Genomic DNA, 72,089 nt, shown 5'->3' with positions numbered 1-72,089 from the left:
GGGCCTCATGGACCATGTAGTTTTTATAAACAGCCCTGCTGGATACCATGGGGACCACCAGGAGCCGCTGTAGGGAGGCTTATGAAATACTACGTGCCCTATAACCCGGAAGTACGTCCTGATCACATGACCAGAAGGAACGACGTGCTTCCGGGATAAAGAAAAGGACTTTTAACCTGACCCGGAGGTGATAACGAATCATGGACTGCAGGGTTGGAACTGCTTCCGGGTCAGGGGATATAAAAGGACTTTGGGAAAGCCCAGACGCTGAGCTGAGCTGGGAGGAAGGGTGGCTAAGTGTCTGGGAGAGGAGGAGTGAGAATTGTATTAGGATTGAGTATTGTATGTGTAGTGTGGAGTGGAGGGTGCTTAGTGCACAGTATTATAATAAAAATAAGAAGTATTGCACTTTTACCTGGTGTTTGGTGTGGTACCTGAGGGTTCAAGGGAGCAATAGCGCCCCCTACTGTTACAATGGATACATGCACTAATGCTTATGATTGTGGTATTCCATTTCCTACATTATATACGTATATCATAAATCTTAAAATAGTACAATTTCATATTAAGGCTGTTCATTGTTTTTTCAGGGTACTGATAAGTAATTGGTTTTGGTCTCTCCTTGGCTCCTTTCTTTGATTATTACAAGAGATTTTGCTATGAAATTGTCTTAGCCTGTCAGGTTATATACCATTTAAATTACTTGGAATCTCAAAAGATCAAAGCAAACCTTTTGTTCATGGGGGAAGTTCACATTTTCCCTTTAGTATTATATTGATCAAACACTAACCTTTGTAGCATAGCTAAGATAATAAATAGGCTTATTAGTCACTGAAACATTTCCCTAGCATAATATGCAGGCTGCATGAAAAAAATAAAACAAAACAGATTTGATTACAATTAAGCTTATCCTGAAAGAGCTTATAATTACCAGGATGTTGCTCCACCTCCCTGAAATAGATTAAGGTTGGAAGCATGCACTGATTATAGTGTGTTGCTGGACCCACCACACAACAAACCATCTGGATTGTTATCTGATGGAATTAAGAGGGTTAGAAAATCAATGGATGAACATAAGTGTCCTAACAGTGCCCCTTACTCAACCCTGAATATCTACATTTACTCAGCAGCACCATTCATCTGTCCATTTTTTGAACAAGTTTATACTATTTCAAGATGGTGGGAATCCAGAGCCTCTTCTGGCTGCAAGGCAAACCTAACCCTGGATGGAATGTTAGTCAATTGCAGCTAGTTAACCAAACATTCATGTTACTGTGTGGAAATCTAGGAATTAATGTAAATGTGAGACAAGGGACACACAGTGACTAGGCTGAGACTAGAACCCTTGGTGATAACAAATGTTATAAATTCTGTTGTTCATAACATTCCCCTAATTTTATGATCAACTTAAAAGGACCTGACTTAGTTAAGCACTTGAAACATACACACCATCATTCTGATCTTGTACTACTGCATATTTAGGTTCTCTTTATCTTTATTATAAAGGGATGTATGTCAAATTGCTAAAGAAAACGTAGTGAACAATAATTGGGTTGTATTTGTACGTTGGACAAATATTTTTTACAATTACCCGTATTGGAGACAGTTCATCAAACAATAAAACCGGATCTGCAAACAGACAACAGTTTTCTGGAGATTAATTTATGCTAATTTAAAAAGACTTCCCTGCAAACCTATGATTCATCTATTCAAATACTTGTCTTTCCAGTGTAGTGTTTCATGTTTGGGCTTTTATCTGTTTGCATTATTTTCCAGAGTTTACAATTGAAATGGGTTGCCTCATTTTTTGATTTTTGGTGCTCACCATTCACTGCTGTGATAAAGTGGACCCTTACTTTAAATACCATGATGAAAATAAGCAACTCCACCTATCCTTCCATTTTTAGACTAGGATATAGTACTGTAGTTCAGGCACAGTGGGTAGGACTGCTGCCTCGCAGTAAGGAGACCTGGGTTCACTTCCTGGGTCCTCCCTGTGTGGAGTTTGCATGTTCTCCCCGTGTCTGCGTGGGTTTCCTCTGGGTACTCCGGTTTCCTCCCACAGTCCAAAGGCATGCAGGTTAGGTGCATTGGCAATCCTAAATTGTCCCTAGTGTGTGCTTGGTGTGTGGGTGTGTGTGTGTTTGTGTGTGCGCCCTGCGGTGGGCTGGTACCCAGCCCGGGGTTTGTTTCCTGCCTTGCGCCCTGTATTGGCTGGGATTGGCTCCAGCAGACCCCCGTTACTCTGTAGTTAGGATATAGTGGGTTGGATAATGGATGGATGGATGGATGGATATACAGTGCATCCAGAAAGTATTCACAGCGCATCAGTTTTTCCACCTTTTGTTATGTTACAGCCTTATTCCAAAATGGATTCATTTAATTTTTTTCCTCAGAATTCTGCACACAACACCCCATAATGACAACGTGAAAAAAGTTTACTTGAGGTTTTTGCAAATTTCTTAAAAATAAAAAAAACTGAGAAATCACATGTACATAAGTACTCACAGCCTTTGCTTAATACTTTGTCGATGCACCTTTGGCGGCAATTACAGCCTCAAGTCTTGTTGAATATGATGCCACAAGCTTGGCACACCTATCCTTGGCCAGTTTCGCCCATTCCTCTTTGCAGCACCTCTCAAGCTCCATCAGGTTGTATGGGAAGCGTCGGTGCACAGCCATTTTAAGATCTCTCCAGAGATGTTCAATTGGATTCAAGTCTGGGCTCTGACTGGGCCACTCAAGGACATTCACAGAGTTGTCCTGAAGCCACTCCTTTGATATCTTGGCTGTGTGCTTAGGGTTGTTGTCCTGCTGAAAGATGAACCGTTGCCCCAGTCTGAGGTCAAGAGTGCTCTGGAGCAGGTTTTCATCCAGGATGTCTCTGTACATTACTGCAGTCATCTTTTCCCTTTATCCTGACTAGTCTCCCAGTTCCTGCCGCTGAAAAACATCCCCACAGCATGATGCTGCCACCACCATGCTTCACTGTAGGGATGGTGCCAGGTTTCCTCCAAACGTGACACCTGACATTCACACCAAAGAGTTCAATCTTTGTCTCATCAGACCATAGAATTTTCTTTCTCATGGTCTGAAAGTCCTTCAGGTGCCTTTTGGCAAACTCCAGGTGGGCTGCCATGTGCCTTTTACTAAGGAGTGGCTTCCGTCTGGCCACTCTACCATACAGGCCTGATTGGTGGATTGCTGCAGAGATGGTTGTCCTTCTGGAAGGTTCTCCTCTCTCCACAGAGGACCTCTGCAGCTCTGACAGAGTGACCATTGGGTTCTTGGTCACCTCCCTGACTAAGGCCCTTCTGCCCCGATCGCTCAGTTTAGATGGCCGGCCAGCTCTAGGAAGAGTCCTGGTGGTTTCGAACTTCTTCCACTTATGGATGATGGAGGCCACTGTGCTCATTGGGACCCTCAAAGCAGTAGAATTTTTTCTGTAACCTTCCCCAGATATGTGCCTCAAGACAATCCTGTCTCGGAGGTCTACAGACATTTCCTTTGACTTCATGCTTGGTTTGTGCTCTGACATGAACTGTCAACTGTGGGACCTTACATAGACAGGTGTGTGCCTTTCCAAATCATGTCCAGTCAACTGAATTTACCACAGATGGACTCCAATTAAGCTGCAGAAACATCTCAAGGATGATCAGGGGAAACAGGATGCACCTGAGCTCAATTTCGTGCTTCACGTCAAAGGCTGTGAATACTTATGTACATGTGCTTTCTCAATTTTTTTATTTTTAATAAATTTGCAAAAACCTCAAGTAAACTTTTTTCACGTTGTCATTATGGGGTGTTGTGTGCAGAATTCTGAGGAAAAAAATGAATTTTATCCATTTTGGAATAAGGCTGTAACATAACAAAATGTGGAAAAAGTGATGCGCTGTGAATACTTTCCGGATGCACTGTAGTAGTTCAAGTTTATTGGGAGCCAAAACCTATTATAGAAGTGCCTGGTGCAAGGCAAGAATGAACCCTGAATTGGACGGCAATCCAGTGCAGAGCACATTCACACACACACACATACACTCTTATCTTGTGCCAGTATGTAGTCATCAGTTATCTTGACACAATATTTTTGGGAATAAGAAAATTGAAAACTGAAGTAATGTATCAAAAGGTTAGTGATAAAGAGAGGAAATGTCTATAAATGTTCAAAACTCGTTTCAGACTGTGAAGTTCAAAAAAGAAAAAAAACTGTCAAAGTGGCCTTACATGGTTCTGTTCCATAATCCAGAAATACAACAATCGGGGCTATCAAGATAAAATAGAGAAAGAAACTGTGAAAGAGAATGAAGGTCTCGGTGAGAGCATGTTATGCTGCCTCAGAAAGTTAGCATTTGAAAAATTTACAATAAGATCCTGTTTGGCTTATGTTGCAAAACCAAAAACACACACAGAATTCAAAAAGTAGGAAGTTAAGTTGAAATACTCACCAAAGTACAGCAGGATGTTATTTTGTAAACAGTGAGAGAGGTGCCATTAGGCAAGAGATACAAGAGCGACCGAAAAACTGCAAAAGATGAGTTAAGATAATGTGTCTGATTATGTAAATCTGAAAAAATACTTGAACAGGAAACGATTATGAAATATTAATGTCTTAGTGCCTTAAATTGCTTTTCTTATTATTTAATAGAATTCATTAATGATATAGTGTCAAAAGGTCTAATGTTTACAAAATCAGGTTAAAAGTGGAACATGAATGCTTTTGACCAATTACAGTATATATTCTCATTATATTTTTATAAAAGAAAATTATTCAATGTTTTTATACTGTATCAGCATTTAGATCATAAAACTATATTTAAATACTAAAGTAGAAATACACTGAAAGGCATACTGTAATTCAAATTATCCAGTTGTTTTGCAGACATCTGTGCAATCAAGGAGAAAACATTCTGTAGCTTTCAGATTTCAAATTCTTATAATATTGTAATGCAAAGCAGTTTATCTCCCATGTCAGTGTGTTGGTAAAATATACAATTACTGTCACATGTGGAATATTTTACCAGTGAAAAAGATATTAAGAACAAAATAAGCACTGCATGTTCTTGTTGTGCCTGAAGTAGCATACAAAAAATATTTTTGTAAGCTAGTGCAGTGGCACAGTGTTTAGTGATGTAGCCTCACTATTCCAAGGACTTTTTTTGAATTCACACCTTTGTGACTTTCTCTGCGATACTCTTCCAGCATGTCCATGAGTCTTCGGAGGGCACTGTGAAGGTGAATATAAAATGGGCTGTGCTAAGCAAGTCTGGGGAAAAGTGTAAGTGTGCCCTGCAATGATAATTACTTTGACACTAGTGACATGTGCATTCCTTCTTATAATTGCTACAGATGCATTTTCGAGACAGGAGGATGAAGCTTTGCGTGTCAGAAAACTATATACATGCTTAACTGGGTTGGAAACATTAAGGGTAATTTAATTTGAAAGGATACATTTCAGAACAAGCATAACATTTACTTTAGCAAGTCATCTTGTAAGAAGACTGCGGTGGGTTGGCACCCTGCTCGGGGTTTGTCTCCTGCCTTGCGCCCCGTGTTGGCTGGGATTGGCTCCAGCAGACCCCCGTGACCCTGTGTTCGGATTCAGCGGGTTAGAAAATGGATGGATGGATCTTGTAAGAAGAGCAGAGATTTTTTTTTTTTTTTTTTGCTTCCAGTTGGCAATAAATATACTGTACTAGCTTATTTATTATTTAGATAATAATGTTAGTACCATTGCATTTACACTTCATACGAACATTAATGCTGTCAACAAATATATATAGTCATTTTTTTTTAAATTTTACTCAGATCTTTGGCCACATTCAGCAAAGGACCTAGAGAATAATATCTGTTAATAAAATGAAAATAATACTTTATATACTATATAACAGTGCAACTTGAGAAGTGTAATCTACTGCAAAAATAAAAAATATTAAAGTTATGGTTGTTTGCAGTACTTTAAAACTATGCTGATATATAATACTGTACAAAAGTCTTAGGTATTTGTGAAAAAAAAAAAGAAACAAAAGCAGAAATGCTTTAAATACTGGCATCAATAGTTTTTTTTTATTTAATCAAAAAAACTTCATGGAAAGTGCAAAAAAAAACCCAAAAAAACCCTAAATGAAATCAATATTTGGTGGGACCATACTTTGCCTTCTCTTAGGTCCACTGTCATGCAGTTTCTGAAGGTACTCATCTGGTTGCTTGTCCCAAACACTTTAGAGAACTTGCAAGAGTTACATTTCAGACTTTGGTGGTCTTACTTGCTCCCGTCTCTGCGAGTAACCTCAAAAGGGCTGGATGATGCTGAGATCAGGGATCTATTGGTATCATACCATCTGCAGCCTTTGCTGTTCCTCTTCTCATTGTAGATAGTATTTTTTTTTTAATTTGTCCATATGTTTGTTTTTGTTGTCCTTGTTATTCTACATAATGAAGTGGGACTGATCAGTCAACTCTCTGATGATACTGCATGCCTTTACTTCTCAATTGTGATGGGGCCATCATTTTTTATCAATTCACCAACTCCATTTCCCGAAATGCAACCCCAAACTTGCTGTTAACCTGCACCACTCTTTACTGTTGCCTGCAGACATTTATCCATGTACTGTTCTCCCACCCTCTGGTGGTCACAATACCTTCTTCTAGAATTGAAAAATTGAAAATTTGGACTCATGACACCTACTGTTTTACTCTTTACTCATAATGGTGCAGATTCCTGTACAAAATATGGTCTAAAATGGACTAAAAATAAGAATTTATTTTCAGGGCTTAAATGCCAAAAAATAAAGGGAATCCTCAAAAATCTTGATGTTTTGCATAACTAGACATTAAGATGAGTCGAATGGTATATCATATGTGGAGTTTTTCTCATACTAGTGAGTCAGGAGGCACTGGACAAAAAAAAAAAAAAAAAAAAAAAAGTTGATTTCAAAGCATTCTTAAGCAATTCTTATCAACACAAAAATAGTACTTCCAGAATAAAAAAATAATAAAAGAATACAAAACATATAGGTACCAAAAATGAAGCAAATAACCTAAATGATATCCAAAACAGGTACTGTATTCTGTATTCACAACAGTAACCGAAGTATGTGCTCTTGCAGTAGTAATTACGCTGGTCAGATTTTCAAAATTCCAAAACAGAAAACAACTCAGTAATCAAGCAAGCATGTAGTCATACATTAATTTGAAGAGTGGGAGGTGGGATGGGGTGAAAAATGACACCCTTTGAGTACTGTGCAAGTTGTAAAAATGTATATTAAATTGAAGAGCTCTCTCCCTTGAAGCTTTGTGTGCATTACTGGTCACGCTAGTAATAATTCAAACTCTGCAGAAGTCCAAAGAAAAAAATAAATAAATTGAAACCACAGAGGGTAAGGATACACAAAAAATGAGTTAACAAAGTAAGCAAATTAAAACAACATGCCTGCTGCAACACTCAGACTACCTATGCAGTATCACTAAAACATTTCTTTCTTTATACGCTTGACTGCCTTCACACTATCTTTTTCTTCATCTCTGTCTTGACCCTGCATTCTTCTTGATGCCAGTGTGTTATCACCAAAATATAACTCTCAACTCTAGGCTCATGGACATTTCCCCCCTACAGGGTAGAACTAATTTTGCAACTGAGAAACAACCTAGAACTTCTCCTAGTGTCCCTGCAACCCTTCAGTTACCGAACAACTGCTGCTTCTCCAATGATTACCCCCTATTGTCCATTCCATAAAAAGAGAAATATAGTACCTCTCCTTTTAAGTTAAGGATTTTGTGCTTCATCCTAGGTTTATGCAGAAGACTATTTTTCACCAAGCATTTCCTTGAAAGGGTGGCCTAGCACCAGCTTCCCCAGGTTACTGACATGTGCTGCAATCTGTTTGCTAGGAGACCTTGTAACCTCTGACAGGCGACCCATAGCCTCAGTCTCTCTCTCTAGACATATGGTCAGCTTAAACCTCATTGACCTTATGCAGGAGAATTATTAAATGCTCAACTCAGGTCATATCTCTCTTTTTAACTTTTCTGTGACTACTCTGTTCATTCCTTTTGGAATATCTAGTGCAAATGCTGGGTTTACAACTGCTAGTATTCCCTGTACTTTTACATTGGTATATGCAGGAACTGCCCTACTGCCAGTGCAGCACCCTCTGTCTCTATTAAATTCTACATGGGCCTTCAGAATTTCCTCTGCCACCCAAGAGGTGAACCAGCAACATACTTCAGCCAGGCTTCCCCTCTTCAACACGGCATACACAGTGCATTTTATTGTTAATGACATCATACTTGGTTTACTAATATCTACTGCAGGTTCTTGAAATAGTACAAGAAAATCATATTTTCTAAGGATTTTACTATATACTCCTGCAAAGATGAAAGAATGTTACTTAATTTTTGAGCTAGGCTATACTGAGACTGCATACCATATGTACATTGAACACTGAGGGCAACCTTTCAGTATATGTTTTTGTCTTCCTACAAAAATATGGCTAGTCAGACATATTATGGCATTATAAAGTTTAAATCAGCATTGGAAAAGAAAAGTCTCGAAGCTAGATTAACACAGATAAAGTGTTTTCAAGTTGGAATCATTGAGCACATGGCAACTCAGACTAAAGAGTAGTGCATCTAATAGTTAAAATGAAGGTGAAACTAATGACGAGGGAATTGACTGCTGATGTATGGAGGAATATTTCAGACAAAATTAAATAAATAACTACTCAAATAAATATAAGTACTGTGATATGTGACAATAAACTATAACAACAGGAAATGTGACTAAATAATAAATAATTAAACATGTCATGAAATATATTTTTGTTTCTTATTTCTTTTTATTATTTATTCATTTATTTTTTTCGGTGACACGCATGCAACATGAAATAAGCCCTGAAATGAAAACTGTCACTTTCACTCCTCAAAATTGAAAATGGGTGGGCACTAGCAAGTACTTTTTTTTGATTGGTCAATCATCTTCAGAGTGGAAGTATGCAACTTTGATTGGCTGGAAATCCTGTGGCTCATGTGCAGGCCCAAAGCTGTGACTTAATTCAAGAAATTCTGAATTCATCATTATGAGTTTGCATCTTAAGTGTCTGCTGTAATTGAGCACTAGGTAGCCAAATGGTTTGTGTCCACTTCACCAACGATTCATCGATCAAAATAGAGTGCTCAGGCACTCTCAACTTTGCCAAATGAAAGTGACAGTTTACATTTTGGGGCTTCTTTTTATTTTGTGTGTATGTGTGTGTCACTGAAAAAAATTAAGAAAGAAATAATGAAATACATAAAGAAATAAGCAACAAAAATGTATTTAATGACATATTTAATTATTTATAATATAACTAGTCATTAAGCTCGTTACAATAACGGGTACTAGAACAGTAGTGCATAAACATTAGTAGGAACAGTCTATATTAAATGGCAAGGGACTTTGACCTCATTCTTTTTGTTGGTCGTATTTTTCTTTGTCTTTCAGCCTTTCTTTTGTTGATGTTTACTTGCTGAGCTGACCGTTCTTCGTGGGCTGCTGCCGTGTATTGTGTGTCTTTAATTTTCTGTGACAGTAATACTGTCTTGTATGTCCGCTGGCTTGTACGTTCGTAATATACCTTTAATTTTCTCTGGCGGTAATACAGGCGTGCTCGTCGGTAATATGCCTTTAATTTTCTCTGACAGTAATACTGGCTTGTATGTGGCTGTAATATGCATCACTGTACTGTGTACCTTTAGATAGATAAATAGATAGATAGATAGATACTTTATTAATCCCAAGGGGAAATTCACATTCACTTTAAATTTCCTCTCGCAGTAATACTGGTTTGTGTTTCTGTAAAACGCCTGTAACTTTCTCTGATAGTTATATCGCGCATCGCACCGTGCCCTGCGCATGCGCACTTCACCAGAAGACACACACACACGGACATCTGGATGCACACAGGGATTTTATTAAAGAGGATATGTTTTTTTATTTATTTGTTTATATATTTTGTGATTCTTTGAAACCCTCCCCAAATGTGCTGCATGCCGAAACGTGGTTGACACATATGTCAAGCATTACTTGTCTGTTGCTGAGGCAACTGCAGGTTCTTGGTGTCACTGAGGCTACTGCAAATTCACAGTCTTACCACGTAATGCGTGGGTCGCTCTATGGTTAATGAGAAGAATATTCTTACCTGGCAACTGACCTGGTCCAGTTAATACTTCTTTGCTGTGTTTGTTTGTATTGAAGTGGTAGCTCCCATTGAATAAATACCCTGACTGTTCCTGCTTTGATTGGAATAAAACTTAGTTTTCTTGAAGCCTTTGGAATCAGTGCCTTCTCTTGGGTGCAAGATGGTATTCACGTGTCAAAATGTATTTATTTACTTTTGTCTGAAATATTCCTCCATACCAATGACCTGTCCCCAAACTGGGAATAAGGTGGCCAATAAAATGGCCATCTTTATATAAAGCACACAATTTGGGTTCCAAAATGACAAACAGAAAATACACTGAAAAAAACATATAGATAGATACTTTATTAATCCCCAAGGGGAAATTCACATACTCCAGCAACAGCATACTGATAAAAACAATATTAAAGAGCAATAAAAACGCAGTGCAAGTTTAAAAAAAAAAAATGCAAGATGGAGAACGCAAGGCAGGTATAATACACAATAATCTTGTATAGTGTTAACGTTTACCCCCCTGGGTGGAATTGAAGTGTGTGGGGGAGGAACGATCTCCTCAGTCTGTCAGTGGAGCAGGACAGTGCCAGCAGTCTGTCGCTGAAGCTGCTCCTATGTCTGGAGATGATACTGTTCAGTGGATGCAGTGGATTCTCCATGATTGACAGGAGCCTGCTCAGCGCCTGTCGCTCTGCCACAGATGTCAAACTGTCCAGCTCTGTGCCTACAATAGAGCCTGCCTTCCTCATCAGTTTGTCCAGGCGTGAGACGTCCCTCTTCTTTATGCTGCCTCCCCAGCACACCACCGTGTAGAAGAGAGTGCTCGCCACAACCGTCTGATAGAACATCTGCAGCATCTTATTGCAGATGTTGAAGGACGCCAGCCTTCTAAGGAAGTATAGTCGGCTCTGTCCTCTCTTGCACAGAGCATCAGTAGATAGATAGATAGATAGATAGATAGATAGATAGATAGATAGATAGATAGATAGATAGATAGATAGATAGATAGATACTTTATTAATCCCAAGGGGAAATTCACAATATTGGCAGTCCAGTCCAATTTATCATGCAGCTGCACTCCCAGGTATTTATACTGTAGGTTTGTACCCTCTGCACACAGTCACCTCTGATAATCATGGGGTCCAGGAGGGGCCTGGGCCTCCTAAAATCCACCACCAGCTCTTTGGTTTTGCTGGTGTTCAGTTGTAGGTGGTTTGAGTTGCACCATTTAACAAAGTCCTTGATTAGGCTCCTATATTCCTCCTCCTGCCCACTTCTGATGCAGCCCACAATAGCAGTGTCGTCAGCGAACTTTTGCATGTGGCAGGACTCCGAGTTGTATTGGAAGTTCGATGTATATAGGCTGAACAGGACCAGAGAAAGTACAGTCCCCTGCGGCGCTCCTGTGCTGCTGACCACAATGTCAGACCTGCAGTTCCCGAGACGCACATACTGAGGTCTGCCTGTAAGATAGTCCACAATCCATGCCACCAGGTATGAATCTACTCCCATCTCTGTCAGCTTGTCACTAAGGAGCCAAGGTTGGATGGTGTTGAAGGCGCTAGAGAAGTCCAGAAACATACTGTAATTTTTACAGCACCACTGTCTCTGTCCAAGTGGGAGAGGGATCGGTATAGCATATAGATGATGGCATCCTCCACTCCCACCTTCTCCTGGTATGCGAACTGCAGAGGGTCGAGGGCGTGGCGGAACGAACCATGACATGAGTCATTCCTTTGTGGGTTACGCTCGCTCATATACATAACCTTCAGTCATTTACAATGAGCCACTGAATCATCTCATTTGAAAATAATTTAAAAGATGGTCTAGTATGGACTGTAATTGAAATGGTACTACCATAAGGCAGGACATGAATTAGGCTGTAAGATGCCCAGGTGTAAAGTATTCTGGCAATACTGCCATTGCAAATGACATCAGGCCACCATGGAGAGGTGGCAGTATGCCCCAATTTTGTGTTTGGAGCCATCCAGTAAGTGACTCCTGAGTGACCAAGGTAAGTCCATGATACTGGGAAGAAAAGAATGCATCCGTGAAGTTTCCCAAACCATTCGGTGGCAGCAGGTAGACTAGTTATTTAATATATTGTGAACATACTGAATGCAGCCCCAAGGGTTTCAGCTCCTGTGAAACCCCCTCTTAAAGTTTCTTAAATAGGGGGTTTCAGCGATTCAATGGGAAACAAACACAGATTTTTATCTCCTCTTTGCTGGATCAGCTGCAAGTCTGCTGCTGCTACTGCTATGCTGCGTGATCTGCATCTCACGCGGGTCTTTGAACATTTAAAAGTCCACACTGCAGCTGTCCTTTTATCTCACTGCCTTGTCTCTCTTCCCCCAGACATCCTCTGATTCTGTTGGGGCTCCTGCTCCCGAGGCACGCCCCTTTGAAAAGGAAGATTTTCTGTTCTTTTAATTGAGAGATGGAGCTGTGGCGTCCGGGTTGACACGGAGGCTGGATCACACCTGAAAGAGACTTGTGTTTGTTTGAAGTGTTTGAATAAAGTTCCTGTCTCTGGAAATCCCTGAGTGTATCTGTGTAACTTTGTGACCCAAGCGTGCAAGATATCCTCCTGCTCCCCATTATGATGGTCAAGTGGCCTGGCTCTTTAATCGAAGACTAAGGTTCAGGATTGCAGGGATACTTGGGGATGCAAGGGGGATTTCTGTCAAGACAACCCCTGGAGTTACCTAGCTACTACATGAATATACTGGGCTCCTCCTGGAAGTCGTTTACATACAGGGACTTAAAAAGAGCTCCTGCACGTTTGCCCACCCCATTAATATGAGTCATGGGGGGGTATGGGTGGAGAATGGATAAGAATTCAGTGAGTGCAAAGGAAAAGAATCCAAAAAAAGGAAGGATGAAAAGTGGAAGGAGTGAAAAGAGGAGACTTATTTTTCCTGTATTTTTGTACCTTTACGTATCAATACTTTCTTGTAATATAAGCCCCTTTTAATTATTATATACTTTGCTTCCTTGACATTTTTTGTTTTCAGTATCTTTCTCATTACAGAAAGTATCAAAAATACTGAATTCATTCAAACAAGCACATTCATCATTGTTCTTTTCTGTGGTTTTGCCAAAACAAAAATTTTATCAGCTTTATCTTCTGAAATAGTTGTAAATTTGGATAATGTTAATCATAATGGGTGATATAAATGGTCAAATATAAGGAGAAATGTGTATCCTCAGTAGAGTCTTTTCATCCTTGTTTAATTCTCCAGGCTTTTTGTAAAAATTTCTACACAATAATAGATCTACAGTTGTGAGAAAAATGTGAAGTTTTTTATCTTTCACCTTGAATATTTAACCAATATGTTAAATAATAACACAATGTGTGTGACATTTGTTTAATCAGACTGCGTTTATCTACTATTATGGCTTTGATAAAGATAAGGTCATATACTAGAAGCCATAAAAGGCAGTAGGAATCCAAAAAAGGGTTAATATTTTCTCACAACTGTAATTTTAGTTACCCACTGTTTCACTTAGTAAAGCAATTAATTAATGGTATAATTGGAGAAAATTGATTTGTATTTATGAGTATACAAGGCTGAGAGTCAGCAATCTCTAAATTTAAAATAACAAACATGCATATATACATAAGTTCATTTTCAAATCTGCTTAATCTACTGCAGGGCTGCATGTGACCTAAGCCTGTCCTGTTAACATTGAGTACAAGGTTACCTTGGAACAGATACCAGCTAACCACAGAACACACACACACTTACACACCATTGCTCAGTAATATTGGGGCAAATTTACCAATCAACCTAAATTAAACATAATGATTGTAGCATTTACTGCATGCGAAAATGTTAGAAAATCATTTACAACACAAATTACTTTTGTACTGAGATTGGGGATAAAACTGGTTGGAAATGTTTCATAAATAACTATCTTAAATTACAAAATTAAGTTCTTCCCTCAATCTTTAGATAAAGGGTACATTTAAAATTGAACTTCTTAAGAACATGCAGATCCAAACAGGATTTCTTTCATAACTGTCTAACATGGATAACTTTGACGGAAACAGGGATAGTATTAAAAAGAATTAAAATGGACTTTATAACTATTTGAACTGGGTTTTTTCCAACAGAATAGTTTGGACTTGGTCCAAGGGACAGGTAGTACAGAGGATTTTATTTTAGATACCAATTCTAAATACCTGCAATAAATTTAAACTTGCTAAGATGAAGTCAAGTTTATTGTCATGTGTACACAATACAATGAAATCTGTACTTGCATGTTTCCTCAGACAGTTGATAAAAATCCAATACAAATAAATAAATAAATAAATAAAAAGTATACTTAGCATGCAACACACAGCACATGCAATTATACACAATATACAGTACAGAATATGCAATATTTATGTGATGATGTGCTAAACAGGTAAGATGTGGTGATCCATTAATAGATGTATATACTGTATAGATGTATATACAGTACTAGATATACATTCCACTTAGCTGGAATTGTGCCAAACAGATTTCAAATTTTAAATGTCTGATTAGGCATTATTATAAAAAAGGTGGTAATTTTTATGTATTAATTTGTAGTAAGTGTGTCTTACGGGGAGCATTATTATACTGTTTAATACTTATAAGATTTTACATAGCCACAATTTTCTGTATAGTGCCTATAGCAACATAAGATAACATGTACATTTCACAACGTTTGGTCACATGCTTCATGTTGCTAGATGACTAGTGCCTTGTTCAGGGTTAATTCTGGCTTCACACACAGTACTGCAGGAAAAAACTCTGTGAATCTCCATAAAACTGAAACTGGATTAGAGGAGCTCAGTATATGCTGTCTGGATGAATGTTAATAGTTAAAGAACTTTCTAAAATTTCAGAATTAATAAGAATCAGCTGAGCAGCATATTCAACAAGGATATCTGTAGGTTTTTATGCTCATGTTAAATAAGAATAATATATATAATCTGTGGGTTATATCAGATTACGCTTATTACGTTTTACACAAACTAAAATTATCAAACATATGCATTACTATATATGCAATTATACTGTACACTGTATATTACAACCCTTACATGCTCAGGAATTTTTAAAACAGTGAACTAGAAGCGATTTCAGAGTGTAGTACTCATTGCCCTAATCTCCAAGAAAAGCAAAAAGTAATCCCATAAATCATAAAGTCAGTCTTTGTCACTTCTTTGGAAAACTACACTCATTCTGCTATCTTTAAGAAAAAAACAGTTTTTATCTATTTTAAACATTTGTCTTGGCAAATAGCAACTTGATTATTTATTTTTGCCAACAATGTCCGATAGTCTATTGTGAAAATTTTCAAATTACTGTATACTATTTAATCAGCCACATTATGAAAACCATAATTAAAATACCCATGACTTGTTACAAAGCTAGAGTAGCTATTCATAACACTGCATCTGTTTGTGCCCAGAAACAATCATTATGTTCCAATTTGCATGAAAACCAACTTCGGAAATCAGCATCACCTAATATGTAAATCCTTAGTTCTGGATATCTGTTATGCTCACAATTAACACTAGACCACAACACAAAGGGCTCATTATTGACACAACGATAACCAAATAAGTTCTCATTCCTTTGGCTTTAAGACAATGTACTGCCGCTATAGCACACCTTGAAAAGGTATTTGTGAATAGAACAAACACATTAATTAGTTTAATATGTTCCAAATACTTTGTTGTTTTGATGCCCCTTGGTTACTTCAACACACCGTGATGCATACTGACCATGCATATGTGACAGTCAGACAATACTGGTGATGATGGTTGCTGGCAGGCTCTAGTGCCCATTGCGAAGAATTTGGAAGGCCTTAAAAAAACAAAACCAGCATAACAGAAACCCTAGCAGATTGTGTGACAAGTCATTACCTTACTCGTTTATGTCTTCCACAATCTATGTCTCAAACCATGGACTGATAATATGTCAACAAATTCCAGGTGTCAATTCTGTCTGCGTCTTGAAAGGTGTCAGACTTTCCAGGAAGTCTGGAATTGCATGAACAGACATCATATCATTGTCAGAAATATGTTCCACTTTTCCCTTGGGGCTGATGTTCAAATGATTTTCACATGGAGAAAATGCAGCCATCAGTGCAATGTGAACAACTTTCTGCATTGGCTCACTCCTGCAAAAAGTACATTTCATTCTTTGAGGCACCATCACCTGGATGCCCTTGTTGTCTTTGGTAGTTTGACCACAAAAGGTTATGTTGAAAAGATCTTTTCACCAATTATGTCCATCCTATTATGTTACATAATAGGATGGACATAATCAATAATGAATAATGAAATGACATTAATCAATTTAGGCAGAGTACATCCTTCTGACTGTGCCTGAACACTGTGATTTTGCCATTGCAAAAGCTATTTAAAGTGCTTAGAATGTTTTGCCATTTTTAGTGTTGTGTTCTGTTATGGTTGTTTAATTTTTCTCAACAATTCTTAGATTTTTGCCCTTGTCAAGTGCTTTCAATAAAAAATTCCTGGATTTGGATCAGCTATCAGCCAGTTCATGTTTATATGCTGGACTTCTGAAAATAACTCCATAGACCCCTTTCAAAAAATTTTGTTTTCATTAAAAATGGTGAAAATGGTAAGAGATTGATTTCTAAAACAAATTTTCTGTCAGGCAGTACTTCCAAAATCTACTATCAAACCTAGGATGCCAGAGCAACGGAGAGGCTTAAGGGTGGCAGCAAAATGGAGTGAACAGGCAAAAGTACCAAGCAAAATGTGTGATCTGAGAGCAGGACAAATATCAGAGGGCCAGGAGAACTAATGAGAAGAGATGATCAAATGAAAAATCACAAAAAAAGATGTGGTTGTCTAATTCTACCTTGGTTTCTTACCCCTAATTAGTACTAACATGAGTTTGTTTCTTTTTGTTATAGAATCAAAACATCCGCCCTTCTATCTTTTATAGCTGGGAAAAGATGTATTGTGTCACTTGAACTCACAAGACTGGCAACAGCTTATGGCAACAAAAAATAAACATGACTATAACATGACATGAAAAACAATACAAAATGGCTGCAGCTGCAAAAAAAATTACAATGGAAAATAGTGTTGAGGTGACATTACAAACATAATGGTGACATTTATTAACAAATACAATGACAGTCATTTCCACAAAACAGCAACCCTGACATCACTAAGGCAAATTTATAACAACAACCAAGTTCAAACATTTTGTTGGAGGGCCACAAACTTACATGTCCACAGTTTCCAAAATTGCTGCTGACACCCAATGAAGACATCACTGATAGATTACTAGCTGCTGCAGATGGTGCCACATGTCACAACCAGACAGTCATTTACATATAACACAAAATCAAATGGATGTAAACATAAAAACTTTAAAAGACACCTGAAACAGTTCTGAACAGAAAATTATACAATGGTAAGTAAGTAGCTGGAAATACTTATGTGATGTCAAGATCTTTCTTTTTCTCTGATAAACACAAAATCGACATTCTTTGACACCAGCTATAGACCGCTCAACTTACTCAGGAAGCAGCTGGATTATACTTTCTTTGATATGCTGTTACAATGAATGACTACCTGCATTGCCATCCATTGCGGTTCCACTTTAAATCTGTAATAATTTCTGTCCTTTTTGAATCATACCAACATAACAGCCATTGGTAAAACCCAAGTTTTATTTTCTAGGGCCACCTCAGGCTATCATTATAAGCTCCATTCACTTCCCACAATTAGTGATGAGAAAGACATAAAACTCTAAACATGTTGCAAATATATCTATTCTCATTAAGTAAATCATACAATACAATTAAAACAAAATACCAGTTATCACAGTTCATCACTTAGGAGACTGTAGAGAGTGAGCATATTCTATCATTCTGGTGTAAGGCAAAAATATTTTATTGATATCTAGGTGTTCAGTGTAACTCAATAAACAAAGTGCATTTGACATTTTCAGAGTCTGTGTTTTAGTACACTCACAGGCTCCCATATAATAGCATATCCTGAAAAAGACAAGAGGACTCTGACAGAAGATCCACACAGCAAGCAGTAAAAACAAAGACACTAGATATAAGCATCTACCTTTACATCATGAAGTCCAACTATCTTTTCAAAAATTCCCTTACACACTACACTCCTTTATTACTAATTAATGAGATTGGGTGATGCAATACTCTCATTAGGCTGTAGCCCACCCTCATATATTATAGAGTCAAGTAACCTAATTCCTCAATATATAAGCATACCATAACATACTCACTAGATCCTTGTATAACCGATTTGTGGAATTCTAATACTTTGCTATAGTTTTACACATCTTTTTTACTTCAAGCATTGCCACTTCTGTTCTTCATTTTCCATTTAATTTGACATCAAGTTATAACGGCATATATATTTTGTCACAATTCATATAACATAATCCTGTAAAAGGTGCATGAGGTCACAATGAACAAAATATGTAAATTGTGTGGCGCAGAGGATACTGTTAAAAAAAAAAAAAAAGTTGTTATGTAGTGTTTAGGTCTTGTATGTTTTATAGGGTGACCTTGTCTTTTGGTGGACTATAAAGCTCACTAGTGTATGGCATGGTCAGATTTCTACTGGTAGAATACATTCTCAAGACTTGACAAGATACAACTTTTTACCTGTGGTGTCTCTTCCTTTTGGTTTCTATTTCTCACTCTTGCTGTGTCTGCTCTTGAAGTAGACTGGCCATCTTTCTTTTTCATCGGTCAGTGGTCCAAAGAAGTAGACCAACCTGCAATGCTTGGGAAATAATTACATTTCTGGTTGAGGTAATTAGGGAACATTTCAAGATATTTAGTCCTATTTAATTCTTTACCCTTAGGGGGTGATTTCACCTCAGCACCATTTTGTGTTTGAAATCTGTCACAGCTGGGGACACTTTTTACTGCTGTTTTTTTTTAAATATCTGCAGCCATATTATTTCTTTTTGCCATACATGTTAACATGTGTGGGGTTTTCATGTTCTCCCTGGGGTTGTGTGGGTTTTTCTCCCACATTCCAAAGATGAATGTTTTGTTATTTGGAAACTAAATTGGTCAGGTATATGTCCTTTCATGTAAAGATTCGTCATCTCATTAGCCAATATACAAGTCACATAACGTGCTGACCACCTAGTTGGTGGGCCCTGCAGGCTGGTGCAGTCATGATAGTCTCACGCAGCAGTGATCGTTAGCTATTATTAAGAGCATTTGCTGAGACTTCAAAAAGTATTCGTCATATTTAAATTAACACATTCTTTATTATAAATAAGAATACACCCTAACTCGTGACAATAACAAAAGACTTCTAAAAACTATACGATTTATAAGCTGTATGGCAAAACATTGCTTAAGTGAAAACTACGTGCTTTAAATGTTATTAGCTAATTTGTTTAAAATACGTCACGCATATTTTCCAAATTGCAAATGTCTAACATGCAGCACCACCTAAATTATTTAGGCCTGTCTGTGTGAAACTGTGGACTGCTTTATCAATCTTTAATTTTCTCTCTTTCACTTGTTAGTTGGCGGACTTAGAACACTTGCCGGTACTTAAAAAGCCGGGGGGTGTAAACTTGCCTCTTGGTCTTCTGTGAAGTGCTAAACGGTGCAAACTGTACCAACGTGGCGGGTTGTGCTGTTGTTAAGTCAAGGCTAAGGAAAGTAGGAGAAACCCGATATACGGGTTTGCCTTCTTTTAGTGGGCTGGTTTCAGCCGGTAACAGAAAGGAAATTAGGTTTTGTGGACAAACCGGTAACTACACGCTTTTAGGCTACAGCTTCTACTCAAAGTAGCTTGTATTCATTTTGAATAACAAAAAGTAAAGTGTTGGGAGTAATAAAGTGAGTCTCTTTGTTGGTGGGCCGGGCTATCCTCCTCCTCGTCCTACTCCTCCTCCTTGCTCTCCAGCCGAGCGGTGAAGTTGCAGTACTGTGGTCTTTTATCAGCGAGGTCAAAGGCACGCGATCTGTGGCCAAGCGGGACAGGATCGCTGTGAGATGGTGCTAATGATCGAGCAGCAACAGCCGAGTCCGCTGCCGCCACCACCGCCTTGTCCTTCTCCGCTTTTGACTCCCGTGGAAGAAGCCAAGCCATTCCGGTCTGTTAGCAAGAAGGAGCTCAAGGGAGTTACTTTTCAGTAAGTACAAGAGCCGTCTTCTGTGCGGGGCACGGTAGGGAATGGTGGAAACAAACGGTTCTGGCCAGTTATAGATAGCAGTTGAAAAGTCTGTAAAGCCGTATCTGTCAGGCTGACTTTGGCGGCTTTCTGTCTACCGGTGGAAAGTTTTCTTTGCAGAAAGTAGTGTGCAGTGCGTTGTTTCTCGGAGGGGCAAACGGTGTCGAAAAAAATCAAGTGGCAACTACTGTAAGCAGACTTTATTTGACCCACGTAAAACTTGTTCCCCCCTGTTTGGTCTATTTTTTGCACAGTTCCGAAAAGCATTGGGCTCCAGCCGAGGAGTTTGAACAGCTGTCACTTCCTCTCGTGCAACAGACTATGCTGGCCCTATAAGCTGCTACTGTTTTCTCCACACTTCTACATTGATCTTCATGGAAAACCGGTTGTAGTGTACATGATGGGTTTAGCTTGTGTTAGCAGAATTCTGAACAATAGTTTATGTAATATTTGCTCCATGTGTTTCTATGGTGGGAAAACGCCAACAGCTCTCTAGGCTGTTGTCGCCGAACTTTTCAAATCACCTGGGTCACAAACTCGCCTGTAAACGGTGAATGCCATATCCAAAGGGTTTGGGGTCTATGCCAAATGTTTAGAAGAACCGGTGGTTATATAAATGATCAGCAGACCCGGGTTCATAAAGTTGTTTGGAATGCTCGCCATTTCTTTATCGCGAAAGCGTGGCAAGTAAGATTTCTTAGTGATGTTGCCTTACAGAACTTGATTGAAAATTGTTTATTCACTTGAATGGTACATACAGAACTTAATTCATCATTATGTATCTTTTTTCTTCAAATCCAAACAAAACACTCTGCTGTGGCGTCACAATATTGATGCATTAAAAACGAGTTTAATATGCCATACCCCACCCTTTCAGCTGTAACCTGCTCAATGCACAGTGACTGACTTTATTGTACTGTATGTTATATGAGAGCTCGGATAGTATGGTGGAAAAGGGAAAGTTTTAAAATTCCTCCTAAGCCTTTTGTTGCTAACGTGACAATGGGGATCAGACTGTTGACATATTCAAAATTAATCTTGGTAAATCTGTCTAAAAGTATGTTTTAGCTTTATAGTACTTTAAAGAAGAGACTTGTTTGTTTGTGGATTTTCATTGAATTAGTCATCCATGAGATTTAATTTTAAAAAATTGATCTCACCACGGCCTTTATTTTATCAACAGTTTTACAAGTTTCAAGCTGCAGTTCCAGTATCTATTGTACTTTGATACACGCTCAACATGCAGATCCGTGGTTTGTGTACAGTGTTGGTTTACAGACCCCCTTGTACTTTTTAAGGTGATGTTTCATTTGTTAAACTACTGTTTTGGCATTTGTTGCCTTGCCTCAAAAGCTTCTGTTTAACAACTTTGTGTTAGTTATGACAGTTTAAAGTTTTCAGTGGCTTTCACAGTGGATGTTAACTTTAGCAGCTGAAATAAAAAAATTACTTGACCAATGTAGCAATTTACAGAGTACAAGTATTCGTCACCAGTTTTCTTCCCACTCCTTATTGAATGTAAAAATTAGAGTCAAATCCAGCTTTGAAAACTTTTTTTTTTTTTTTTTTTTTAAGGGGGTATAGTTAATAATACATCCATCCATTTTCCAACCCGCTGAATCCGAACACAGGGTCACGGGGGGGTCTGCTGGAGCCAATCCCAGCCAACACAGGGCACAAGGCAGGAAGCAATCCCGGGCAGGGTGCCAACCCACCGCAGGACACACACACAAACATACCAAGCACACACTAGGGCCAATTTAGAATCGCCAGTCCACCTAACCTGCATGTCTTTGTACTGTGGGAGGAAACCCACGCAGACAGGGGGAGAACATGCAAACTCCACGCAGGGAGGACCCGGGAAGCGAACCCAGGTCCCCAGGTCTCCCAACTGCGAGGCAGCAGCACTACCCACTGCGCCACCATGCCGCCCTCCATAGTTTAATGCATATTGTATATCGTGAACAATCACCCGAGTAATCCGGGGGGGAATTGCAGGAAACTTTTAATGGCAGTAATGTTATCGTAAAAAAGACTGCAAGGCTGACAGATCATTTAAGGGTATGAGAATAGATTTTAAGATTACTTGAAATCTTTCAAGATATCTCCAGATTACTGTAAGGCATCTTCAAGTGTTTGAATTGCCTTTTGGCAAAGGAAGAATCTGGATGTTTCTTCAAAACCTGCAGTCAACAGTGTTTAGCCATTGCCCTGGAGAGTGGTGTGTTGCATGTTGGCCAGACATGCACGTGACAATAAATTGAACTTAAACCTGTTAATATTTTGTGTACTTGTGTACTAAACGGACGGCAGTGAAACCTCCCTAACAGAGCTCGACACTAGAATTCAATTTGGTGCCTGTCTTTAAAAAGAAAAAAAAAAAAAATTTATTCCAATAAATGTTTTTTGTTTAGTTCCCTAGTAGTACCCTACTTTTTTTGCTGCCATAAATTATGTGGTGGACCTAACCTCTACTGCCTAGATGAGCATGTACTGTATGCTATAACCCTACCTTCATTTTTTTATATACTGTAAAATATACGGTATTTAACAAGGGCTGCGTTAGCATCCATCCAATAATAAGATTAACTAATCAGATTTAGACCTAATGTTAGCCTATTTACAGACCTAATATTAGCCTTTTCAAGTCAAACAGTGCAGTAATAATTTATGTTCTACATTTTTTCAGGTAATGTAGTTATACTCAAATCCTGGTGCGGGACAGTAGTGACATATTCCAGGTTGACAAGTACATACAAGTAAGAATTTCACAACTCTGTAAAGGTGAAAAATAATGACTCTCTAATTTAAAAACAATTATTCCTAACCGTATGCAGTAGACTGGTACTATGTCCAGGCCTGGCTTCCTATCTTGTACCTGATGCAGCCATGAACTGGATTAAGTGTCTTTCACGATGAGGTTATTTTTAACCCCATACACTGAACAAAGTGTCATTATTGGTAGTTTTGAATTTGTCCTTGTGGTCCTCTATGCAGATCAAATGAAAGCTATTTTCACAAGGTGAAAAAATGAAGTGTAGCTGTGTTAGACTAACAAAGTTAAACTTAGTGATATTAATAATGATAATGGTGTACAGAATCTATTCTGATAGGTAATATTGGCTTTATGTGTTTTGCTTTCTTTGCTATTAATGTATTCATCCCAAGTTAAAATGATATCCATCCATTCATTATCCAACCCGCTATATCCTAACACAGGGTCACGGGGGTCTGCTGGAGCCAATCCCAGCCAACACAGGGCGCAAGGCGGAACAAACCCCGGGCAGGGCGCCAGCCCATCGCAGGGAGCACACACTAGGGACAGTTTAGGATCGCCAGTGCACCTAACCTGCATGTCTTTGGACTGTGGGAGGAAACCGGAGCAGCCGGAGGGAACCCACGCCAAACACTGGAGAACATGCAAACTCCACGCAGGGAGAACCCGGGAAGCGAACCCAGGTCTCCTAACTGCAAGGCAGCAGCGCTACCACTGCTATAATCTTCTTTCAGTTAAGAGTTACTGGTTGACCTAACAGTATGTCTTTGCCCTGTGGGATAAACGCAAAGATGAGAACTTGTGAATTTTGAACAGATGTCCATGCTGGGTTCTGACTGGAGTCTTAGTGGTGTTGGACAGCAATACTTTTGTTTTGAGCTAGTTTGTCAGAGAGCACAGTTGTGCTAATACAAGCTGAATACATTTCATTTGCTTCAGAGTTTCCTTTAAAAAGATTCTGCTTTTGGAAGAACTGAATTGTTTAGGAAACATTTTTGTGATTGAAACAAGTTTAAAAGTTAAGGGAATGGTAAGTAAATTTTCTTAACTACATAATTTGGAGGTTAATTGTGGTTTTAAGGCACAGGATTGAGGATTCATACTCCACTGCTTACTTTGTGTGACTTGTATTTTAGATTTTTTTTTTTTCCCCATCTTCTGTATGTATAAAGTTCTATGAGATGAAACTAGTAATCGTATTTTAAAAAATTGCATATAGGCCGTCTCTATTGTGACTGTGTTTTTTGTTTTGTTATTGCTGGCAGCAGTGTCCTGTCTGTGTTAATCACCTTTCATGGTATTCAGTCATTTATTAGATGCCTGGATATTACAGCTTTTTGGTCACATAGTTTGAAGGGGAGTATAGGTACCATGCTACTAAAGCTGATATCAAACAGCATTACTTTTTGTCATGGGGTATGCCAGATTTGCCTACAGCAGTTGCTGATCCAGTCACCGCACCATGTCAGATTAAATAACTGAAAATTACAGCCCATGTTCAATTACCAATTAAGTGGCAATTTTCCAGCACAGTTGTACTTACCCCTTTTTCTGACATCTAGTAATGTTCTGCCTGATGGAGCAAGTGCTCTTTGAAGGGTTAATTGCTATAGTGTGTTCAGCAGCAGTCTCAGCCCTTTTTCTTTTTTCTGTTCTGTTATACTATGCAAAATGTAAGACATCAGACAGACGAGCTTGTCTTCTGTTTGTGAGGTCCAAATACCCAGTACTGGAAGGATTAATAGCTGCAGTGCTTTCAGTTTCTGCCTTTTTTTTCCCCCATTCTGTTTTAATACATAAAATACACATCATCAGATAGACATCTTCTATTTTGTGAAATTCAAAACATGCATGTTCTTTATTATATACATTATACTTGTGGTTGAGAGCATGCACAGCCTGCCTCTCCAACTAAACAGAAAATCAACCCTGTTTGGTCTTATTAGAGGACGCTGCAGACTAGTTGGTCGCAGGATTTGTGTATGTCGCATAAGGCAATCGGCTTCAGAGGGGCATGTTCCTGGCTGCCTTCGATCTGCCAAGATTATGTAGATGAAAGCTACGACTGAATCACTGGAAAAGTCCAGTGTGGCAAGCTTTACTCTGGTTTGTTAGTGTCCATTATGTTTTGTTTCTCACATGTTTTGTTTGATTCAGGTGCCATGTACATTTCATCTCCTGGGCCTACAATGGTTGTTAAGAAGTAGATGCTGTTGCTGGACATATTAGAATATACTGGGATGTTGGCATTTAGTAAAAAAGCAAACTTAATGTATAAAGTTTTATTTTATTTTAAAGTTATGCTTTTAGTAAGTTTTTGGAAGAGCGAGTTGCTTAAAAAAAACTTTCGATTAGGGCTTATGGACCATGCCATAATTTGAGTTAGTTTATACCTTTTTATGATGAATTTAAATCTAGTGTACGAATACCATTTATTAACCAATGTTCCGCCTTGTGTCATTACTAATTCCTGCCATTAAATGTAACTAATGGTCATGTTAGACTACTGTGTATTATTAAATGTGTGGTTGCAACAGCTATCAAATATGGACAGTGATGCAGATCCACTAGCCCAGGGGTAGGCAACGTCGGTCCTGGAGTACCACAGTATGTGCAGGTTTTTGTTCCAACCCAGTTCCTTAACGAGAACTCAATTATTGCTGATGAAGCACATATTGCTTAAGTGACATTTTAATGCTTCATTTTAGTGGTCTCGCTTGTTAAGGTTCTCCAACCTTAATTGCTTATTTCAATCTTAAACTGCTGCATTCAGTGTTTTAATTGCTCCTTATTAGCAATAAGATGTAAAAGACAAAGCAGCCAGCAGTTCTCCAGCTAGCTTTTTTCCAATTACATCTGTGTGTGTTCATCATGCACGGTTTGATTTAATAAAACACTTAATAGAAAAATGTGACAGACTGAAAATGATCTGTTTTAGGCTTCAAATCATTTGGATGATATCCTTGGAAAGGAAAAAAATCTACGATATAAAAGCCTTGCATTGCACAGACTAACAAGCCATAAAATTAAATAAGGTCTGAGATTGGCAATGATTGGTTTCTAATTAAGCAATTGGGTTGAATGAAAACCTGTAGCCACTGCGGCTCACCAGGACCGACATTGCCTACCCCTGTTTTACATCTTATTGCTAATAAGGAGCAATTAAAACACTGAATGCAGCAGTTTAAGATTGAAATAAGCAATTAAGGTTGGAGAACCTTAACAAGCGAGACCACTAAAATGAATCATTAAAATGTCACTTAAGCAATATGTGCTTCATCAGCAATAATTGAGTTCTCGTTAAGAAACTGGGTTGGAACAAAAACCTGCACATACTGTGGCACTCCAGGATCGACGTTGCCTACCCCTGCACTAGCCTACTAGAAAGTAAGACTATTAAATTGACAATAATTATGAAAATCTTTGAATGTACATTATATTTGATAGTGAGTTGAACTTTTCAAGTTTCTAACGAGTCCTTGTGTATGTCTGTATAACATTGTGAATTTTTTTTCAGATGTCTTATGTGTACTGTGTATTGCTCTTTGTTTAGAAAAAAATAATCATTATGAATGAAATTTAGTAATGTTGTACCCAGTCAGTAAGATTATCTTTTTTGTTTTCAAATTCAAAGTAATTTGGAACCTTCCATTTACTTGGAGAAGCTGAGTGTTGCATGAAGCATAAAAATCCTAACTGCTAATAGCATATCCTTATTGTGCAAAGTTCCTCATTTTGCCTGTTGCACACAGTAGAGGTGAGGAAATTTTTGTTTAAAGGGTGGAAAGTCTTCACATAATTTTCTGTTAGAGGGGTAAAACAATGCCATTGGCAGTCAGTCTGTTTATTATAGAGGACGTAATGTTTCGGTTGGTTTGGGCTTGGCTGGAGATGTTCCTAGCTACACTGAGTAAAAGGCCAGAACATTCTTTCTGTTTCTGGTTCTATCAGGTTCTTTGTGAGTCTTTTCAAATTAAACAAAAATGTGTTCTACAATAATGATCAGTGAGGTAGTCTAAAATTTATCAGATACCATTTACTTTGTCAAATCCCATTAGTGGCAGAAGTGGCTCTACACAGTTTGGCCCTACAGCAAGGCCCTTAACCTGAAATTGGTTTATCCTGGGTATGATGTTAACAGGGAAAATTTGGTTGTTGGTGGCAGGATTCCTGTGTGGTGCTGAGGTGTCACCCATTGCACGGCTGCTCTCGGGTCCCAATCCAGGTGGTTCCTTGTGTGGTGTGTACAGCAATGCACTCTAAACAACTAATGCTCCCAACCAAACTAACTTGGCTGGGGGGGGGGGGTGGTAGAGGAACATTTGTGAAACTAGTAGTCTAGCACTTCTGAATTGACAGTTGGTAGGAACTGTGCAGTTGTGTAATATCTAAGATGTTTTTGTTAAGAGTGTTTGGAGGAAGTTGTCAGATTGATCCAAAAATTTCAGTGTTCACACTTCTGAATTGCAAGCACTTAAATTGTGTTATTCTGGTTTGAAATATCCCGTAAAGAAGTGTATATTCAGTCACAAGTTTACTATTGAAGATCTGTTTGGGGATTGGGAGGGTTTTTGTAAAGGGTCACAGGAATTCTTTTTTTTTAATATGGAACTTTGCTGTTGAAATAGTATTTGTAGGGTTGTTTTGAACTTCCCAAGGGCCTAAAGACAACAACAAAAAATATACATTTTAAATTCTCCTGCTTTAGAACTAGTGTTTAGAAGAAGTGGCAGTATTTTAACACACCCAAGATTATAACTCTGGACAGACGGTATGGTTATACTAATCCTATTAGTTATGTTTGGCTAAATGTTAACTGCAGTTTATTTATTGGCCTCTTAAGTAAAGGATCGAAAAGGTGTTGGAGAGATTTGTTTTGCCAGTGTATCAGAATTTGAGATGCTGCACAAGATTAGAAGGATTATCTTTGTGTGTCAATTGTGAATAAAAATTAAAATTTTACTCTATGAACTACTTTCTGTGCTCTTTTTAATACCTGCTTCAAACTGTAAATTACTGTTTCTAGTAGGGATGTATGGCCTGTTTAGTAACTTGCACAACAGCCTTAGAAAAAATGTAAAATACTGATGTGTTATTTATAGTATCTGCCAATACTGATGTGTTTTTACTCAATCGGTCAAGAACAGATCCTTTGTGGTTGTAGGAGTCCACATTAAATTGTCAATGTGCTATTTGTCTTGATGATTATTAATGCTGTCACAAGATTAGTAATTGATTTTCTTTTGCCTTTGGAAAACTAACCATGAAAGTAGAAACCTTGAAGTAAGATTGAGTGGGGTTATGCAGTTTATGATCACATGCATCATTCATATTTAACTGTAATAGGTTATCTGCACACGCTCTTCTGCTTTCCATGTCAGCCAGCTTCTTCACATCTGGCACTGATATCAAAACAAACTAGCTATGGCATTTTTCACGTGATCGCTTCAAGATATGCCCAATCGCATTATTCAAACATTGTGCCAAACGTCAGGAACTAAAATGGAGAAATGCATCAAACTGTGTTTCAGCTACATCCACTACGAAGGTAAGCCCTGGACATATAAAAAAAAAACTTGTCTACTATGAACTAACCATAAAGCTCTCTCCGGATAGTGACAATACATTTAGATTGAGTTTCCACATCGGAGGTATGTATGTTTGTGTACCTTTTATGTTCAGGTTCCAGTAAGTACAACAAGTTCAGTTGTAGAGCTATCTGTGTGCTGAAACTTTAAAATGTCTTTTTCTCAGACATTATCGCCACTAAACAAAAATCGCAACTGGTTCAGACAATGGATGTGACCAAGCTGGCTGAGATTTCACTGGAAGTTGGTCAGCACTACTGTGTGCATATAGCCTACTTTAGTGGGTTTTTTTTTTTTTTTTTTTGTTTTGTTTTTTTTTTTTTTCCTTCTACAGTTTTTAAAAACTAAACACAAGCATGTAATAACCCTTCAGTGTGTTTTGAAACTAAAAATGGTCCCAAGGAGTCCATCCATCCATTATCCAACCCGCTATATCCTAACTACAGGGTCACGGGGGGGGGGGGGTCTGCTGGAGCCAATCCCAGCCAACACAGGGCGCAAGGCAGGAAACAAACCCCGGGCAGGGTGCCAGCTCACCGCAGGGCATGCACACACTAGGGACAATTTAAAATCGCCAATGCACCTAACCTGCATGTCTTTGGACAGTGGGAGGAAACCGGAGTACCCGGAGGAAACCCACACAGACACGGGGAGAACATGCAAACTCCACTCAGGGAGGACCCGGGAAGTGAACCCAGGTCTCCTAACTGCAAGGCAGCAGCGCTACCGCTGCACCACAGTGCCGCCCGTCCCAAGGAGTCCTACTTTGTAATTACTGTTGAAATTCACAAGATGTTAATTATATCATGTTTAACTGATGCCTGCCAATAAATTTTTGACTAGCCAGTGTTGGAAAGCCTGCCACTATTGGTGTTGCCACTGCATGATTAATAATTTTGAAACTGGAAGACTATAAAGTTTAATTGCTTTGTTTTGTAAAGCATTTATACTAATGAATGAAATGATTCATCCAGTTGGACTTCAGTGGCATATAGTTCATCTCTTAAAGAAAGAACTTCTAATGCAACATACACATCGTGAAGATGAATAATATTGAATATTTGATGGTGGAACACACCAGGCTTAATTTTATTAAGTAGGAAAAATTATCTTTTACTATCATTTTTTACTTTATTTGTGTGTAAACATGATATAGGTTTCTTTGTCTGTTTTATGAAGGAGTACGAACGGGGCCAATTTATAATCTTCAGACTGTTGGCACCACACTATAATGCAAATACATTTTGTCTCTAACATTTCACATAATGTTCTGACCCTGCCACTATGGCAAAACAAAGCTGTTGCATTGTATTCTGTACTTTTGTTGATAATGGCAATAAAATATTTAAAGTGAATTAGTTTTTGTGGACCAGCAGTGGAATTACAGGATCGGATGAGAAAAACCTACATGTGTTTTAGTCCACTTAATGTATATTTTTTTCAATTTCAGGCATTGGTTGTCCAGCATTGTAATGGAATTACAGGTTAGCTTATGGAAGAGTAAACAAAGATAAGAGGGCTATAATAGCAAAAAGGGCATACGGCATGTTGCAGTTGAAAGATTGGACAAATAAGATTCTCCAGTATCAGCAATGTACACAAGTAGCTTGGTGCAGTTCAGGGTATATATCTGGGCATATAATAACAATGGGCAGTGGCATAACTTTCAATTGTAGGTGGAATATGGACTTCCCAAAGGAAGGTTACTTATAAATACAAGTGCCACATAAAGTACATTAACTAACTAGTACCTCAAGAGCACTGTTCCATAATAAATTGATGCCAGCTACCTCATTGCCTTTGAGCCCTAGATATGCTGCATTGTATTTCATAAATACTATACAGTTAGCAAAGTCTGTTTATGCAGGAAAAAACAATTGCCAAAATCTTGAAGCTAGAAACCATTCATAATTGTAAATGTTACCTGAATGTACTTGAGCATGCAAAATTCTGTCCTATGTTAAGCCTGTCTGTAGTACGTGGCTATGCGTTCCTTCCCATATACTGTAATTGTTGTACAAACATCATGGCCAGAGCTTACAGAATTTTTACTATACAGAACCCAACAAGCATACTACACAATGGCTAACCACAAACCAGTGTGTAAGGTTTTACAGAATATTTTGGTTGTGTGTTAGTGTTGTAAGTTGATATTTTTATCTCCTTTCTGAAATTGTGGCCGAGGATTCTTGTTTTGTAAAGCAACTGCAATGGCTATTTGCATTCCTGATGTCATAGTAGCTGTCTACTTTGCACTAATGTGCTGAAACTCCAACGTGGTGCTTTTTTTTTTTTTTTCGCTTTTTTTTTTTTTTTTTTTTTAATGCCTCTCGGTTTTAAGATTTTTCTTCGTCTGACACTGTACAATATACTTGGGATGTGTAACATTATGAAACTGGTAAAACACAAAATTCTAACTTTGATCTACAGTACAATAAATAGCCCATATTAGCAATGACCAGAAAATGCTAACATGTCTGTAAAAGGCGAACCTTTCTCAGTTCAGTGTGGAACATTAAGTTTTGTGGAAACACCATGCCAAAACCAAAAAATTCTACAATGACTTCAAAGAAAGGAAACTGGTACTCATTTCTTTCTGAACAACTTGGGAATCCTTCAGCAATGAGGAGCATTTTTTTTCAAATGGATGACCTTCAAGCCTTTCTTTGCAAGAGTGGGTGCCTTGGTAAATTTCCCACAAGCATTGGAACTCATTGTTATGACTGGGTTGCCTGCAGCTGGCATTTCCTCCTTGAATCCAGGTCATTAACAGTCCTAAACCGAGATTAGAGAATGAGGGCACATAAACAACAAGGGTGGTGCAAAAGTGCCCAGTTAAGTGCCGTGAAGTCTTTAATGTCTACATACATTGTTTATTATAGATTTACTTTAATAAAAGTCCCAAATAAATCCACAAGCAGTTAAAAGGTTTAAAACAATCCGGATCAGTTCATTAAAGAATTATGAGCCTCAATTCATCTTTCTATAACTGTGCATCCTCTGCTCACCTGCAGAATGTTAATGGAGATTTTACCTGACTGTGCTTAAACATAACCAGCAATTAGCTTGCAGCTGAACAGCTTTGCAATGGAGCACTCCCATACCCACAAGCCTAAGCAGAGCCGCACTGTTTTTATCTAGAAACTCTCAATGACGCAGACCTTTTAATGTGCTTGACCACACTTATTCTTCAAAAAAAACCAAAATAAGAACCCAAAAGTTTCTAGTTCTCTTCAGACTTGAAAGTATTAAATGTCAAATTTCAGAATTCTGCCATCAGAAAAGAGATTGAACAAGTGTGGGTGTCTTGGAATTGTAGAAAGGTGAATACTTTTTATTTGCAAATCGTGCTCTGGATTTATTTATAACGTTTGATTTAAGAATGCAAATTCATTCGCTTTTCATGATTGATATTTAATCCCCTTTTAACTTTAGAAATCTGTAAACAAAGCATCCTACACAATAAATGAACATAATGCAAGGAAACTTTTCTCAGAAAAGTGTGTGTGTGGTGTGTTTTACTTTTCTTTTAAACAACATTTTTCAATAGGAGCATATGCACAGGGAGTTGGTTGGCTGCACAAGCTGTCCGCCAATATCACTCACTTTGATTGCACCAATATACTACTTGATATTCTCTGGTAACTTCTTGCCAAATCAATAAAAGGACATAGTAAGTATTGTCATGGGGTGAGCAGGGCTCATTGGAATCCTTATGAATTGAATTACTCTTGTGCACACAGACAAACGCATATATGCACTTAAGTACAGATTATGAGTAATGCTTCCACAGCTCCTTAGAACTTCAATTTGGAATTCATTAGCTTTTTCTTGAACAGAGCAGATTTGTATCCCCTTGGATACATATTATATTATACTGTATTAAATATAAAAATTTTTCTTTTCGCGTTTGAAACGGAAATTACGTATGACCACACGGTATGGAAATTACCTATGACCACAGAACATATAATATAGGAACTAATCCCTTCATTTGTGGACTCCATTTTTATATCGTCTTTACGAATTGTTATTTGTGTGGGAGTTATTTTACTGATATTGAAAAGAAGTAAACGCAAACAAGCTGATCTATCCCATAGAAGTGCGCCTGGCGTCACCCTCTCCCAGCCCTCCTCTCTGGACTACAGCGCTGAGCCGTCCGCCGCCAGGCACGTTCTGACAGAAGTTTTATTTATTTGTCCACGTGACTGTCGCGGAAACTGCCAAATTGTACATTTTTTTTTTTTTTTTAGTTGGCAGTACTTGATAGTAGAAGAGATGAGGAAAACAGCTTTGTGTCTTTCTACTTTTTAACTACGCCAAGCTGTAAACAATGTGAAGACGAGACCGCCTTCAGTGGCGAGGGGGTCGTACGAACAAAGTGGACGCTGGGAGGCGCGCAGTGTCGGGCTGCTCTGCCGAGTCAAGAGCTTTGCAGTTTCGGGCAGCGTCCTCTCTTCTAGCACTGTTTCTGACACTTCAAGTCCCCCGTTGGCTCCTGGGAGAGTGGAAATCTTTGCGAATGAGTGTAATCGGCGCCATCGAAGCAGGACTCTGTTTGTAAATTGCCCTGCACGACTACTTACTGTCCCTTAAGGTAACTTTGGGTCACTAAAACCCCACAACATTCAAGGTTGCTTTTGTGATTAATTATTTTAAGAAGTAAATAACAGGCATGTAGTGCAAGGTTGTCAGGCAGAAATTTGGACGATCACATAGAAAATGTAATTTCTATACCACAGCGGTCGTGTATCGCCTTTCACAAGGCATCTACTACTTACCTGTTGTGTTCTTGCACCTTTTAAATGTAGTTTACCTGAAACCACTCCAGTAGTGCTCAATGTATCTTTACTTCTTAAATGTTAATATTTTACGGTTTAATAACTTAGACTACATTTTATTTTTTTCCCTTGCATTCAGTGAGCGAAGCCACTGGGTAATCAGCTAGTAGTTTCTAAAGATCACTTAGAATGTACCTTTAAACCTAAAATGGGCATGTTCTGTGCTGTTTTAATGCACATCAGTTCCATACTGCACTTCCTGCAGGTTACAAGGTTATCTTAAATACATGGTTTGGCTTGACATCTAAGACTCATGTAAAACTCTGTTTACATGTTCATTTTTACCCTTGAACTTCAAGCCTCCTGTTGTCCCTTTTTTCTGTAATGAAGTTTTTGTCATTAAGGTCAGAATACAAGTTTTGTTTACACTATTTGGCTTATTGTAGAGCTGTGGTGTCTCTCTCTCTTCCATGTGTGCATTAGAATTGGACTTTTCATTGGCTCAAAGGTTATTTTTCTTTTAAAACTGAGGTCCGTGGAGTGTGGGTGATTTCCTATTTGAATTTGTAATGAAAACCGGTTTGTCAGCCCATTGTGTGGCAAAATTTTCCAGGGATTTTGTGGATCCAAAAATCTAGCCAGTCATTAGTTACAACAACAATAAGTATTGTTGGGTCTCGGTGAGTCTCTTAAATTAAATGTGGATAATGTTGTGCTGGCTTATTTTTAAACATGTCTCTTCTCTCTCCTTCCCCCCCCCCCCCCTTATTTTTTTTTCTTTTCAAAATTTATGGAAGAAAAATGATCATTCTGAATCCGATAGTTTTAAATGAAAATCTTTGTTTTACCCTCCTTACTATTTTTAGTTGCCCTATTTCTCCCTACCCCAGCGTTTTAGTTTCTAATCCCGGTCAATTCTATTCCTCTGGCTATTGTTTTCTTGCCACATTCAAAAGGCATGCATATCTGGTTAATTCCCAGCTCTAAATTGGGTTCTGTATGAAATGAATCTGGTCATGTCTGGGTACATTGTCCAGAGTATGTTTCTTTATGCCAGGTACACCTGATATAGACCCTGAACTCTTAGCACTGTATTGCCATTTTGCTATTTATTTTTTTTATCCATTTCATTTAAATATGCATTTATATAGCATGTTTTAAGGTTAAAATGTTTAGCTGTGGTGTTTTGTTAATATAAGAAATCTTTGCTTGCCCCACCCTGTATTATCTTTTTGGTTTTTAGCCTCTGATGTGTGTTGAACTGTGGTTTCTGTCATCTTGAATTAATGGAAAGTTTTTGTATTTAAATAGTAATACACTGGCCATCAGAGAAACCATATTTAATTGTTTATACAGGGTGGCACAAGGAAACGGAGAAATTTTTCAATTGACATTCAATGCACGAATAAACACATTAATGATAAAATGTACAGGATATGCAATTAATGATGGTAATCCATATTCATTCAGTATTCATTTTATTTTTTGAAGAAGACATCATGAAGGGGTTGTCAGTTTCTCTGTACACATTCTGACTGTTGTGGAAATTCTGCATTGCTCGACGTAACAGTCAAGAGGAATGCCATCCTTTTTTAATAAAAGGCTGAACCAGTTTTTTCGAAATTACACACCCATGTTGTAATCACATGAGCAGACGGGACACAATCATGACATCCTAACTGGTAATGACTCCGAAATTCCCTTTGCGCAGCAGTCACACTATCACCATTCTTATAAAAGGCTTATAACTAATAGCAAGGGGTTCTAAACAAGGTCACATTGGTCCCAAACAACTGCTGATGCCCCAGGGTTGCCAACACGTAGTTCTAAAGTTTCCTGTTTCCATGCACCACCCTGTATTAATAAAGGTAGACCCTTGGAAGTCCAAACTTTTAATAATGTAGCTGAAGCCCAGATGCCAAAAAATGGTGTTGTTGGGCAGCATAAAATGTGAATGAATACCAAAGAGTTTGTGGAATAGTTGGTTAGTACAGTTAGTACTGTCCACCCATACTTCCCCAGGTGTTTCTGTGGGAGTCCTCTGGGGAGACCCTGAAAATTTTTCAGCTTAAATCTGTCAAGTTTTGCAGAGAAAGAAACTGTAAGCTAGAAGGGCATCAGAGTTGATTACCGAAATTTTTAGAAATGCTCCGGAATATTTTTGATCTCAAAGGGACTCTCTAGGAAATGGTTGACTCTGCAATGGAAAGTTTGATTTATAAAAAACAGAAATTGTACACACAGAGAAAATGTCAATAAGATTTTAACATGTACTTAAACAGGATGTTCAAAACTTAACCTCTACAATTAACAATGTAACTGGGTGATCAAAGAAATAACAGATTTAAGAAACATTAAGAAGTCCTTTATATTCCTCAGTTTAAAGAAGATGAGCCGTAAGCCAGGAAATTCTTTATTAAAATGCAAATACCACTTCTTAATACAGTCTGCTGGAGAGCTTGATATTTTTGAGGCTCTATGAAATTCATAATGCCATAAACTCATTGCAAAGCAGAATCAGATATCCAGAATATTGTTAGTAATGTTTGCTGAGGCTAAAGTATAAAATAAAAATCCACAAAAAATATTACCAAAATTTGTTAGTGTACATGATATTGATCTTTCACTGTTCAAGATCTTCATGAAACCTTTAGCTAAAAGTATTTAAGTGCTTTTCTCTATAATATCACAAGATAAACCTTTTTATTAATGACACACTATCCAATCTTTGGTGCTTTATTTAATGTAATATACTGTCCTATAGAATTGGGTTTCTTGGCCAGTTCCTATTTCATACTACTTTTTACCAAAAATCTGCCATTACTATCTCTGAATGCAGAAAAAGCTTTTGACAAATTTGAATGGGTTTATCTATTTACCTATTTGTGCAATTTATTGTTCAAGAATTAAATAACTCAACATGTCCCAAAGCTACTGGACTAGTTAAAATACAGTATATACTCCAAATATTTCAGTTTAGAGTTTGAAACTAGACAAGGGTGTCAATTATCCCCAATACTTATTTTTCCTGTGGAACTACTAGTCAGTCACTTTTGGAATCCGTCTGAGGTGAAAGGAATTCTAAGGCAAGGGCTTGAACAGAAAAGGCTTTTTCTTGTCAAGCCCTGATAACCTGGTGCTTTATATCTTTTAGCTATATCTGTCATTAAGTACTACATTTTCTAGGAGAATTTCATAGGATTCCCAGATTCAAAATTAATTTGAACAGAATAGTAATTTTTACAGTGAAGTCTGTGGTATGTTGTGCCAGGCTGAATACATTTTCACTGATTGTATTGGAACATGATGTCACGGTGGCTTAGTTGTAGTTCTGCAATGTCATTACAAGTAGCCCAGGGTTTGTGTCTTGGGTGCTGTACGTGTTCTGGTTGTCTCGCCATAGTCCAAAGTAGTGCTGAATCGGTACTGAAAGTTTGACTTTGGTATTAATGCCAGCTTTCGAACCTTTAGTACTGGTACCAAAACTGTTCTGAAATAAGAAACCGACAACTTAAGTTCTCTGTTTTACTGCATCGGCCCTGATATGCCTCACAATTGTTTGACTCCCTGGTGTGCTGGGCTACACGTTGCAATTGGGACTTCACAGTTGTCAAGAGGAAGCATCTAATCAGTAAGGGGTAGGGATCCCCCATTTAACTTTTCATAACATCAAAGCATGTAGTTTTATTTCATGAAGTGTCTATGAAACATATTTTTCTACATCTGCAATAGTGAGTGTCCAAGGGAAGGGGGTGGGTTTTTTTTTTTTTTTTTTTCTCCTCCCTCCTCCTAATGTTAAATGCTGGTACAGTACTCTACCGTTTTTAAAATTGGGTTTTTTCAGTACTTTCTACTGCTCCGCTCATTGTACCTTTTAATAATAGCAATTAAACACTAGCAGAGCAGACACCCAGGTAAACGCTGAAACTAAACACTGAAAGGCTGCAACAGACCCACTAATCAGTAAATAATGGATTAAACCATTAGAACACCTGGAAAAGTAAAATAAAAATCAAGGTGAAAATATTGTTTAAAATGCATTATTCCTATATAACTGCTTAGTACATTTTAATTTTTTTTTTTTTTTTTTTTTTAACCAAACTTACTTTTGTAATTTCTATAATTTTCCCAAAACACAATCTGGTAAATAACACTTCACTTAGTTAGCCAGGAGTCTAATTAAAAATGGAAGCTGGTTGGAACAAAAATCTGCAGCCACAGTGGATCCCCACGGTCTAGTGTAATTCTAAATCTAAAAATATTTTTGATTCTTTATTTGCGGTTTGTATTCTACTGTATGTAAAGAATAGTTTTTAATTGGGATTTTGTAATCATATAGTTTCTTTGTTGGTATTAGCCGATTTGCTTTTTTTTTTTTTTTTTGAGGGTTGTGCATAAATGCACACCATTAGGCAATTCCCTTTGTGGCAGGTTGATAATTGCCCAGCACCAAATATTTGCAGGAATTTCTTCCGTGTCAAACTGCAGCTGTCACTTTTTACTTTTTTTTTTTTTTTTTTTTTTTTTTTTTTGAGGGAGTTGTAATGACTTAAGTTCTACAATGACATTTTTTTTTTTTTTAAGTTACAAGGATTCCTGAAGCAGAACTGTGAAGAAATACTAAACTAAAACTCAATGCTAAGGCAATATGTTTAAAAAGCGCACACCCAACTCGTAACTTGTAAAATACAAGTTGAACAATAAACCATGAATCAGAATTACACTTCAAAGTGAAATTTTGTAGATCTTAGAAATTTAGCCAAAATGGAAAATCTCCTGATTGTAGGTGAAATAATGACTAGTGTCAGTTTTGGTCAAGGTGATAAATGTATTATGTCAGCAGACTTGGAGATGTTGGAATTGTTTGCTGACTGGTATTGGCAGATTGATTATTCTTCAAGGTCAGTTTTCTTTAGAAAATATCTAATAATCATAAATGGTAAGAGTTAAATCTGTCTAATGTAACTTGTAATGCCTAATGGGAGCGGTTAGTGGCAGGGATGCAGTTTATGCACCTACTAAAAGCAGCATACAGTACTTCATTTCTAAATGCAAATTGTCAAACACTAATTTGTGTAATTCACTTGTATTTTAAAAGCCAAAATAATGATCAACACTATAATAACTAAAATTGTAAAAGTACATGTTGTTAAATGGTGTGGGAACAAATGGAATGTAGTTTTTCGTTAAGGTCACTGCAGCTCAATAATTGAGGCTTCATACACAGGCGTAAGCAGAAGCAAAGTCTGACAATGTGTAAGGCCCTTTGACAACAAAACCACAAAGGCTGTATTACAGAAGTTCAGAAATCTATTTTAATCTTCAGTTTAAAGTTTGACTTTACAAAATTAACCTTAAGGTAGGGGCTAATGTAGAACAAAATGTGAGAAATTTTGTAAAATTTATCACTAATTCAAAATGTCACAAACTAATCTGTGTCAATTTAAATATTACTCTTTGGTGTTACTAAGCAGCTAATGCCTCCTCCATATACTGATTCAAACCTGATTTAGTGTGCCGTTTTTAAAAAAATAAATAAATAAATAAAAAATAAAGTTTATTGTGCAAATCAATATATCATGAATACTTGTTTACCAATTCTTGTGGCACTAATGTTTAGATTTTTAATATTGACTTTAAGCAATATTTTTAGCTAATGTCCATGAACAAATTTAACATATAGACATAGAACCAGATGCATCTTACCATGTGATGATATTGTGAGGAAGTGACTTCAAACATTGCACCCAAGCCAAAGTTGGTTCCCTCCTCATGTCCTGGTGAAAATGAGAGAGGCACTTGCTCTCTGTAACAGTGGATGGGCCTGGTGTGTGTGTTTTTTTTTTTTTTTTTTTAAATGTCATTCCTCTGATTGAGAATATGTATGGTTCTGTCTTGTGTTATTTCTAACTGCCTTTATTAAGTGTTTATTTAAATGCAGAGATGCACATCAACCCATATGCATTTTCAATGGTGCTTTTGTGTGTGCCTCACCCAAGTTCATGCTTTTTCATACTGTAACTCATTCCACATATGCCCACATGTCATTTTGTAATTCAAGTCCTCTAAGGAAAAAAAAAATGGAGACATTTTCTGTCATGTGCAGATATTTTGTTCATCTGTAAGACTTGTCTTGTGGTAGTCTTTTAGTTTGATGCCTTTTTGCCAGTTAAAGATCTGTTGTAGGCAAAGTGTAGTTTTTATTTTCATAGCCATTGATCTTTGTCTGCCTTTCAGTTGTGCTGGTGCTGAATATTAAGTTATTCAGCAAAGTATAGATAGGGTTTTCACTGTACAGAAAATATTTGACTCGCTTTAGTCAAACATTCATCAGTTACACTGAGATCCACATAAGATTTGTTGTACTAAAGTGAGGAGCAAATTTTATACCTTATACATATTTTAATATTAATCTTCATTACATTTTTATGGTGCTAATGTTTGCTAATATGCTTTTAACAATATTTAACATTTTGAGGATTATAAATGTTTATCCTCTTTCACTCTTGAAATTCCCTGTTTGTGAACACTTAACATTGATCCCAATCAGGTTATCCCTACCAATCCAGAATGGATATCCGTGATATTCCCAGAATACAACAAGGGCCAAATTCCAGTTCTATAATTAACACTACTTTCGTAATGCAGTACATTGTCAAAACCTAAAGGTGACCTGGGTGACTGGTTAACACAGGAACTTTGATCAACCTTTTTTCTCATTGATATATTAGAGAGGTTATTTTCTCTGGGATCTTATATAGAAGATTTTTATATAGCCCCATTCCATTGCCCTTAATAATATAATTGTACTTTCTGTATCTGCCAGTATCTAGTGTTCACAATATCTGTATTTTGTATTATTGCATATCATATTCATAGCAATATGGCTTTAAAAAAAAAAAAAAAAAAGCTGTAATTGTTTGTGCTTCAACTTAATTGTGTGGAAATTCAACTCCAAAGCTCCTTTCTTCCCACTAATCAGTTAATCACTTTGCATTTCATTCGTACAACAGTTTACATACCTTGAAGTTACATGTCTGGAGTGTTTGGTATTTTTTTTTCTCGTTTTTAAATGACATGAATTAAATGTTCTCCATGTGTTTGAGTCTGATTTAAAACCTTTCCTCCTATATTCTTCGGTGGTTTCTTTTGTAATCCCAAGACTGTAATTAACTTTGTTTTTTTTATAACCACATCTATGCAATGGAAATCTACAAGGCCTTGGTAATAGTATGTTGTTCATTACACTGCAGTTAACTCTAATGGCAGATGCCTTTGCTAGAGTATGAAGATTGTAAAAGTGAAACTGAAAGGTTTGTAGTTGCACCTTTTTACAATTTCACTGCCTTTTAAATTGTGTTTATCCACTTGATAGTGACTTGTTGTTTTCTTTGACAGCTCTGAAGGAGAAAATGGGTCTGAAGAGAAACCAAAGAAGGCTGGAAAGCCTCTAGAATTGCTGCATTCATTGAATATTGATGCAGAGCTCAGTGAGATCAAAAAGAAGCAGTCTCCATCACGGTGAGGCTCTAATTTTCCTCCTATTAAAAGCCTGTAGTAAGGTAATGCAAGGCAGCAATGTAAGTTTATGTTCCACCTGTGTGTCTTTCGGACATACAGAACATAGTGCTGTGGTGGTATGAGTGTGTGCACAAGATTACTTGTGTAAATGCCTTATAATGGTGTTGTGGTGCTTTCATTTTTTGTGACATTTTAAAATATTCAGTTGTCTTTTTTTATATAAACGTGTGCAGGATGATTAAGCATGTTAAAGGCACAAATATTTCATTTTATTCTGCTGTTTAAATGAAGTGAAATGAATACATACTGTACCTGTATATAGTTAAAATTGGATAATTTTAGGGGAAAATGTAAAATTTCACAATATGATGGAAACATCCAATGCTTACAGAGAATACACTATACAACAACATTTGCTATTTTAAGTACCAATCTCTGGCATGAATAAACTCTAGCTGGAGGTGTACCTGTTTATATAAAATAACCTGTCAGTCAGTCCATTATTTTAAGATGGGTGGCAGAAGGTCAATTTTGTAACTCGTGTTAAGGACTCATTAAACCTAGTTACGTTTCTTTTCAATCTATGCCACAATTGTGGGGGAAAAAAAATACATTTTCTATCCTGTAAAGATAAACTGTCACTTTGTCAGTGCTTCACTTTATTGACATTGTTAGTGACATAACTTCTTGGGAAGCAGTTGGCATTTTTAGTGATTTAAAGGGAGCAGTGTGTCCTCGACATATGCTTTTGAACTGAATATTTCTGAATGTCATCGTCTTGTGGTAACTTACACGAACAAACTTGAATGGATCACTGTATAGAATCCTAAAATCTGGAAGCCAACTCTTCAGTTTGCAATCCTGTTAACTAGTTAGTTGGCATTCTATTAGAGAGCCCAGTTTTCATCTCTCCGATGAAATAAACCAAAGTACAGTAAAACCTATGTCCTTCACTCAGTTAACCATCACAGGGGGGTGGGTGGGAACCTTGTGCACACCAGACCCTACCTCTCTACTGCTTTGTGGTACGCTGCAAGCTATGCACATTGGAACAATTCTCCCTTGTGCTAGCACATAATATTCTTCGACAGTACCACATGTTGTGCCGTATTTCAAAATCAGTTGGTTATATACCTTCAATTTTAATAATGTTTTTTAGCTTTTCTCTTTTGTTACAATTAATCGGCTATACATCATGGCAGGTAAACATATGCGTGTGGTGTTGGAATTGTGACAAGAAATTTGAAATTATGAAATCGTTTGCAAAATGGCAAAAACACTTTTAAGTATTGCTTTAATTTACAGAGTAGGAAGAACAGTGAGCAAAGTAGTGTGGTACTAATTGGAAAGTTTTGAAAATGGAAACCACCGACGGTAATGTTCTGTATTAATATTCATGTTCCTCTGCATTGCAATTTTTTTTAACTGTTGTTAATATATTGTGATGTGCGGGCAGGTGGAATGAATGCTGTAAGTGATGGGACTAGGTGAAGGGCTTCTGTTCTGGAAGGGATGGACATGAGTGGCAGGAGAGGTTAGGAATAAAAGGAAGGTGTGGCTGAAGGAAGTTTTGAGTAGGGAATCGGGAGACCTAGTAGTAGTTTGTGGTATAGAGACAGAACGTGAGTGGCAGGAGATAAACTGTTTGGTAGGGAAAGCTTTCTTTTATTGTTTTGGAGGTGTGTGCCGTAACTGAGAAAAGTATAAGACAAGGCGCCATTCATTATGGAATGAAGACTTCAAGTAAAGCATAGAAAATTCCAGCACTTCTGAGTTGTTTGCTTTATTACACTGGTTGTTACAGTATTGTATGAATTGAATTTTGTTAAAATTTTATGACTATTCACTAAACTAAGCTAATGTATATCATTTTTAAAGTTTATGTTCAGTTATCAGTGTTTTATCTTATCCATCACAGCCTTGGTCCCAACCCCTGAAAGATAATCAAGGTTTTACTCTACATGGGGTTGTACCCTTTTTGGAAGTACTGTCTTTGAAGTTATTTGTCATGTAGGGCAAGATTTAATGAAAAGTCATCAAACCTAAAATGGATAATATATTTACCTAATGGGTGATTAATTATGCTTAATATCTAATTGCGACTTTTGAAAAGTTTGGAAAACTTTTCATGTCTAAGATCTAAATCATTTTATATAGGATACTAAACCACACTGTTTGTAATATCTAATTTAAATTGCTTTCAGCCAATGAATTTTCTCCACCTGATTCCTGTATTCTATCTCATTACCTTTATCAATACACCTCATTAGTGCAGGATCATTGGAGAAGCAGGTGATATGACCTGGTATTATATTTATACAGTAGTATGTGGTGTACAGAGAGAACAGAAAAGGAGACTGGACTGTTCTTGTGGTGCTCCAGTGAACAAGAACACAATGGTAATGGAACTCTGGTTTTCATGCACTCACTTAATTCAAATCTTCTAAACAGTGTTCCAGAATCTGTTGTACTCGGAAGAATATCTGAACAGTGTTTATTTAAAGATAATTCTGTGTCTGCAATTGACGTCATGAAAATAAATTTGGTTAGGCTTTGTTAGTTTATTGGCTCACATAATGTAAGGAATTATGCTGAATGACACAAAGCAAAATTAAGTTCCGTCTTTCCACAGTTACTGCCTGGAAAGGCTCCTCCTTCTCCTGGGCCGATATCTGGAGAAAGTGGTTGCAGAAATTGCACTGTGGCCACTATCTTGGCAAAAGACCGTCTCCTCAACTTGATTGCACTAAAATCTCACATGCAAGGTTAATTTCCTGGCCCCAACACCTCAAAATAGTGCTGGGAGTCTGATGAGGCTTGTAGTATTGTGAATGACAGGAATAGCTTTTAGAAACCATTTCATATCCTCCTTAAATTTGTCAGATCGAAGAGCAGAAATGGTAGTCCAGAAGTTAGAGGAATGATGGTGGGTCATGGTAAGGGATACATCTTGGTGCAGTTATGAGTAGTACACGTCTTACCTTCTAACTGAACCTTTTTAATCTTGAACTGAAAAGTGCTTGAACTGTGTGTGGAGCTTATCTTCTCCTTATAATGTCAAAGGCATCAATCTTTATCCAGAAGAATTGTGCACTTTGACACTGCCTAAAATTATGGGTGAGGGCATTCAAGACCAACAAAGCAGCCCATATTTACAAAAGTTTGTGGAAATATTAAGAGTATTATAGTTTGTGGAGAACCTCTTCGCTTTTAAAGAGATGAGATGGTACTACCAGTCAAGTTGTCCAAAATATAAATGAACTTTAGGTTCTGAATGGTGTTTTTTGTATTTGTAAGGATCTTTATTTAAATTTTATTTTGGCACAATTTTTACTGTGGGGTTTTTTTTTTTTTTTTTTTTTTTTTAAATTGCTGACGTTATATTGCCAAATGTCTTTTTGGAACTTAATAAAACATATAGCATGTCTCTAATTAGACCAACGTTGTTAATCATTAACGCTTGTGCTTTAACCTTTTTGCCCTGTCCATGCTGATGTTTTGATGGTGCTTTATAATTCTGTGTCTCCGTTCTACATTGCAGACAGTAATACCTCTTTAAAGCGTTGGTTTGATTTAAATGGCCTTTCTGGATTTTTAAGAGCGCTAGCCTTATGTTTTTAATCTTGAACTGAAATATTTTGATTTAATTGCTTGGATAATCACAAGATTATATAGCAACTAATGTGTGTGTTTGTGTATATATTTTTAAACATTTCGTAAAATTGACTTTGTTGCACAAATTTGATGACTACAATAAAACAAGCTCCTAGATGGATATAAATATGCATTTTCTAATCCTAACCTTCTAGTACAGAGCCCCAAGAAACCTTAGCATTTCTCCATTTCAGTGGGTGCACACCCGTTTCATTACTATCGCTCAATCATACAGTGGACAATATGGTGTCAGTTCAGCATATCATAAGGCCAAAATATAAAGTTGTAAACTATTTATTAAAGCAGGCATTTTATACACTACATTGCTACAAGGAGTTACAAAACGCATCTACTGCATTTAAACTTTTTAAAAGAATGAGTTTTAAGATGACACAGTAGCCTCTTGATGCAGTGGACCACACAGACACCTCTTGCCTGTTGTATCTTGGATAAGAAACTCATAGCAGTATCTTTGCTGTGTGGTCTGCATGTTCTCCCAGTTTTGCTCGCATATCCACAAAGTTGTCCACATTAGTTTAATCTACAATTCCAACTTGTTCCCATGTGAATATTGGTACAGTATTTGTGAGTAGTTGTGAGCCTTTGCTCCAGTGTTGGTGCAGTGTAGGCCTCATCCTGTCTGTGTTTCCACAATTCGAATAAGAATGTATGTAATACATAACATGCTTTAAGGTGTAATTGCTCCATCATCCATAAACTGTGAACCTTTAGCCAAATAAGATTCATAGCACACATGCTATGTAGCCAGTTTATTAAATGCATTTTGAATCACTGATCTAATGTAAATTTTAAGCCTGCTTGAATAAGCAGGTAAAAATCGACCAAAAGAAAAAATTTAAAATTGTATAACTTCATAGTATTAGTCTGTACTGTATATTCATATTAAGTAATGTTGAAATATACCCAACCTAGATATAAGGGCTGTTGATGCCAAAGGAATAGGAACCATGTTTAATATATAAAATTTTTGATAACTTTTTTTTTTTTTTTTAATGTGCTTTCATTTCATGCTTGTTTAACTTTTCAACCAATAATGATGTATACAAAAATAAAACTTTTTTTTTTGGTTGGGGGGGGGGGGGGGGGGGAATTCTACATAGTAAATTGGTGCCTTGCACTCTGCCTTGAGCAAATTGGCAACAACTAACATTTTGGGGTTTTCAAACAAAACCGTGTGTCCGGTCTATATCAAATGGATTGCCACACAAAAACCACATACTAGCAATCCATGAAACCATCTATTACCAATTATTGGAGGGTGCTGAAAGCCATTAGTAAAGTACCCCTGAAATGTTTTCTAAAGGACATATTGCAAAATGTATGTTTTTATATAAACACCAATTTAAAACCAAAAAAAAGAGCAATAATACTGTAATACTGGAAACTTCAAAGTATTTATTTCAAGCAACATTCCACCAGCATTAAATGAAAGCACAAGAAAGAAGTTGGTGGCCTTTGAACATTTTGGGGAGTCCCAAAGGTTCAGTATTTGAACACTTGTCAAATTTGACCCCGTTTTTGTGTTTTGAAATCGGTAAAAACACCCTGTATTTAATCTGTTCAGGATGAAACTTTTTGACTTTTCTTAAACTGTTCAATAACTGGGTGAAAATGTAAAAAATGCAAACATCAAATTTGTACAGCTTTTATAAATTCTTTATCGTGCCTATTCTTTTTTTGTATTGGTTTTAACATTGATTTTAATTGATTTTTCCACTACCTTATCCATAAACCGATCCTAAAAGTGATCCTCAACTTCAAAATGTGAAGGCTTGTAGCAGAGTTCCCAAATTTTACATAAAACGAACACGTTTCTAAATGTCGTCACATTTTTGTACAGTGGCTGTATATTTTGTTGTTTTTGTGGCAGGTTTGGCCCACCATATACTTTAGTGGGTTTTACCCACCCATTTAGGGTACTTTAGTATACAGTAAATATAGGATTTATCAATATAAAATAGGTTTGGGGTAAAAAAATTACATTCAGAGTACCTAATAAGGGTCATTAGAATTGGGTCAAAAAGACTTGTAAGGCACAGCATTCAGTTAGCATTTAAGAACATTTTTAAGGTTTAAACCGTATGATTACTTGAGCTGGTGCTAGATACACTTCTATCATTGCATTAAAAGACTAAAGGCTATGACAGGAAAGGGTCAGATAATGGCAAAATTAGGCACCATTCTGACCAGTGGTGTGTGGGTTTTTTTTTTTTTTTTTTTTTTTTTTTTTTTTTTTTTTTTTGAGGGGGGACCTTTTGAATCTTTTCACTTGTTATGCTAAAATGCATGAGTGTGGTTCTTATTAGATTATAGTCATGAGACTTCGAATGCCTTATCCTATCTTTCCCATCATCACCTCCGCCTTCTGCAGACAAGCTGGTATTTCTTTAAGGAAACTATCCATTTCATGCACACTGGTTGTACTGTCTGGGTGTAGTTCTAGGTCTTGTAATAGTTTATGAAACCGGTTTCTTCCCCGAACCCCCGTGACTCTATGTTCAATGTATTTGCTAGTGTAAGTGAACATCCCTTTTAGAGATCAATAATCTGTCTAAAAATTACAACAAATTTATATTTAAGTACAATTTGTGTTTGTGATTTAGAAAATGTGAAACGAATACTGAAGCTTTTTGTTAAAAAGCTGTACTTGGTCTATCAAGTTTAACAAACTTTGTTTTTAAAAGCTATACATTTCATGCTTAAGAAGTGGGGTTTTTTTTTTAAAAAAGAATGCACAAAAGAGGCCAGCGCTGAAACCATTTAACTGTGTAGTCTAAATGTGTTTCTCCTTTCTTCCAGGTTAAAGACCATTGACCAACAGTTTGCTCAGAATCCACCTGAATATGAAACCAAAATTGAGAGGAGGAAATCTTCATCTAGTCAGGTTGGTTTTACAAAAACTTTTTTGCAAACTGTTTTATTTCATTTGAGGAAAAAAATGTATATATGACCTTGTTCTTTTATTCCAGTTGTCTAAGGCCAACCTACAGTTTCATAAACTTTTTAAAGAAGTAGCACAAGGTGAACAGCTAAGGCAAAGTATGTATATTTTTGTTGGTGGTGTTTTTGTATAAACTTTTTAGAAACTTCTTTACATTTGCTTTCTCTCGCGTCTAAACATGCATGTAAAGTTTTGTGATTTTTGCACTACCCCGTTTTCCTTGTTCATAGAGAAATCTACATTCTGATGCTTTAGAAATTGTATACAGTATGCAAAAAGTGGTTTCAGATTACACTTGCATTTCTTACTTTGTTTGTGTAGAAAACGTTTAAGATAAAAAAAAATTAGAATGTCGTTCTTAAAAGTAGCCTTTCTAAAACGTCAAGTTATATTTGGAGAAAGTATGAATTGTTTCACATTTTCTTTTTTGGTCAGGTTACACTTGTGCCTTACAAAAAGATATTCTCTATCAAGGAAAGCTTTATGTCTCTGACAATTGGATATGTTTCTGTTCCAAAGTCTTTGGTAAGGATACTAAGGTAAGTTTGTCAATTTAGTGTATAATTTAGTGTGTGTTTATTTCTAAAACATACATTATGTGGTTTTACAATTTTGCAAATTTAGATACGGAGTTATTTTAACAAAAATAAATTTGTGCCTTTTTTTTTTTTTTTTTCTTGTTAAACAGATTTCAATCTCAGTCATGTCTGTTACTCTAATTAAAAAAACAAAGACTGCCCTACTAGTGCCAAATGCCCTTGTCATAGAAACCTTAAGTGATCGGGTAAGTTCTATTTATAATGGTGTAAGATTAATGAAATGTGTGTGTGTGTGTATTTATGCTGTATACTACTACTGTATGTATACAGTGTGTGAAATTTGCCCATTAAGATTTTATTCTCAGGAAAGCATTTTTATACCTTGACCATAGATACCAGCATTTAGGTTGTGTAGGTAGGATATTTTTATTTAATGAAGACTTTTTTTTATCGTTTATGCCATCCTGAATGTTAAGTTGTAATACCTTAGTAAACCTGGATTGGTACCAGGTGTATCTCTGGTTTGAAAATTTTCAGTTGCTAATCAATATATCAAGCTGTTGGTCGTCGTTTGAGCACCGGTAAGGCAGAAAAACTAGTGTGCAGACACTATAGCCCTCAATGGACCAAGTTCTGTTAATAGATTCTAGAACCTTCTCCATGCATTTTAGAATTGTGGGGGCCTGTGGCCAACTCCAAGGCACTGGGTGAAAGGCTAAAAACAAGCCTAGGCAGGACTCTAGTCAATCACATGGACAACACTTGCTCACACATACATGCCATATTTATATACAGTGACAATTAACAAATTTAAAAAAAAAAACAAAAAAAAAAAAACTTTAATTCCTACTTAGCTTCAGCATGTCTAATTTTCACAAATAGGAGCTTGCAAAGGTATTTACTTATGACAAATGTTGGGGTATATCAGAAGTGAAAGGCCAACTTTGTTATAGTAAGTGATCATTGGATACTGGGAGGGAATGTGGCACCCTGATGTTATATTATAGAGGGAACAGATTTTTCAGAGTTCCAAAACTTCAAGTTAATACAGAATTCCAAACAGTGTTAATCTGCTTCGTTTCTCCCTGCAATGCGGTTTTAAATATAACACAAGTTGTTAATAAAGTGGAGTTATATCTTGGAGTTTTGAGTTGTTGTAAATATATCACGATGGTGTTTGTTTCAGCAGAACAATGTTTCCAGTAATAAAAAATTTAATTAGATGGGCAGCCCGTTTCTAAAACCAGGACATTTTGATATAGTTCAGTTATTCATTTTGACGTATAGTTCCACGACCAGCAACACTTCATAGCCAGCTTTTCATGGACTGGTAGTAGGCAGTAACAGCCTTGATATACTTGCTAAGCCTACCTTTTTATTCAAACACTAGTCATTTAGCCCGTTACAATAACGGGCGCTAGAACAGTAGTGCACAGTAGTGCATAAACATTAGTAGGAACAGTCTATATTAAATGGCAAGGGACTTTGACCTCATTCTTTTTGTTGGTCGTATTTTTGTTTCTTTCAGCCTTTCTTTTGTTGATGTTTACTTGCTGAGCTGACCGTTCTTCATGGGCTGCCGCCGTGTATTGTGTGTCTTTAATTTTCTGTGACAGTAATACTGTCTTGTACGGCTCTATTCAATAAGGGCGCGCACAAAAAGGCGAGCTTCAAAAGGGTGACCTCAATTGAGCGTGGCGAATACAGGAGTTCGTAGATAATTTAGTTCAAATGGCTCTGGAATATGTGAAGAGCAACAAAGGTGCAGATCTTTATTTACGCGCGCCTTTATTCGCTGCGCTCAATTGAGGTCGCCCTTTTGAGGCTCGCTTTTTTGTGCGCGCCCTTTATTGAAGGATACCGCCTTGTACGTCCGCTGGCTTGTAAGTCCGTAATATACCTTTAATTTTCTCTGGCGGTAATACAGGCGTGCGCGTTGGTAATATGCCTTTAATCTCCTCTGACAGTAATACTGGCTTGTATGTGGCTGTAATATGCATCACTGTATTGTGTACCTTTTAATTTCCTCTTGCAGTAATACTGGTTTGTATTTCCGTAAAATGCCTCCTAACTTTCTCTGACAGTAATATCGCGCATCACACCGTGCCCCGCGCATGCGCACTTCATCAGAAGACACCCACACACTGACACCTGGACACACACAGGGATTTTGTACATTTTTAGATATATATAATCGTTTTCAATTGGTTTAGGATTTTTTTTGTAAATCCCCACCTACACTTTAAGAGCCTTTTGAAAAATTTGAGTTTCTTATACTTAATGGGTCTGTGCAGGAGTTGAGATTTTTTTCTGCACCTAACACTTTTACATGTTAAATACTTTGCCTCGTCAGTGATACATTTGTGTTCGCAGCCACGTAGAAGGTAATTGTTTTGCGTGTATGCATGATGTTGTAAAATTTGCATTTTAATCCTTAGACTGGGGAGATCAAGGTTTATTAGCAGCTATGTTGTAGGCAGATCCATCTTGACAGAATAAATATGTAAGACTATAAAAGTTACATTTTTACAAAAGGGGAAATTATGCATTCAGTTTTTTAACTGTCGAATTCAGTCTTGCTGTCTTTCACATATCCCAGCGGCATTCGGCACAAGACCTGCAATAACCCATTACGCTGCTTGTCTATTACAGGGCCCACTCCCAATCTTTTTCATAAGTATACTCCTGTCACACTTTGCCAATTTGAAATGGTGAAAACACCACCTTGGTGGGTTTTTTTTTTTTTTTTGCTGCAATAATCTGGTATTTTCAATTGCACTCTGCTTGAATATAAGCAAACCTGGCTTTCTTGAGAAAATGTTGGGTTTTTTTATTTTTATTTTTATTTTTTTCTTCTGTTGTAACAGGAAATTTATATAGCACCTTTTTTCGTGTATATTTGAGTATACCTCATTTCTAATGTTTTGCATTCCAAACTATGGCTTCAAACAAATGTTTTTCCACTCCTATAACAGCTTTTTATTTGTATTAAAAGAGGTATGTGCAATTACATGTGTGCCTCTCCATGGAGATGTGTAGACATTTATCTTTCACAAATGCACCGTTTAACCAACTGCTTAAAAGGAGAAGGAGCATGGTTGGCGTTTTAGATTTTTTTTCCTCTTCTTCCTTTCCCAACTTGTACACACAGGCTCTTTGATAGCAAGCCAGTCATTCTCTGATCAAACACTGTAGTACCATATTTCTGTTTCAGCCTAAGTGGAGTCCATTGGTTTTCATCCTTGTGCTTTGGCAGGGACTGATTTTTGATCTGGTGGGAATTTTAAAGACAGATTTTTAATACGAAGCTTATTACAAGGTGCTCTGTGACCACAGCATTGTAGTTATTTTTTTGTAAGATGTCCGTTGTTGGAGGGGGAAAAAATTATATATATATGTATTTTCTCATATTTCTCTTCACAGCACATGTTTGTGTCCTTGTTGTCCAGAGATGCAACTTATAAGTTTTTGAAGTCCATCTGTGCTCATTTGGATGTGAGTATTTTAAACATACTAATATCTGTAATGTAAAAATATAGCTACAGTATTTAAATGGGGAGAGGTAGGAAGCTATTATACTTTGTTTGTTCTAGTGAGGATTTCGGTGGCAACACGGTAGACCTAGATGTTGCTTTGCCTTTTATAGGAGATTTTTTGGGGGGGTTCCCAATCCTACCAATGTATAATTCCATCTTGATATGTTCCCAATTCAAGTTTCTCAGGAAACATCTTCACTAATTGCATAAACTACATCACCAGGCTTGCAGATTCAGGGAAGTGCCAAATACACTTTGTGTTCTTTTGGAACTGAACAGTACTTTGTACTGTTCTACATGGATAAAAACCTGTTTTCTTTGTCTTGTATATGTGGATTTTTCTTCCCTTTCTGTAACTATTAAAACCCTTTACCCATTGCTTGAATAGGACCATAGATGTATAAAAACAGTGAATACATACATATGTTTTTTATATATTTTTGCAAATAACTTTCACCATTCTCATTCACGTGAAGAAAGAAACCTAACATTATTATCTGTTACTACATACTCTTTAAAGCTCCTGCTCCAACTTTAATACTAAATTAAAACGTAATGGGAGTAGAGAGAATTTTCCCTTAGATTTCAAGCTTTTTCTTAAATTGATTACTCTTAAATATTTATACATAGTGCAAGCCTTAGCCATTGCTATTATGTAGACACATGGTCTTTCAATCCAGAATCTGTCTTCACCCTCTATATAATGAAAGCTGTATTTTTGACACCTCTAATGCCTGCATTCTGGACCAAATGTTGATTATTGCAAGGTATTATAGGTCCAGGTTGGTGTGAAGTAGACATAGTAAATACTTATTGGTTATTAGTGTAATCCTTAAACTAAATTGCAATGCAGCTAGGATCATACAAGGATTAAACCCTGTGTGGTTTGAAATATAGAGGGGGAGAACTCTGGAGCCTAACACAACATATTCAATGCAGTGTTTGATTATGTAAATGCTGAAATGTATGTAGTGTCAGAGCTCTTGGACACAACATTTTAAGTCAATTTTTGTCTTATCTGGGTGGAATAGCAACATGTCCTGGGCACTAGCAGCAGGAGGAGAAAGGCAGAGCTATTATATGATCACGTTTTGGCAAATTGCAGTTTGTTCACGGAGCATCTAATGGCCCGACTTCTAGTTTGGTGTGTTTTTTAGTGGTGCTTTTTAGAACCACTGAGAAATCAAGTTCAAATGGATTTTTGAGAGCCTTTCATGTTTTGAGTACAGTAGTTGTGTGTTTTTTGTTTTTTTTTTGGAAAACTAACCATTAATATAAATTGACGTTTGTGTGTTAATCAAGAAGTATAACTCTGAAAGCAGTTGCTATCTGCTTTTTTAGAGTAAAAGTGCTGGAAGTAGCCCAGTTGCATCTTTGGACAATAGTAGTTTCAGAATGGAGCGTCCAACCTCCTTACCTTTGGTATGTATTTATTTTACTTTCTAAGTAAATGCTTACTGTTTTTGAACTTTTTCTGACTTGTTTTTAGGGGGAAAAAAAAAAATTAATTTGAAATTTTATGTAGTTTCATTCTTCAATCCTGAATTGTTACAGGATAGGATACAATGCTCTGCAGTCACTAATCTGACTGAAGTTAAAGTCAAGTGTTGAATGTTTTTCAGTAACTTTTGTGTTTAGAGAAGATATTCTGTCCTCAGAGAGAGAGAGAGACACACACACACTGGTTAACACAATGTACATTTTGATTTTACCCTTTTGCTAAAACACTTGTCGTTTCTATTAAATAGACACATGTTTATTGTTTAAATGAATAACTGTGCCTACCTTGAAAATGTTTCCTTTTCATGTTTAGAATTTTACAGATTTCTCCGATTTAGATGGTGCAGTAAGGCCTCGAAGACCGGAGCTGGAGGAAACAACAAGCTCTGGGTCTCAGACACCCGAGTTTGAAAACGTTGCAGGTTAGTAGCAAGTCCTAATGCAGATGTCTAGTCCAGATGGAGTGTCGGGGCCAATACAGAGTTGCTAATTAACTTAACATGTCACTACTTTGGACTATGAGTTGAAAACCAAATAGCCTGTGGTTAAAAATGCTTAAACAGACAACATCAAAACTCCATTAAAACCTCAATGGAATGTAGGGCTCAAACCCAAGAAAACCATTACCCATAAATTAGTAGTACACACTACTGCACTATTTTGCCTCCCATAGAATCATGCAATGTAATTGAAAATGAAGGCAGTAGCTTTTAAACTATACGGAGTACTCTATATTGCTTTCTTTCACCTTCAACAAGATAAATACGAGTTAGGCAAATCTTCAACTTTTAACCTTGTTGAGGAGTTGCCCTATTCATACTATAAAACTTCAAAATCTCATTTTAGATGGTGTGTATTGCTGTTTTTAATGCAGAGGCTTATACTTTACGGTACAAAATATGACCCTTTTTTTCCTCTCACTCTCTCAAAATGCTTACACTGTTTTTAAAATACATTGTCTTGGTGTCATGCATGCCCATAAATGCAATATGTCCTCTAAGAGAGGGAGATTTAAAGGAATTAAGGATGTGAGCAGTGGACAATTCCTGGGCCCAAATTTTTTTAACATCACTGGTGCCAGTCCATCAATGGGCACAGAGAATTTGTTAAACACACACAGACAGTAATTGGGCTGGGATTTGCACCTAGGCTTCTTGAATTGTAGGGTAGTCACCCTAACCATTACATAAAGCATATATTAATGTTCAGTCATTTTGTAGCTTTATTCTTGTAGCTATACTTTCAGACTAAATTTTTACATGTGTACAGTAGAATCCTGATTTATCCAAGGTAATGTGGGACTGATGCTAACTTGGATAGGTGAAAACTCGGCTAAAACCGATAGCCACTGTAGTGACGACACTGTGCAGGGAAGGTGGTGTCACCAGGGAAAGAGTACCTCTCACAGTGGTCGGAAACGGGCTCAGCAAGGCTGATGGATGCAGTTCTCCATTTAGCTCAAGCCACAATCGCAAAAGAATGCAGGTTCACATTTCCCACTGGCAGTTCACCACAGCACTTTAAAATATATAAACACAAAAATCCTAAGTGAACGAAGCAGCTGAACATGTATACATGGTCAGTGCTGGAGACACTGACAATAGCCGAGGAATGCAGATGGGGAGGGGTGAGTGAGTCATGCCACATTCCCACAGTCACCGGTGCCTTGGCTGCTTGCTCAATATAGTAGAAGCTAAAAGTATGGTATTTACACACTTGGTACAATATTCACAGCTAAGATTTTATAAATTATGAGAAGTTATGTATTAAACTTACAGGTTTGCTTCTGATAATGTGGAACCTTAGTAAATTGGTGCGGATAAACTGGGGTTCTACTGTAATTTTCATGTGTACTATGTTACTGAATGTTTTAATAGGGCAAGCTACTGTTTTTGTTTTAAACTAATACTGTATTGTCAGTCCATCTAGATAATCGTGAAATTAGTTTATTGTAATACAGAGGACTGCACACTTATTTTGCATGTGAAATATTTTAAAAAGGTTGTTTTCTGATGATTTATAAAGTTGTAGCCATCGCATGCATCTGTAAGAGTTTATTCATTTTGTTTAGATAAATGTCAGAGTGCAAATAGTCTTATGTTTAGTAGAAAAGTTGAGTTCTAAGCTGAATTAAGATGAAAACCAAACATTCTACAGGCTGACTTTTACTTTGTTTTATTTATTTGGCTTTTTCTCTGCAGCCTAGAAAATGGGTGGAGTGATTCATTAAGAGGTGTTGCGCCTTTGCTGAACTGTGTCAGACATGCTTAGGCAAAACATAACACTCTAAATTGGTAGACAATTTATTATTGGTGACTCTAAGTTGGCAAGGTGAGAGTATATTGTATATGTCCATGTACTCAGCAGTGGGCAGACAACTTGTCTGAAGTTTTGGTGTTTTGTGATTGATGAGGCTGCCACAGTGAAGCATATAGAGCCCAGTGATAATCGCAGGCTGTTGTACTTTTTTTAAGAATTTCATGGAGTGCTGATATTTTGTCATTTTTATCAGTTTAGACTCTTGTTCCTGAACAGAACAAAGTGGGTACCCAAGATGTTTTCGATTTATACTGTACATGCTCATGATTCATGTATGCATAATTAAGGACAATGTCCAATTGTATTTCTGAAAATCATGAAATGAATTTATGGCAACATTTTAGTTCTGTTTTGGATTTAAGTTCTGCCAGCAACATTATTGCCCTTTGATACGATTTGTATTTTAACAATCTTGTGTACTGTTCGCTGCATTTATGGTGAAAGCCTACAGTATTTCTGAACATATTTTAATGGGACAGATATTTACTCGTTTTGGGATGCCCCCAGAAAATATACACACCCTATATATGCAGTATAAGGTGAGAATCAAACTTTGAAGATGCTCTAGCATGCACAATTATGACAACGAATACAAGCAATGCGACAAGCTAGAAATTGAAATCTGTCCCAGTATTGCCTATAAAACTAAACTGGTAAGTTACAGAAAGAAATCTACATATTCTGTATTGCCCTCAACATCTTTTCTGAATCCTCTACTTGTCCCTTTGCTATGACACTTGAAATCTGGCTCAGGTTCATCCTATTCTATTGATCATCACTGAGGTTTTTACACCTTGTTTGAAGTCCACCAGTGATCAGTTCAGATAAATTGATTGGACAATGATTAGGAAAGACACTCGCTTGTCTATATTCCCAAACCACCCCCCCTTTCTATATAGTATTTATAAGAAATTCTCCTATTGCTGTTGGAGTGGTCAGACTTCTTATACTTTAAAGTCCATTTAAAATGATTAATTATATCAGTGCAATTTGATTACATCTTGCCTGAAGAAGGGGCCTGAGTTGCCTCGAAAGCTTGCATATTGTAATCTTTCTAGTTAGCCAATAAAAGGTGTCATTTTGCTTGGCTTTTCTCAGTGCAATTATAAATTCTTTGCGTTCATCTTTTAATATTGGTGGTATCCAAGCATTTTCATACACAAGTGATTCATTACTTAGAGCTTTATTTATTTCTGCCTACAAAGCATAATGGTTATACCTGTTTAGTATACTTTATTCGTTTTCAGACCTAACTTAATATTCAGAATTGTTCAGAGTCTGAACCTATTCAGGCAACATTGTCAAGGTAAGGCCAAACCATGGCACCTCATTCTTCCATATGCTAATTTTTCATAAACAATACACAGTATTATTGATATTTTGCCCTAGTCTGAATGATTCACACAGAAGGAAGATTAGCCAAAGGTGCAGTTTTTGAAAAAGCATGACTAAAATACATTGTACCATGTCTTTTAGGACTTTTAAAGTAGTGCATATATTCCATTAATCTTTTAAATATGTGAGTGATAATGAAAATTTGTAATGGAGGAATGAATTTATGAATTTACAAAGGCTAAGCAGGAGTAGAAACACAATGCCTTGTAGACTTCGCATGCCACAATTGTCAACAAAAGGAGCAAGAATGTCTTGGTAGTGTTTTTTTTTCCTTTTTTTTACTGGCTGTAGATTTACAGATTCATTGTATTTGTGCAAGTGTATGTATGCTATTTTAGTTTGTACAAAGGATAGTGTAAAATTTAAGTTGTAGAACTGCAAAATATGGTAGAGCTAAAGGTTCGGTATTAGATTTTTAAAAATGCTTACAGAAAGAAGCAGTGGCAAGAATTGAGCTAATTTTTGTAAACAATATTTGAATAAGATGATTAAGAGTATTCATTACATCTTGATACATCTACATTAAATCCAAGTGTCATTTCTCCCAAGTGTTGTGTTGTGTTCCCCCCTTCTACCCCCCCCCCCCCCCCCTTCTAGTTATTTTGATATGTTTGGGTTAACACTTTAGGTACCTCAAAAGTTTGTCTTACTCATTTACTCTTATTTAACAAGAACTTAATAAAGGCTTCCTTTGGTTTTCATAACTCTTCTAAAACTGTAGGTTATTCATCATTGTGCAATGTGGCACATTGACATGATAGTTTTGTTGGTAGGTCACATTGCAAACTTGAATAAACACTGTTGATGCATTCTAAGTGTCTTAAATACTCAAAGAAGTGCAAGTTTACTTTTTTACACAATAGTAAATGAATAAAAGATGCATTTTTGCAGAATCTGTTACCCATATTTGCCACAGAAAAGCATATTTGTAAAGTGTGTTCTCCAATGTGCAGAAGCTAGCTGCTAATAAAAATAATAATCCGTAAAGCTGAAGTCCTTTCAATAATGGTAGTGTTTGAAAAATTTAAAATATTTAAATCTGAATTTAATTGCATAATGTGAATCTGTGTACAGAAACACTCTTCACTTCATAGTGGACTAATATATATACCAAGTTAAGGTTTTGTTTCACAAGATTGCTTGCTGCTTCATTGGCTATAAAAATCATTGTAGGCAACAAACAGATGTAAACCTAATTTGAAGTTGGCATGATTTTTTTCTGGGTTTGTTTTGGTTGACAGAATTCCCTGGCGTGACTAAGAATTTTTTAAATGTGGTCAAGAGTACTCAAATTCCTGTCCATGCAGATATCCATATTAGACAGAGTCCGGAAAGCAAAAGTTTCCACAGAAATGGTAGGTTTAAGTAACTTTTTTTTTTTTTTTTTTGGTGGGGGGTAAAGGGAAAGAGGGATTGGTGACACAGTCTTTAACAGTGTTTGTTCTTCTCCATAGATCACAGCAGAATAGTGACCATTATGCCCAAAGAAAAATCTTTTCAGCCAATGACTTTAAACACCCTTCTTGTACTGTACATTGTCTTGTAAGTAAAATTTTTGGATGCCCTACTTTTAACTTGCCTTAGGAAAGTGAATAGTTTCCTTCTTGAAATCCATTTTATGCAAGTAATGCTTTATATTTTATAAGTGGAAATTACAATGTGTGATCAAAAGTTTGCTTCAATGTTTCACACATTTGTCTGCCTAAAAGTGACTTATATATGGTTGCAAGACATGGATGCTATCTAGTGACCTGAGACAAAGACTGGACTCCTTCAGTACTGTCTCTTCGGAGAATCCTTGAGTACCACTGGTTTGACTTTGTGTTAAATGAGCAGTTTCTCACGGAGTCCCAAATGAGACACATTGATGCCCCCCACAATGCAGATAGTTACAACACTATGGCCACGTGGCACGATTGCCTGAGAGGGTAATCTGGCTCACAGGATCCTCATTGAGCGGCTGGACCAGGCCAAGGGGACGCCCACATAACGCCTGGCTGTGGCAGATAGGCGGTCATTTCCTGAGGGTAGGACTGGACTCTGCCCGGGGGGTTGCAAACCAGGATCCCGAGCTGTTTCGTCAGGTGGTGGTTGCAGCAACGCACTGTACCAGTGCATGCTCCTCAACCTAACCTGACCTGTGTTATGAATTTCCATGTAGACACCCTTCAACTTAATATGTTAGCCAAATTTTTTCCCCTATTGGACATTTTAAAATCTTGAATTACTCTAAAGGTACAGTCGGGAAGACTCATGTCTTTGTATAATTCTACAAGTTTCACATATCTTCAGTTGTGCACTTGAAGCAGTCCTATTAATTAGTCTCAAATGTGACCTGACAGTCCTCCAACAAAAAGGAAGCATTTTGAAATGAGGTTTCTTGATCTGATGTTTGACAGCGTCATTGAATGAATGGAACATTAAAAGAAAAATAACCAGCAATCATGACTGGATAATGCCACTACTATGCAGCTACTGTACTTCAAGGCTGTTACTTTGAGCGCACACTCACTTTTCTATCATAGACTGCTCTGAAAATTCCAACAATTGCCTGCTTGTTTTGCTGAGTGAGGCATGTAGTAGGGTCTCTTAGCTTTACAGATAGACTGCTGTAGATTGTTTTTTGGCACAAGGTGAATGAAATGGAAGCTTGGAACTACCTGCCATCTCCAGTTAATGTTTAGGCTCTACTTGTTTGGTTGTCGATGAAGATTAGGTTTATGGGTAATGTCAGGATAAATGATTTCTGAAATTTGTTGTGTTACAACAATTTTAATTTCTGAGCTGCACAACTTACGTATGGCTTTGCTTTTATCCTTTTTTGTTTTTTTTTTTTTTTTTTTAACCCAACAAATGGTTTGTTTGAATCTGTAGCGAGTCCACACAACTGATTTTAAGTGTCTAAGACACTGATTTCCATTAAAGAGGACACACCATTTTATGTGAAGCAGTAAAGCACTTTTTCCCATAGAAAGCCTTAACAGACTCATTAACAGCATCTACTGGATTGGATTGCAAAAATGTACTTACTGTATAGTAATTGAGCAGGATAAAGATTCACAAGATCAGTCTTAAGACTTTTAAAAATCAATAGAGAATCATTTAAACAAAAAATAACATTTAATCAGAAAATGTGATATTTTTATCCAGGCCTATTGTTTAGTTTTTTGTAAAATGTTAGTGCTTCTATTAGGCTATAAACCAAACTGAGTCACTGACAGCCCACTTTTTTTCACTGTGAGCCAGTGTGAGTATACTACAGTAGTTTTAAAAAGCAATACATTCTTTTAGACTATAAAACTAAAAAAGTCCAAACCTTTAAATGACTCGAATGTTTTCACAATCGCCAGAAAACAAAAGTACTATTTTCCAAGGTATTTTCATTATAGATGATCTACATATGGCTTTGCATCCAAAGATCTTAAATCTTTTTAACTTGCAATGTGTTTTCCCAAAATACTTTCTTTTACCGATCTCCACTGCTTTTATATGCAGACATTGATGGCCTGTGACGTCCATAATGTTCTTTTTGTATTCAGCTGATTTATTTTCTTAATCATTGACGTCAAAGGCTGAGATTGTTATGCCTTGTGCTTAATGATAAAGTGCAAGTTACTTTCAGATCAAAATAAATCTGGAACCATGCAGAAGTTAATATAAGCAGATATTTAGATAATACACAATCTTCTGCTTTAACATAACTAATTTATTGCATACAGGTTCTTCCCTAATTTAATTTCTAACTGTGTGGATGTTTTTGTTTCATTCCAGGGTTTGCATTTTAGTTTTGTCATCCTGTTACATGGCTTTCAAAGTAATGTCTCTGGAGCAACGTTTGTTATCCTTGGGGACTCCGGCAGAATATCGAAGCAATGAGTGAGTTATTACTATTTTCAAACAGTTTGACTCCTTACTTACTGCCTATAGAAACCTTTACAGTGGTTGAAGTTAAAATGTTATTGGTGTTTTTGTTATCCTCTTGTAACAGGAACTTGTTTCGTCAAGGCTTTGGTGCCCAGTCTACTTCAAATGCAGATGTTTATGGCGAATTAACCTCAAACCTTGCAAAACTTGAAAAGGTATATCAACTTCACTTTATTCAGATTTTTATTTGTTGATTTAGTTATAAATCAAATGTTTAAGTAATGGAAAAGGTAATAACTGGGGTGGGGATTACAATTTTTTTTTTTTTTTTTTTGTAGTATGCATTTTCTGCTCCCCAGCCAAAAGAGTACTGGTATTTGGAGTGCTTGGTCACCCTTATTTAACATTTTCTCAACATACTTTTGTTTTAGGTATTTTTCAGTGCCTGGCATTGTTGCTTTTTTAAAAATTCATAGGTTCTCTAACAAGTGTTTATATAATCAACTTTTTTGCAACCTCTGGAAAAGTGGTTACCCCATATTAATATTATTAATAACTTAGGGTGCTTTGGCCCCTGCTCGCTTTGCTTGTCAACCCCCCCCAGCCTGTACTATGCGCCAGCCACTTCACGTCTGCCGCTCATGTATGTGGATTTCACTTTCACCAAACAACAAATCTTTTAATTCTCGTGGATACGCCTCTTCATTGGGAAGAAATACTACTTTTCCCTGATGGCAACACAAAGTTGACGATCTACAAGAAGTCTGAATTAAAGTTTAAATCCGAACAATATATTTGATCACTTTTCACTGTTCTGTTATTTCACTGAGTAATTTCCATTTGTTTGTGCTAATGCGATCTTTACTATCATTTTTTTGAGACTTTCTAATTTTTGGTACTTCCATTATCTCTAACCTGCTCTGCATGCGTATCGCGCCAACGTTTTTGAATTCTTTACTATGTTTTACTTTGTCATCTACTTTTTTCTGGCCCTGGGTGTGGTTAAATCTTTTGGCACAAAGTCTCGTCTCACGGGAATTGAAAGTATCTCTCTGGAAAGTCATGTTTCGTCCCAGACTAAAGTCCTTCCTCATCCCAGGGTTTTTTTATATAATCGAGAAATAATAACCTATATATAATCAGTTTATTTACAATAATAGATTTAAACTTGTTACAGATGATGAAATTGTAAAAACACCATTAATTTTCTTGAAATGTTTTCATACAATAAAGTGTAAAGTTCTTGGTTATATACAGGATGATACATTTTTCTGTACTAATAGAATTAAAATGGGGGCTGAAAAATAAATGGCTGAAGCATACTGTTTTTACCTTGTTTTGTTAAGTGAAGCTGTTTATGGTAATGCTCCCTGAATGGTGATTTAAGGCAAGTCTTATTTTCTGAATAAATCCACAATAAAACTGAATTGTGAATGTTGTGGTTTTCAACTTCATGTTGCAATTTTAAGCATAGCATTGAAGAGCAGTGTATTTTTTGAAACCAGGAATTTCACTGAGGTGAAGGGTCAGTACATTTTTATGGTTTTATTGTAATATTCAAACCGTATCAAACCTTTTTAAGAAGTGATCTTACAAATATTCGAACATTTTAATTATTGTTCCTGCTAATCTTTTGCATAAATACTAAAAAAAATTCCCTCCACGTAAATTATAGTGAACTTTAAGAACTGTAAGAAAATTAGTTATATTTTAAAATTTTGTAAGCATGTAATTCTCAAGCACAATACCATAGTGGGTAGTGCTGGAATCTCACAAATCTCATTCTGAGCTTGACTTTTACACCTGACCTTGTCTGTGTGGTGTTTTTTTCGACGTCTGTCTGTCTGTCTGTCTTCTTCTGGCTACTCAGATTTTCTTCCCACAACCCTAAAAACAAACCATTTTGGTGGTTTGGCAATTTTCAGATTGGTCAACTATGGATGTATACATGAGGAAGACAAGTAATAGTGAATATATGCTTTGATGAAGTAGTACCAAGTCTAGAGCTATTTTGTACTTTGTGCCTGTGGGATAGGCTCTGGCCTAATTTGACCCTGTACTGGCTCAGGCCAATTTGAGAATATGTTCTAAAACAGACAACAGGCCTGCATAAGAATGTACTTTTTATTTTATGTAACTAACAATAACTTGTGGTTCTTTATTCTTAACTAAAGAGAGACATTTGCCATAATTATTGTATCAATACTTCTGTTTATAGATTCAGAAAAATCTGCAACGACTGTTGGAAGAGGCAGAGTAAATGAAAAATCTTTAAGCCATCCTGTGGTGTTGTTTGAAGCTGCTGGTTTCTGAGACCATGGTGAATGTGGCTTATGTCTGCAGGGCCAACTGGACACTCTATAGTTGGTTGTTCGGAATAAAATTGGGTAAAAACTCTGGGAGGTATCGCTGTATGAACTACAATGAGTGCAATATAATTTTTGCTGTTGGTGATGGAAACACTATGCACTTATTTTCAGTATGCAATTTCCTGTTGACCAAAGTTTTCATATTCTGTACAGGTGCTAAATGGGATCTTCCTTTGACAACACTCCAGTATACTGTGTTTTTTCCTTTCAAAAAATTATGTGCTGGACACATGGGAAAGAACTTGTACTCTTGCATATCCCAGATATGGGAGAAAGGGCTGTCTTAAAGTCAAATGTTACATAACCATGATTTCTCTTTTTCCAGAGTACAAATGTGAAATTCATATCACCTTTTATAGGTGTGTTTTAAACCATATTAACTTAGTTAAAATTTACATAAAAATGTAAGTCTTCTCACTGTAAAAAGTGTTCTGTTAATGTAAGCTGAAATTGTCTGACTTTTTAACCATTTCTGTGAAATGTTTATAAAAATTAAAATAAAATAAATATTGTCCCCTTTTTTCCACTTGAAGTTTGTTTATTTGGAGCTGAATTTACTAAAGAATTTGTTTGGGCTGAATGTCATGTTGCAGAGTTAAAGTGCAAATTTAAATAGTTTCAAGGTGTTAGTTTATAAAGGTGTAGTCACAATAATGGGCTTTCTGGGACAACTTCCATTCTTTATTTTTTATAACTTTCTTAAATTCATTTATTCGTATTCTTTAGTATTCTAACAACTCCGCTCTAGAGCCAAAGAAAATCTGACCTGAATTCTGAGGAATTTTTGGACATAGCATTCTTGTGAAAACAGTTCATCAAAATTGCATGCTCTGAAATTTGTGTAGAAGTTGTTTAAACTCCAAGGCGATGCTGTTGCACTACAAAATCATGATTTAGAAGGTCAAGGCAAAATAAATTCTCCTTAAAAACTGAGGCCCAGGAAGTAGATACTTGACTTTAAAGCTTTACTGATGACCCTCAAGAATAAATTAACAGTTGGCATTAAATAATATGAATGGGTTGTGCCTCTTTTATAGCTAGGTAAATGCATTTTAAATCTGAGTAAATCTGAACACAATCAATACAAAACATTGGTTGCTTAAAAATAACTGATCAGAGCAATGGATTATCTGTTTTTGAAACTCCATTGGGAAGACGGGAAACCTTGTGGGAGATTTACTACTTCTCCCCATTATTCATTTCTCTCCTGTCAGTCTTCATAGTTCTTTGTAACAGTGACCAGGGGCCTCATGTATAAACGGTACATAAACACAAATGTTGCGTAAGAACGTTTCCACATTCAAATCGCGATGTATAAAACCTAAACTTGGCGTAAAGCCACACATTTCCACGGTAGCTCCAACCCTGTCGTGCGCAAGTTCTGCGCTCGGTTTTGCAGACTGGCAGCACCCAGCATCAAAGCAGTGTTACTGTTCCTGGGTAATGTTACCCTTTCTTTTTTAGATCCACATCCCTGACACTGCTTTATAAATACACTGAAATTAACTGCATATTGTTTTAGTTTAATGCATCTGATTGTAATTAACCTGTAACAATATAATGGTCCACAGAATGGTCAAACTATTCCAAATACCATAACTGCTTTAGCGTTGTTACTCTCACTGCACCACCCACCTTCTTTCAGCTGCTCCCGTTAGGGGTTACCACCGCAAATAATCTTTTTCCATATTACTCTCACTGCACCACTCAGAGTATTTATATCACTGTATCTGAGTGTGAATCACAGCTTTACAGCAGCTGATCGCAAAGAGAATTATCGGTATACAGCATCAAGCACACGCTGCCTCAGCCATGCTGTGTCTGTTGAACTGCTCTCATACGGCAAATGTTTCAGAGCCTTTCGTCGCGGTTCAGAAACTGTTGCATCCCAAGAACTCTAAGCGTACTCAATCAGTCCAAGTGCTCTTTGTAGAACTGTTTGTACTTAAGTACAATCGCCTCACTATAAACTTGCAATAGTTTATAATATTGCACAACCTGAGCCACTTTATAAAGCGTATATTTACATATGATGATGATAGCATTTTTAAGATGAAATGTAGCAAAATATTATTATACAGAAAACTTTAACTTCATTTAAATCTATATGGTTAATAATTAAACATGTGAGGACACGCTCTGTTCCTGCCTCGCGCTGTAATCTTGCTGATGTGACACTGGAAGGATAGATGGATAGAATAATTAAACACGTACTACGAAGATGGTTTCAGTGTTCCTTAAAAGTTTTGAAAAATCAGCGTTCTAAGCTTAGATGGCTTAACGTCTAGTACAGAGCTGATTGTATGGCGATTGGGTATTTGGAGAAAGAAAAGTAAGGACAGGAATTGGAGGTTAATACATTTTGGAAGAGACAGTACTGATACAATAAAGTATTTCATCGAAGGTCGCACATGGCACAGCAAGCATCTTGTGTGAGACATGAACATTCACTGTGCCACTGTGTTCCCATGTTTAATAACATGCTTTCATTCCTATCATCATGAAAATGATATGCCTACATCTATTTTAAATTGTTCAGAGAGCTGTAACATCACGAATGTAGTGGATTTTGTCTCCTGTCGGTGGAAGAGAGAGCCCGGAAGCACGTAGTGATACACACACACAAACACAGAGCATATAGAAGATCAAATACAAAACCAAGCATTTAACATGCTACTTTAGCTATGATGGGATTTGAGAAACTAGTAAATTAAACAACTTTAAGATTAAGTTTATGATGTTCTACTTTAATGACAAAACTACGTGATTAAAGTTAACATTTCGTGCTCCCCCCAAGTGTGCCCTTTTTTCCTCCCCCTCTGTACCCTAATAAGCTTTCATGACACTCGGACAGTGGGCTATGACTCCCCTTTTCACGGCGACTTTGATATCTGACAACTTCTTTTTATTTCAGGCACTGCGTGACTTTGAACTTGAGCTTTCGAGTTTCTCCGACACGCTATGTCACTCAATCATCTTCCTTTTGTTGTTTATACCCCTGTTTAAGCCCACAAATAGTATGTTTTTCCTTGCCTCCACTTGGTATTCAGTGAAATTCTATATTCTCTCGTGCTTTTTCCATTTGCCTTTTCACAGAACACTGAGCTTAAGGGATATTTATATTGATTTGCATATTCAAAGAGGTGTTATTCTGGGAGGAGTTGGGGTGGGGCAGCAGGCACGTGCGTTAATTTTCACGCTGACCGGGATTTATGTAGCGGAAGAACGTGGAAGCTGGCGTTCGCACAGATTTATGCATCTGGATTTTTTTGTGAGTAAGCACATTTCTGCTTTTGTGCTTACATGTTATAGTGTGAGTTCTATGCACAGCGTTATGCATGAGGCCCCAGCTCTTTTTCTTCAGATTCTCCATGCCCTCGCATATAGTCCTTTGTGGCCTCTCGTAAATCATTTTTAGGATAAAGACGATCCTTTCCATGTGAAAGTCAAAGGTTCCTTCTCACCAGTGTTTTTGAAATGTTCAATGTGACCACTACAGGCATGCTGATACTCACATAGTATATTACAGAGCACCAAGTTATGTTCAGATAAAAATTGTAACACAAGCAGATTGCCCTTAGCAGGTCTGAATCCGGCATTCTCTGCAGAAAGTTGAGTGTGTAATGGGGCCTTCTCAACTTCTTGTCTCTAACTTCATGCAAACCCCTACTGTGGGATATGCAGAGGTGGGTAGAGTAGCCAACAATTGTACTCAAGTAAGAGTAGCATTACTTCAAAATAATACTACTCAAGTAGAAGTAAAAAGTAGTCCTCCAAAGAATTACTCAAGAGTAAAATAAGTATTTAGGGAAAAGACTACTCAAGTACTGTACTGAGTAAATTTTTTAGAAATTTTGTAATAAGACAGCAGAACTTAAACATTTTACATTTTTGTCTATTTCCAAATAGAAAAAAATAAGTAAAAATAAATAACATCTTTACAAAATAAAGATGCACAAATAACAGTTCCAAATCTGTTTTTCACAACAAAGCTTTTGAAGCCAATACCTACAGTAGGTAACATGTATGTTTGAACAGTGCAAACTACTTACAGTGACAAGCTATACTGTACACTGACATTATAATACCGCATATTCACTTGCCCTCCAAATAACACAGCTGATAGAAAATAACATTAGACCAAGGCAGCTTGTGCACGTACAAGAAATCTCACTTTACTTTGACTGTGCTTGTTCTTCACTCAGTGAAGTGATGGTTAAGCTTCAGCAGGAGTTGGCTCATTTTTTATGTATTTCTTTCCCGGTCTGCTGTCTGTGAGAAGTTTGTGCCGCCATGCCGCCACAGTTTGTGTGTGGTCATGTGACTGCATGGCTACATCTGATTTGTGAAACTGAGCCATGCGATTATTGCTGCTACATCTGATTGGTGAAATGGAGTCTTATGATTATTGTTGCTACGTCTGATTGGTGAAACAGTCATGCTGTAGATCCACTGGCGGCTTCTTTCTGGCAAAATATAGCGTATCTAATGGGGGGGAAAAAAAGTAACGATATGAGTGTTGCCCAATGTAGCGGAGTAAGAGTAGCGTTTCTTCACAAATATACTCAAGTAAAAAGTATGGTGCAGTAAAACTACTCTTGGAAGTACAATTTTTTTTAAAAAGTTACTCAAGTAAATGTAACTCGTTACTACCCAACTCTGTTCTTGACATATCCCCAGAAGTATCTAATTCTTCCTTTTGTTTTGTGGAGGATCACGGAGCTTGGTTGCCATATCCAACTAGTACATTTGTAGCGTTGGTGTATGGAACTTTGTATTAACATCCTTTTTTGAAGTCTATTTCAAGTCCAAAGAGTATAGCAATACTCCGTATCTTCTAAAAGCATTATTCCATTGGGGTTAATCTTATTTACATCTTGTTAATTGCTCCCAATTTTTAAGATGTTGAGATGGAGAAGAGTGTGTACTTACTGTAAATGGTCCCATGCTTGTGTGTTGTGTTTCCTTTACGATGAGACTGTTCCTCCAAACTTTTTTTTTGTCATGAGGAAGCTATTAATGGGATGCTTTTTAAGGTTGTACCAGAGATTAAACTTGGGTCTTGGGTCATTCATTCACATCCATAATTTAGAAGTAAAGATGGAACCAAACAAATTGTGGCTTTGGTAAAGTTAGCCAAATGGTTTGGGGTATGTCTCCCAAAGAAGTGAACACTTTGTTTTTTTTTAAACTGTTATTTTTTTAACAGTTAATACCCAGTTACAAAAAATGCATCTTGTTCTCAAACTCTGTCTGTCCTGGGGACCCCATGTGGCTGCAGGTTTTTGTTAGTTTCACAGTCTAGTGAGTTTAATTGAACACATTTAATAAAATGGTCTTTTTTTTCCTCTTATTCTGCCTTCAAAAAATAACAGCAGTTATTTTCACATTTATAAAGAGTTTTTTCAATACTCATTTGTTATTTTCCTATTAATTTTGTTTTTTCCTGTGTAGTTCACTCCCTTAATTCTAATATAGTATAACCACAATGGACAGTGCATACTTCCTCAAAAACATCATATTGAATGATGAACTGCTGCAACTTGTTTAGCATCATACCTGTTAACGTGGTCATTAGTCAATATTGTATTAAACAACTAGAACACCTGAAAAAACAATGAAAATCATGATAATCTTATGATAATCTTATAAACTATATGTTTAAATAAAACCTAAATTAACACCATGCAAAATTTGTTAGAATTAGAACATTTACATATTATCAGACTTACTTTTGTAATTTCTACGTTCACCTCCAAACACAAACTGGAAAATAACAGCTTGCTTAATTACTTTTGGAATCCAATTAAAAACAAGTTGGTTGGCACAAAAACCTACAGCCTCATGAATTTCTCAGGAGTAACTTTGAGAAGCATCACTCTGTAATAATCTCTCTGCCAGTCTGCAACATACTCATTTATGAGAGTTAAATATCAGTCTCACGGTGTTGGTTTGTTTTGTTTTTAAACCTACAGACAGTATTCCTGTTTTCTGTGTTGTAAGCATATTTAAGACTAAATAGTGTTACTCTCTTACTTTTATAGAGTAAAACTTTTGTTTTAAGAAAATTCTACTTCGAAGAGCTAAAATGTGTGACATGGCTTCCAGCTGGATTTAATGAGCAACTAAAGTAAAAATAATGCATTTCTGGCATGAATTACATAAGACTACGAGTGTATGATTTACTTACTCTTTGCAAGCTTCACATTATGTGTAGAGTTGTTGCAATATTTAGTGGTTTAAAACTCCTGCTAATACAGGTGTTGTTTTGATTTGTGTTATTTCAATCAGTTGTCCCCTTCATGGAAATATTTGGCTTCTGGTAAGAGCACGGAGTCAAGATCTATACAACTTTGTTAAATATTTTATATTATGCCACTGAAATATTACAATTACCTTCAGACTGATTAGGAAAATAAGCATAGTATTACATAAGTGATGCATTATGGCATTGCTTTGAGAGGGGAGGAACAAATCAGCTGATTGCCCAGTGCAGCCCATTCCCTAAGAGGGTTTACTTGAATTTCAAGAAACCCTTTTGGATCAAAGACCGGCTCATTTGGGTTTTGATTTATGATCTTGTTTTTTTCTCCACCAAATGGGCTAGATGCTCTAATTAACTTTGTAGCTAGCAATTGACTCCATCTTCCCTTTCTTGATTAACCCCACCTACTGTGCTGCCTAGCCACATTTTATTTATATAAAATATTATATTTATGCTAAGATTTTTTTTTCCATATTTTCTGGGTGATTAACCACTTCTATGCATGCCCTTCGCATTTTCTTCCACAAAACAGTTTTCATCTTTATCGCTCTATCTTGTATCCAGCTTCAGTGTGTTTCAAATAACTTAGCTACTCCACACCCTTGAGATTGTTGAGGAGAATCAACAATTCATATTTCCCTGCTACCTAAGGCTATGTTATATACCACAAAACATCTTTATGCATATCTGCTTTTTCCCCTAATGCAATAAACAAATGTTCTCATAACGGCCTTTGTATGGGTAGTTCTATTTCTGGTGGCTGAAGGGAATTAAAAACCATATACACACTGCACTAATGAACCAAAGAGGCATGAATAATTTACTTTGCAGTAAATTATTGATTGTTGAAACAAAGTAGTCCATAAAATAAAGATTAGCTTCCACTGTATTTTCTATCAACATGACCTGTGTTATAAAAGCAGCCATATCTTTGAAGAAACTTCCATGATGTGGAAATTTTTTTTTTTAACTTTACTAAAAAATGTTAAAAATTGCCCTGAGAGACGATAAGCAAAAGTCAATGCAGCTCTTTCCATTTCTGGATTAAAAACTGAAATGCTATATAAACAGACTTTTTCAGCCAACATATTAATAAATGGAGATTGAAATGGCAGCACGGCAGGTCAGTAAACATTACTGTTGCATGTTTTATATTTTACTTTTGTTCCATGCAGAGGCCAATGCATCTAAAATGAATAAAAAGCAGATTGAGAGCCACCCTAGCATTTACCTTCTGTCCAAGAAATACTTTAAAAGCTATGATACTGTCATTTGAATCAAAGCTGTCTGTGCTGTATCACACAATTGATTTAATAGTCCATAATGTACAATAGTACAACATGAAAAATCAATTGGTGTTTTTTCCATACCTTTGTTCTACTAACCAGGTGAAATGAACAAAACTTCTTAAATTATTAAAGGGCTAGAATATCACAGTATATTTGATATAGCAAAGCTGAATCTCAGCAAAAATTTCACAAATCCAGGAGGCCAATATACCAACTCTAAAGGAACTGAACTGTTGAAATCAAAGACTGAGATTTAGTTGTCCTGGCATTTCAAAAAACCAACATTAATTGGACTGCCAAGGCGCCAAAACTGTCGTTGTTAGACTTAATGCAGAAAGGTGTGTTGGTGTATAGCAGTAGTTCTCAGGTTTAGTGAGAGGGGTCCGATTCTATTGGAGTTTAGTTATGGGTTCTGTAAGGGAAAATTTTGCAAAAATAAGGAATTGTCTTGAGTCAATATTGCAAATGAATCTGAAAATGTCTTTATGACAAGCTTGAAGGTATTGACTCAGTTCAGTACATGCTATCGGTTGACTGTAGCCAACTAACTTACTTAGACACTTGTTTTGTCAATTAAGTACATTTATGTAACTTTCAAAACACTTCAATGTATACAAATCAGCTTGTATTAGTTGCCAAATCTGTTTAGTGTTATTGGTTGTACCTTTTCATCATTTCTGTAAAAAGTAAAACGTTTGAATAGGTTTTGAAAGCTTATGTATTTTTGGAAGGTGCGTCTAGCTCGAACAGGCAATAAAAATTTAAAAGGGAGTGGCTGACCATACACAAAATGGGGAAATGCTGCATTCAGTTTGAACTGGGAAGTTGGAGTTACAGATGGAAGGCCCCCACAAGTCAATTTCCTACTAGGATAGTTGGGAATTGATTCATCAACCTTCACCTTAGCATTACATTTTTTTTTTTTTTCTCAAAAGTATGTAAAAACCATTGCATTGTTTGGCTTGAAAAATGGCATATTTATTAAATTTCATCATTTAACTGTATAATGTGAAAAACACTAAATACAAAGTCAGAAGTGTAGAAAGTATAATAATGATATAAATAATATAAATAATGCTGATACTGTATATAGTGTTAAAATGTGTCGTTTGTGTGGTATATCTTGAAGCACGGTGAAATACACAATCCAACGTCACAGTCGGGACAATAGTAGTATGATTCTTGCGGATTATCTTTCCTGACTAATCAGCTTTTGAACAGCACAATGCATATGTGCAATTGACACGAGCATCACTTTCAAATTCATCAGAATCCGTTTTGATTTCACTGTCCGTTTCAATTTCACTGCCTGAAAACTGATTCACTTCGTCATTATTACTCGTTTCCCTGTCAAGAG

The 72,089-nt window shown here is 36.8% G+C and overlaps 1 protein-coding gene across 2 annotated transcripts; it reads left to right on the top strand.

Moving 5' to 3' along the window:
• The first annotated feature begins 19,691 nt into the window (after positions 1-19,691).
• LOC114654602 (GRAM domain-containing protein 2B) lies at positions 19,692-63,697 on the top strand. Of its 2 annotated transcripts, none has more exons than XM_028805236.2 (14): positions 19,692-20,335; positions 40,918-41,040; positions 47,515-47,599; positions 47,685-47,754; positions 48,092-48,195; positions 48,345-48,440; positions 51,619-51,690; positions 53,073-53,153; positions 53,545-53,653; positions 58,187-58,300; positions 58,400-58,487; positions 60,717-60,821; positions 60,934-61,024; positions 63,028-63,697. In XM_028805236.2, exons 1-14 carry the CDS (start codon positions 20,196-20,198, stop codon positions 63,067-63,069), a joined length of 1,320 nt encoding a protein of 439 aa, XP_028661069.1. In that variant the 5' UTR covers positions 19,692-20,195; the 3' UTR covers positions 63,070-63,697. The 2 variants fall into 2 exon arrangements, with proteins under 2 accessions (XP_028661069.1, XP_051785605.1); XM_051929645.1 differs by lacking the exon at positions 19,692-20,335 and adding an exon at positions 40,774-40,832.
• Positions 63,698-72,089: the final 8,392 nt, after the last annotated feature.

Source organism: Erpetoichthys calabaricus, chromosome 7 (assembly GCF_900747795.2).
Source record: "Erpetoichthys calabaricus chromosome 7, fErpCal1.3, whole genome shotgun sequence".
Lineage (NCBI taxonomy): Eukaryota > Metazoa > Chordata > Cladistia > Polypteriformes > Polypteridae > Erpetoichthys > Erpetoichthys calabaricus.
Note: the sequence above shows the minus strand (reverse complement) of the source record. Positions and strands in the feature narration are given on the sequence as shown.

Excerpts from the sequence above, each read along its gene's own strand:
- LOC114654602 (XM_028805236.2), top strand. The coding sequence starts at position 20,196 with ATGGTGCTAATGATCGAGCAGCAACAGCCGAGTCCGCTGCCGCCACCA. Across the intron at positions 47,600-47,684 it reads GGAAATCTTCATCTAGTCAG|TTGTCTAAGGCCAACCTACA; the intron begins GTTGGTTTTACA and ends CTTTTATTCCAG. Across the intron at positions 48,196-48,344 it reads TCTTTGGTAAGGATACTAAG|ATTTCAATCTCAGTCATGTC; the intron begins GTAAGTTTGTCA and ends CTTGTTAAACAG.